Source organism: Balaenoptera ricei, chromosome 15 (genome assembly GCF_028023285.1).
Source record: "Balaenoptera ricei isolate mBalRic1 chromosome 15, mBalRic1.hap2, whole genome shotgun sequence".
Taxonomy (NCBI): domain Eukaryota; kingdom Metazoa; phylum Chordata; class Mammalia; order Artiodactyla; family Balaenopteridae; genus Balaenoptera; species Balaenoptera ricei.
The window spans coordinates 83,378,835-83,432,575 of NC_082653.1; the positions used below are offsets into that span (position 1 = coordinate 83,378,835).

At 48.9% G+C, this 53,741-nt stretch overlaps 2 protein-coding genes and 1 long non-coding RNA gene across 8 annotated transcripts; 1 reads left to right on the forward strand and 2 right to left on the reverse strand.

Moving 5' to 3' along the window:
* Positions 1–497: 497 nt before the first annotated feature.
* Positions 498–13,355, reverse strand: ARPC1B (actin related protein 2/3 complex subunit 1B). Of its 3 annotated transcripts, none has more exons than XM_059898093.1 (10): positions 13,247–13,355; positions 6,931–7,007; positions 6,072–6,176; positions 5,417–5,639; positions 4,557–4,664; positions 3,305–3,511; positions 3,145–3,220; positions 2,014–2,219; positions 1,119–1,209; positions 498–818 (listed from the first exon to the last, which is right to left on the reverse strand). In XM_059898093.1, the coding sequence occupies exons 2-10, from the start codon at positions 6,992–6,994 to the stop codon at positions 780–782; spliced, it is 1,119 nt and encodes a 372-aa protein (XP_059754076.1). In that variant the 5' UTR covers positions 6,995–7,007; positions 13,247–13,355; the 3' UTR covers positions 498–779. The 3 variants fall into 3 exon arrangements, with proteins under 3 accessions (XP_059754076.1, XP_059754077.1, XP_059754075.1); XM_059898094.1 differs by lacking the exon at positions 13,247–13,355 and adding an exon at positions 12,447–12,731; XM_059898092.1 differs by lacking the exon at positions 13,247–13,355 and adding an exon at positions 8,071–8,169.
* LOC132349582 (uncharacterized) lies at positions 13,005–18,063 on the forward strand. Of its 3 annotated transcripts, none has more exons than XR_009497706.1 (4): positions 13,005–15,083; positions 15,813–16,034; positions 16,251–16,405; positions 17,649–18,063. It is a non-coding gene; the product is annotated as an uncharacterized LOC132349582 (long non-coding RNA). The 3 variants fall into 3 exon arrangements; XR_009497705.1 differs by having other exon boundaries at positions 16,280–16,405; XR_009497704.1 differs by lacking the exon at positions 16,251–16,405.
* Positions 18,064–18,887: 824 nt separating this feature from the next.
* ARPC1A (actin related protein 2/3 complex subunit 1A) lies at positions 18,888–47,004 on the reverse strand. Of its 2 annotated transcripts, none has more exons than XM_059898090.1 (10): positions 46,874–47,004; positions 40,166–40,258; positions 38,211–38,315; positions 31,795–32,017; positions 29,064–29,171; positions 26,590–26,802; positions 24,194–24,269; positions 23,804–23,997; positions 20,811–20,901; positions 18,888–19,278 (listed from the first exon to the last, which is right to left on the reverse strand). In XM_059898090.1, exons 1-10 carry the CDS (start codon positions 46,893–46,895, stop codon positions 19,240–19,242), a joined length of 1,164 nt encoding a protein of 387 aa, XP_059754073.1. In that variant the 5' UTR covers positions 46,896–47,004; the 3' UTR covers positions 18,888–19,239. The 2 variants fall into 2 exon arrangements, with proteins under 2 accessions (XP_059754073.1, XP_059754074.1); XM_059898091.1 differs by lacking the exon at positions 46,874–47,004 and adding an exon at positions 45,581–45,903.
* Between the last annotated feature and the right edge of the window lie 6,737 nt (positions 47,005–53,741).

Below are 53,741 nucleotides of genomic sequence, written 5' to 3' on the forward strand. Positions count from 1 at the left end.
CCCTAGAACAGTGGGGGAGGAGGCTTCCTTAGGTATCGTTTGTCCTCCAGATGTGAGGACAGTTCACAATTAGATCTACTGATGTAATTCATTACCTAGTTAGACTAAAAGAAGAACCATGATTATGTAAACAGGTGACTAAAAAGCACATGATTAAACAAAAACACCCGAGTAAAATAGGGATGGGAAAAAAATCGTCCTAAAAGATGATGAGCAGTTAGTAGAAACCAACTGCAAACATCAAGCAGAGAAATCATAAGTTTCCACTAAAGCCCAGAACCAGCCCACCATGTGCAACCACTTGTCTAGGAATCTGACCGCTGAATGAGTGACAGGAAAGACACCTGGCCCTGGCAGCTCCCAGGCTGGACCGCAGCAGGGAAGGAACCATTTGGGGGCAGCCTCTTGGGTTTAAGGATCAGCTGTGCTGGCAAACAAAAATAAGCTACCAGTGCTCTGCCCAAACTAACCTCTCCTTCCAGACACACAGGCCGGTGTGTCTGCAGTTGCATTTTTATTACCTCCACATTTTGAAGCAGTTCATGACCAGCAGAGTGCTTTGGGGACATTTTTTACAATAAATGAAAGCATTTCTTTAAGAAAAAGGCAATTGTTCCTTCAGTAGGTAAGCCTCCCGCCCCGCCCCTCCCCTCCCCACTTGAGGGAGCAGCCCGTGGGGACCCGAACTGGTACCCTTGAAACATCGAGCAAAGCGATCCTTCGCCTCCCTGACCCCCTTCCCTCAGCAGCTGGGATGAGGGCGGCAGACTCCTCACAGGTCATTTGATCTTGAGATCCTTCAAGGCTGACTCCAAGCTCTGGAAGGAGACAAGGAGAAGACAGGCTGGTTCTCAGCTGTCCTGCAGACACCCCACCCACAGGGACCTGGCCTGGGACAGAGAACCTGGTCTTCGGGGTCAGGCAGACCTGGGTTTGAATCCCAGCCCTAAAGGAAGGTGCCGCAGAGGGTGCCAAGGCCCAGATGCCAAGGAGCCCTCACCCCACTGAAGGGCCCTTCTGCAGGAAAGAAGAAGAAGGACTGGGGCATCCAGGTGGCTGCCAGGGAGAATTGGGCGGCCTGGGGGGAAGCGAGGCGGTGTGGGGAGGGCAGGCCTCACCTTCACGTCCCAGATGCTCATGCCGCCGTCCATGCCTGTAGTGCAGAACTGCGAGCACTTGGCCTTTCCCCCGCTGAGCACCGAGATCTGGCTGCAAAGAGGATGAGGGCTTCACAGATCCCAGCCTGTGCCCGCGGTGGGCCCCGGCCCACCCTGCCCTCCAGGAGCTCCCCAGCTTCTGCGTGAGCTCACTCCGGTGAGTGTGAGTGTGCGCGCCCAGCAGGGACAGCCCAGGAGGCCGGGCTGCGAAGGACCACAGAGGACGACAGGACGGGGCTCCGGAGTCTGCTTTCGGGACGAGCACTAGTCCCTGTGCAAGGAGCACAGGGCAGCCGGGCAGGTGGCACAGGACGCACAAAGGCCTGGGCAGGGGCTGAGGGCACGCGTGCTGGGGGATCAGAGTGACGGAGCGTGGCAGGGCAGGGAGAAGCAACAGACGGCACTGAGTGGATGCAGGGCTAGTTCTGAAGAGCCCTGAAGGCCGGGCAGAGGAGTTCAGTCTGAAGACATCGGGCCAGGCAGCCACAGGAGGGTTTAACTAGCCAAGGGGCAAGGTCAGAGTCTCGCCACACTTCTCCCTCTGATTTGTCCTGGGGTGGACGCCTGTGGCTGGCGGGATCCGGGAGTCTCTGGCTCTGGTTCCACTCTAGTCCCTCAGGGAGGCTGCTGCGAGACCCTTCGTTCCGCCCCGCCCCGCCCCGCCCCTCCAGTCACCGCCCGGCCACCCCCCAGAACGGTCCCACAGCGCGTCCTGAAAACTGAAAACGCAGAGCAAGGCTGACTGCTCTGCCCCCACCTGATGCAAAACCTCGAGAGACTGACCGGCTTCCTAAGTGGGCCCGCACCTCGACGCTGCGGGGTGGGCGTGGAGCTCGCCCTTCGGCCCCGCCCTCACCTGACGCTGTTCTTGTGCAGCGAGTCCAGGCCCCCGCTCGCCGCCGCGCTGCCCTCCGAGCTAGCCTTCTTGTCGAGGTTCTGGAAGCGCTCGCGCGCCGTCAAGCCGCGCTGCGAGCTTTGCTTGGGCACGTCCAGCCGCCCACCGAAGCTCAGCGTCCCCGCGGCGCCATCGTAAGTGAACAGCACCGGGAAGCAGTCGTGGCCCTGCAGCGGGGAGGGGCGGGGTGCCATTGGAGCGCCCCCTTTTTCCTCCCGGGGAAACCCAGGCTGAAGGGGAGGTGCAACGCTGAGGGGCACCCGGCCGCAAATCGGGGGGTCCCAGAGGCTGGATGCAGGGCTTGGGTGTAGCACAGGGAAGCCGATGCCAGCTCGGGGACACAGCCGGCGACCCCAGGTGTAGTAACAGGGACTGGATGTCGGGGCTGAGCAGCTAGGAGCAGCCCCCTCAGCCCGCAGGGCCAGCGTTCAGCTGAGAAAGCTGGTCTGGGACTTCCCTGGGAGCCCAGGGGGCCTTGTCCTGCCTAGACGGTTACACCTGCTCTGGGAGAGACCCCACAGCTGGACGTTCGTCTAGGCAAAGCAGGCCTGATCCCCCTCTGGGACCCCATTAGGTTTCCTGAGGCCTGAAAAGAGCCTTGACAGGTGGGCAGGAGAAGGGAGGGAGAGTAGTGCCCTTCTGGACACACGCAGGACTGCACTCCCCCACAAGCACTCATTCTCTGAGTGAGGAGGTGTGGTCCTGTCATTTCCATTGGCCAATAAAATGTAAGCAGAAAGGTTAGGATCCAGGACCCAGTTCCCCACTTCCCCTCCTCACTCCACGGGAGACAAAGCTCCCATCTGCACTGAGCAGAGCCCCCCTCACAGCGCCCACGCTGGACAGTCAAAGTGAGCAAGAAACAAACCTTTACTGTGTTAGGCCACTGCTGTTGGGGACTTTTTTGTTGTTGTTACCGCAGCATAACCCAACCTATTCTGACCAATAGAGATATGGATGGATGTGGGTGGATGGATGGGAGGAAGGAAAGGAGGGAGCGGGGACAAGTAGAGGGCTGCCTGGGCATCTCGGGGCTCGCTGGGAGACCTGCTGTCACCGGCCCCTGCTCCCCCTCCCCCCCCGCCCCCTTACCGCTGCCACCAGACTGTTTTCTGTGATGAAGGTCAGGGCCAGCAACGGCAGCGTTTCAGAGGCCAGAGTCGCGACGCTGAGTGAGAGAGAGACGTCAGCCACACCGGCCCCTCGTGCTCGGTGCCTGGGTCGCCCCCCCATTCAGGTGACCTGTACTCACGCCATCTTCTTGTCGGCATCAGCCAGGCACACGGTGCTGTCATGGCTGACCCAGGCCACACGGCTCCCGCTGGCTGAAAAGCAGACACCGTGCACCCAGCCGCAGCTACTGCTGGACTCAAACATCAGCTCCCCGAAGGGCATCTTGGAGCCCCATGGGGTGGGTGCTGGCCGCTCCTCCACCTCCTTGATGTAGGCTGAGAAGATCCTGCCGGGAGAGGCAAAAAAGGGGGTGACCGGGGGTCTGGGAGGGGCCTGACAAGGGACTCCCTCTCCCAAACTGGCCTGCTGAGGCCAGAGCACCCGGCTGAGGTCAAGGGTACCGGAGCCGGCTTTTCGTGACCTGCATCTTCGCACTCGGACAAGTCTGGGCCTCGGTGCCCACTCTGTGCAATGGTGTGGGGTCAGGAGGTCTCCCAGCTCAGGGTCCCGGGAACTCCCAGGGCTCTCGGGGCCCTCACCTGAGGACTGACCATCCACGGCTGATGTGGCTCCCAGGGCCTCCTGTCCCCCTCACGGTGACCACTGCACTCCAGGGCTAGCCCCTAGGATGTGCCCCCCTCCTGCTCTGCACCGTGAACCAATCCTGCCTCCCTTCCTGCCAGCTCCACCAGCTCCACTCTCCATCCCAGGGCCAGCCGGAGTCATCTCACAGGTCAGGGTGCCGACGAGCCTCATCAGGACCTCGTCCCCTCTGTGCCTGGGGCCTCTGGGGCCTGCTGTAGCCTCATTTCCCAGGGCAGATGCAGAAACCCAGGCCATCTGCCTGGAGCTGGGAGCCGGAGGCCTTGGGAGACTCGGGGCAGGGGTGGGTAATGGGCCCAGAAGTGACAGACAGCCAATGGCAGGTGGAGACTCTTTGTTCCAGGCCTTAAGATAACGAGGCAGGGTTTGTCCCAGCCTATCAGTCATTTATACCTTATTGTGAAAAAGTACACCCACTCATTTTCCCTCAGATAGAAGCCAATAAGCTGAAGGAGTGGGAGGTTCTAATGAGCACAGGAGGGCCTAGAAAAGAAACCTTGCTGACGTTAAGCGGTGGCAAGGGGCACATCATTCTAAGGCCCCCCAGAGGCTGGAGAGAGGACCCAGGGATGACCCTTCAAAGAGCAAAACCCCAAAGAAGCTCGACGGAGGCCCCCAGGTCACCTGCTGGCAGCAGAGCTGGTCTGGAAGGCGGGTCGCGGGGCTCCCAGGACAGCTGCCCCCCACCCTCCCACCCGTCCCTGCGTTGCTGGCAGGGCCCCCCTCACCGGCACTTGAAGTCGCAGGAGCCGGCGGCCAGGAGCACATTGTTGGGGTGCCAGTCCAGACTCAGGATGGTGGAGCGAATGGGCTTCTTGATGTGCTTGCAAACCCACCTGGACACGGCAGGCAGACAGGTAGGGAGGAGACGGGGACACACAGGTGGGCACCCGCCAACCCAGAGGCTCCAGGCTCCCACTGGGCCCTGCAGACCACAGAGGTCCCAGGAGGAAGGGGCCTGGGCCCAGGCCAGCAACGTGCCGGGTCCCACCCTGGGTGGGGACTCCACACCTGGTCTTGCAACTACCCTGGGGCAGCTCAGTGAGGAGAAGTCATGAGGCCGCTAACTGGTCAGGGTGGGATTTGAACTCGAGTCTCTCGGACTCCAGCCTGACCTCCCGCCTGGCCTCTGCCCTCAGGGACCCAGGGGAGAAGATCATGACGTGCCTGGGAGCTTGTGAGTGGGCCCTGGAGTGTGATGGGCCGGGAGCCTTGGGCGAGTGATCTGCCTCAGGGCCTTTGCGCATCTGTAACGTGGGGACTGCAGCAGACGCCCAGTCCAGGGGGCTGATGGGAGGGGGCGGGTCAGTGCCAATAGGTGTGCAGGGCTTAGCGTGATGCCTGCAGAGGCAGCCCGGGTGCCGCCTGGGCCCTTATTACTGAGACGGGGCTGTGGGAGGGCGGGGGGCTGTACAGAGAGCCCTTCGCCTCACCTCCAAGGGCCAGAGAGCACACACTTCCCCAGGGTCATGTGAACAGGGGTCCTGACTCCCCGTCCCGTGCTTTCTGGGACCCTCTTGCCCCACCGCCTGTTGGTCTGCAGCCCCAGGTCCCTCCCAGCCCACTCTGGCCCCGCCCAGGCACCCACCAGTCGTTTTCCTGCTCAAAATAGCAGACGGAGATGACACGGGAGCCACTGCCCACAGCGAACTTGTTCTCCTGGGGAGCCCAGCGCACACAGCGAGCGGCGCGGTTGATGCGCAGGATGACGAGCGTGGGCTTCCACGTGCGGCCTTTCAGCGTCCACACGTAGGCATTGCGGTCTGTGCCGCAGGTCACGATGCGGTTACTCTCGGGGGCCCAGTCGATGCCTGTGGGGTGGGAGGAGGCACTAGGCTGAAGCCATCCAAGCAGAGGTGGCTCTACAGTGTACGCATAGGAGGGGCTTAGAGGCCACAATCGGGATGAAAGCTGCTCCAGGGGGTGCTACTAGAGTTCACTGGGGGTGTTACAGCTCTCCCAACTATCAGCAAACACGCTAGAAGGCCAAGCCAAGAGACAGAAAAGAAACGGGTCCTTGGTAATGCTGAGCTGCTGGATCACACCTTTCCTGAAGCCCTTAAACTTCTGAGTTTTTCAGTAACATAAACCAATCAACGTAATCCCTTTATAACTTAAGCCAGTTTGAATCAGGGTTCTGTTACTTGCAACCCAAACTATCCTACCTAACACGGGGAGTAGGTGGATGGCCCGGCCCTGCCCTGCCTTCTTTCAGGAAGATGACCCCAGCCAGCCCAACCCACCTGTCACCTGCCCGTTGTGCTCCTTGAGCTCGTGCACCTGGACCCACTTGTTCCCGCTCTTCTCATAGATGTGCACCTCGTGGTTGTTGGGGCAGATGGCGATCTCTGCAGGAGAGATGGGCAGGCCTGGGGAGGAGGCATGCGTGCCCAGGCTCCCCCCTTCCCCCATGACTCCCCACCTTCTCAGGCCGCCTGAGCAACACTTTGTCCTCTGCTAATGCACTCTCCTCCTCTGCCTCAGGTCCTGCTGGGCCCCCCTTGGGACTCCTCCCCAGGGGCTGGCCACCCCTCATCTGCACCCCACAGCCCCAGTGTCCCCAAGGCAGTCTTGCAAACCTCCGGGAGCTCTCCCTGCCCCCTGCTCTGCCCCTGCTCCAGCCACGGTCTCCTTGCTGCTCCTGATGACACCAGGCTCTGCCGCCTCGGGGCTGTTACACCCACCCTGGCCTTTGCACGCTGGCTCCGTCACCTCCTTTGGTTCTCCATGCAAACGTCACCTTCCCTGAAAGCCCCTCCCTAGCCCCCTTTTCTAAACTAGTGCCTTGGCTCCTTCGCTTTCGCCTCACCCTTCATGTTTCCTCAGAGCTCATTTCACTGCAGGTTACGTTTCCCATCCCCAGACCCTCCCGTAGCCGTCAGCAGAGGGCAGACCCGCTGTCGTGCCCACCCGGTCCTGGAGCCCAGAGCAGCGCCTGGTGCAGGCAGGGCCGTGCTCTCGCCTCCAACCCTCAGTGCCCGCTCGCCTGGCTGCCCTGCTTGGGTCCCTTCCCTCCTAACACTCAGGATCTCAGGATTGGGGGTGAAGCAGGGGGACAGCTTCCCGCGTCATCCGATGGGGGGGGGGAGGGGGGGCACTCACGGGTGCGGTCCTTGTTCCAGGCATGGCAGCTGATGGGCTCCACCAGGAAGCTGTGATAGGCCATGGCTGCTCGGCTCCTGTGCCCAAGACAGAGAGGGAAGCCAGGTCAGCCCCGCCCTGCCCCAGCCGGCCTCGCGGGAGGGCAGCAGGGGCCACCCTGGCCTCCCGACTCTGGCCTAGCGCTTTGCTTCCCTCCTGGGGCCTCAGTTTCCCTCCTCATGAAACAGCAGCTCTCATGGGATGTGTCCGAGGCTCCAGGGGACAAAGACAAAGGATGGGGTGGGGAGTGGAGGCGGGGAATGGGGGTGTGGGCGAAGCCACTACCATGAGTGGGGTGTGCTGGGACCCTGCCCCAGACAGGCCATCACTCATCATCTGTGCCTCAGTTTCCCCATAGGTGGAAACTCTCGCTCCCCAGAAGGAGTGAGCCAGGCCTCCTGGCCTTCGCACATGCTGTTCCTTCCCTCTGCAGGGAAGGTCAAGCCTGATGTGTCTTGGAGGCCAGTTCTGTCCACATTTCACACTGGCGTGCTAGTCTCTCTACACCACCAAATGTCCACCCCTGTTCTATGCGGCAAAGTCCTGCTCAACTGGAAAGACCCAAAGAGATCATCACTTCCTCACCCATTCTCTCCCCACCTCAGCTTCCCAGAGTCATGGGTAGAGCCCAGCAGCACTGCCTACCAGCTGTGTGACCCCAGCATATCACTCGCCCTCTCTGAACCTCAATTTCCACATCTGCCAAATGGGAACAGGAATCCTGTCCCCCGCCCGCCGAGGTGTTAAGAGGGTGAAATAAGACGACACACCACGCCTGGCACATAGTAGGTGATCATGAAATGGCAGCGCTTTGTCTAGAATGGATGTGCCGGCACCCGGCGTGCTTCACCTGTTTAGGGGTGGGCCTCCCGGCCGGACCAGGGGCCAATCCGGGGGCACACGAGCCTCAGGTCTTCTCACTGGCTGTTCCCTCGGCCTTTGAAGCTCTTCCCCCAGATGCCTGCACTGCTCCCGCCCTCGCTGCTGCCATTCAAGTCTGTGTCCAAGGCCACCTTCTGAGCAAGGCTGCTGTCCACCCCACCTCCACACTCCCTAGTCCCTAGTTTTCTCCAGGGGATAATCTCACTGAACACGTGTTACCTTGTGCTCATTCATCCTGCCCGTGTCTTTCTCCCCCTGCTGGAAAGTAACGAGCTTGATGGAGACACACATTTCTGACCATCTTGTTTACATTTCTATCCCCGGCACCTAAATGCGTGGCACATAGTAAGCACTCAATAAATGTTTGATGAACACAATTGTTTACTGCCATTAGTGTCCAGCAGAGTAAGTTATTTTTTAAAATGTAAAAAAAAAAAAAAAAAAAAAAGCCACACCACATTCCCTGAACGCTGCACTCACCAGCTCTAAGCCCTCCTGTATTCTCGACTTGAGCCCCAGATGACGGATGTGAGGGCTGCGGTTGGAGGGGAAGCCACCTGCCGGAGTCACGTGGCCCTGACGTGGGCGTTCCCAGGCCCTCGGCCGCCTCCCCCACCTGACTGGCAGGTTTGTGGCCAGAGGCTGGGCCCCAGGAAGGCCGCTCCTCAGCCTGGATCTGAGCCGTGACCTTCCCGGAACCCTGGAGTCTCGCTCTGCCCCCAGGGGGGGTCTCGACCAAGACCCCTCTGGGAGGAACAGCACTGAGTTGGGGCCCAGGCACGAGGGTCAGGCTGCAGTGCCATCCATCATACTGCTGGGGGCTCCGGGGCTCAGCGACCACAAATCCCGCTTTAATTTATAGCAGGAAGTCCTGGAAAGTTCCTAAAGCGGCACAGACCACCGCGCACACGTGCACGGAGAGGGCAGGGACCACCGCGCCTGTTCCCGCAGGCCTAGAGCAGGGGCCAGGGTGGGTCCCCGGGCAACATTTGCTGAGAAAGAAGGTGGACACACACAGCCAGGCGGAGGCCACACACACGCACGCGTGGTCAGCCTTGCACGCGCGCGCACGCACACACCGCTCCCATACACACACGTGTCAGCCTTGCATGCGCACACGAGCACACCGCTCCCACGGCGGCCGCCTCCCCAGCCTCTGTCTCCTTATAAGGCCTCTTTGTGTAAAGCAAAGGCCCCGGAAGTGGCCTCGGAGCCCAGGTCAGCAGGCCTGACGGGGTTTCCCCAGGCACTTCTGCTGCATCCGGCCTGGGTGGGCAGGGGGTCATCCACGTCTCCACCGCAGATGCCAAGACTCAGAGTGGGGGGGAGCACCTAGGCCTGTCCACTAAGCTGTGCTGATCTGCCTGCCCCCATTCCCCAAGGTCACAAATGGGGCAGGGGGCGGGGCGGGGGGGTGGTGGTTAAAGCCAGAAACCCACTTCCAAATGCCAGCTAGGTTCTTCTTGGCCCCTGACTCCACAGGAGGCCAACCACCCCCTCCCCTTCACCCCAGGCGGCCCAGAAGAAGCCCAGGGGGTCCCTGGACCCTAGACTCAGCCGGAGCAGAACCCAACTTCCCAGCTCCAACTGTCCCGGGCTCACTGTCTGGCCGGGCATCTCTGCCCCTTGTGGGCTCTTGGCGAGAGTGTCCAGACGTGTGGGCCGGGCTCTAACAGCCTGTCTAGGGACTTTTCAGAGTTCCAGGCTGTGAAGATGGAGACACTGGCTCTACAGAGGACCGCGGCCCCCATACTTGCCAATATCGCAGCTGAGAGGGCTTGGGGACCCTGCCCATTGTCTCCTGGGACCCAAAGGTTCTCAAGGGGGAGAGGGAGGGGCTGACAAAGACGGCCACAGCACAGTGGGACAGACAGGTTCAGAGCACACCTATCAGCCGATCACACTTTAGCATAAATTCAGACAGAAATACTCCCTCGTCTGCTGACCCACACTGTAAAGGGGGGAGGGGGTACGGGTGGAAGGGGTGGGAGAGAGGAAGACGTGTTTTCCCCTTTTCATAACTTTTTCATAACTTCTGCAAAGCGGTTGAAAGCAGCAGGGCCTCCCGAGGACTCCCTACCCCCACAGGTTACAAATGCGGAAGTGGCAGCCCAGGGAGGGGCGTGGCTTCTCCAGCCACTGCAGGCTTGGGGATCATGGGATCATTCCGTGTGGTCAGATCCAGGAAAACAGCCTTCACACCAGGCCACCCCGCCACAGGAACTGTGACTTAATCATTCCCAGGGAAACCTCTACCCTACCAAGGGGCGGGAGGGGAGGGTGGGGCGGGCACTGCCCGAGTGTGGACAACGCAACCACTCAGCGGTGTCTCCTGGTGGAGACAAAGGCAGGCTGAGGCCATGGCCCCGGGAAACCCACCCACTCATCGCTGTGACCCTGTGAGCCAGCCCTGTGGACCCATTTGATTGTCAAGGACAAAGAGAGAGGAGGGGGCCCTGGGGATGGCATTGGCACTGGGAGTCCACGTCTAGTGCTCTGTGCCCCCATCACCCTGGAAAGAGAGTGAGGCTGGGGGAGCACAGGCCAAACCCCGACAGACTCCCCCAGCTGGCTCTAACCGCCCCCCACCAGCCTGGAGCCGGGATCTCCCTGTGCTCCAGGTAGCTCTTCCCCCGTGTCTGGCACACAGTAGGTGCTCAGGATGAATGGACGGGGGATCACGCAGGGCTGGGAGAGCAGCATGATGGCTGGGAGGAGCTTTGGGTCTCCAAGGTGGGGCATGGGTCTCCAGGCATGGGGTGCCAAGGACCATGTACCGGGGTGTGGACATAAGCTGCACGGGGACAGGTATATTTGTTTTGTTCACAGATGAATCCCCAGTACCAATTAGAGTGCCTGGCACATAGTAGGTGCTCAATAAATATTTCTTGAATGTGGTTGCATGAATGAATCACATTCATCTTATGGTATACTCCTTATAGACCAGACCTATTATTTCACTGGTACATGTATGCAATTTGTAAATATTTACTGGGGAGTATGCACTCAAGATTTTTTCCTTATAGCGTCAACGATCCAAAAAGCTTGGAAATCATCAATCTAAAGGGTCCTCTCTGAGGATTCGGGGAGAAAACAGCTCCCTTCCAAAGCAAGGCAAGCCAGGCGAAGCCCCCAGCTGCCCAGCCAAGGGTCTCAGGCCTCCCATCTCTTTCTTACATGCTGGGTGCAAATTCTGACTCTCTCCATACTGACTGGGTGCCCTCCGCCAATGTTTCCCCCACATCTCTATCCAGAAAAGTCTGGGGCTGGACGAGGCACCAGCTGTAGGTTCTTTCTTGCTTTCAGAGAAGCTTTGCCAGCCCAACCTTCTCTGAATCCAGAGGTTTGACTGCATTGGAGGCTAAACCAGGCAGGAGCTGCCTGCAGCAAGGATCTCTGCTCTGCAGGCACTCAGGGAAGTCCCCACCCAGCTCAGCCACTCCAGGGAGCTGCCAGCAAGCCAGTTTGCACATGTGCTGAGCAGTTACTCAACTTCCTGTTGTGTGTGGAACAGCCCTCATCACCCCAACAGACCAGCCAATCCCTCCTCCCCAGCTCCACTCTTGAGGTCTTGCAAACCAGGCAAAGTCAAGAAACACAAATGAAAATAATCATAAGGCACCATAAAGCATCAGCTAAAATAATCCAAACCAAACAAAACCCCAAAACACATAAAACTCAATGCTGGCAAGACTGTGGAGAAATTCTCATTTGTTGCTAATTTGTTCAGCCTTCCTGAAGGGCAATGTGATAACACTCAATCCAACCAACTGGGTGGGAACAAACAGAAGAACACAAACAGGAACTTAAAAATTGTTAACATTTTTGGTGGCATAAATTCATTTTGGTGCTAAAAAAAATAGCCGACTTTTTTTTTAAAGCAAACATGTTCATAATAATCCTCTTTATAATGGTGACAGGATAGAAAAATCCAGATGACTACAAATATGGAAAGAGAAATAGTGATATGAACATGTTGTTATAAGACCTATGTGGATAATATACAAACACTTATGTAATTAACTATGTAATTAATTAACTTACTTGGCTTTTTTTTTTTTTTTTTTTGCCACTTGGCTTGGGGGATCTTAGTTCCCCCACAGGGGATCCAACCCGTGCCCCCTGCAGTGGAAGCACGGAGTCCTAACCACTGGACCGACCTGGCATCTTTAAATGCCCGGAATTTACCCAGGACTTTGACATACATTCTCTCTTTTACACCCTAAAACAAGCCCAAGAAGTTTTCCAGTGTTTGTTTTAACCTTCATCTTGTACAGGAGGAAACAGACTCAGACAAAAGCCAAACTTTGCTCAAAGTCACCCCACTCCTAACTGGCACAGTTTGGGATTCTGACCCCGAATCTCAGAGTTTAGGTTCACCTGGACACTTTGATAAATGTAGGCAGGCCTTATAAATAACAGCAAGGACAATAAAAGTGCACGTTTAGGCCCTGTGTGTGCCTTACACACATGATCATATTTAAGCCTCACAACATGAAAGGTCCCCATTTTCCAGATAAGCAAAGTTGAGGCCCAGAGAGGTTAGGTGGCTTGCAAGGTCGGTGGCCACTGATGGAAGAAGCTGGCGCTCTTACCAGTTTCTGGCCCCGGAGACCTCGCCGGCGGGGGTGCTCTTAACCACCGGGCAGCACTGCCCGCCAGGCGGGAGGAGCCTGGGGACAGCCCGGAATAACCTGGGAGCCTCGGCGTCCGCACCAGGCTCGCTCCTGCGGCTTCACGCCAGTCACTACTGTGTCCCTGTCACCGCCCGAGGTCCCGGCCCTGGCCGCGGTCCCCACGCCGCCGGCGACGGGGGGCGCCGCTCGGAACGCTCCGGTCTAGCGCCCGGGAGCTGAGGAGGGAGCGTTCCGGACCCGGCCCGCCCCTCCCTGGACCGGAGCCCTCGGACCGGGCCCAGCTGGCGGGAGGCGGGCTGAGGGAGGGGGCGGTGGCCGGGAGGGAGGGAGGGAGGGGCGAGGCGAGGCGGCGGGGGCGCCAGCTCATTTCCCGGCTGGAGCAACCCGGAAGGCTGGAGGACGCAGGGGAAGTGACTGGGCGTGGGGCCCTGCGGCCCGAAATAACGGGGCACACCGACGGCGGGGCAGAGGCGGGGGGAGGGGGGAGGCGGGGGGGGCGGCCGCGCGGGCCGGGGCGCCCCGAGGGCGCAGACTGCGGGGGGCGGGGGGGAGCGCTGCGGTTCCCTCGCCCGGAGGAGGCCGCCCGCCCGCAGCCCGTGCCCCGCGTGTCCCCTCACCTCCAGGCGGGCCCCCTGTGGCCCTTCTCATCCCCGATCTCCCGGCGGCCCCTCGTTGCGTCCTCCCCACCTGCATGAGGTCCCTCCCCGCGCTCCCCACGCCCACCCCCCCCCCTCCGGGCCGCTCCCGCGCCCCCTCACCTCGGGGCGCCGCGGCCGCGGACTCTGGGCAGTCGACGCGCCGAACCGGCTCTGGGCCCCGCGCAGCTCTGCCACTTCCTCGTGGGCGGGGGGCGGGGCCTGGGCGGTTGGAGAGCCCTGGTCCCGCCCACCCCCCCGGGGCTGGGGCCGAGCCGACCCGGGGCGCCCTGACGGCGTGCGCCCCTCGCCCCCTGGCGGGCGGGGAGACTGAGGCTCGGCGAGGGCGGCACCGCCCGGGCGGGAACCCGAGCCCGGCAGCGCGCACGGCCCCCACCCCCGCGAGCGGCCTTGGGGAGCGCCGGTGGCCCAGCAGCTTAGCTGCCTCTCCCGGCCTCAGGCCCCGGCCGCGCGGGGACCAGCCCTCCATTCGCGAGCGGATGCCCGCTGGGCGCCCAGTGTGCGGGGTGTGGGCAGTCAGGGGAGCCGAGGCAGCCCGCCCGCCGCCGGGGTCCTCGCTTCAAAACGGGGGCGCCAACCCCCGGCTGGTCCAGTTCCTTCTCAGTGCCGACTTCCTGCCCCTCTTTCCACCGCAGACCGCTTCCGACCCTTAAGGTACCCAGCGGCCTCGCAGCCGCCTGTATGTGGGTCTTGGGCCAGGTAGGCCCGGCGGTCTCTCCAACCCTGCCCTCTGCCTCATCAGTGGAGATGTGGCCAGGTGGTCCCTCCCGCTAGGATTCAGCTCAGCTGGTCAGCCAGGCACTAAGTAGCATCACGGATGGGCGTGGGGTCTTCGTGGGTCTCAGGAGGTCCGGGGCCAGGCACCCACCCTGTCAGGGCTCCCCGCTTTGACCCATGCTGTTCTTTCTGCCTGGAACACTTGTCCCACGCTGTCCCCACCTGGCCCGCTTCCCTTTATCCTGCAGGACATGAGTGAGTGTCTCTTAGGTCACTCTGTCCCTGACCCCCTCCTCAACAGGATCCTGTGCTCACCAGTCCTGGCTCCCATTACACAATTCAACACCTGGGGGCAGCCGGGAGAATGAAAGGTGTCCAAAGGTGAGGAGCACTTTGAGGTGAGCACACAGGGTGCTTGGGAAACTTCAGCTTCAATTAGTAGGACCCTGGCCTTCCTGGCTCTGAGGAGACACTGAGGGGCTGTCAGCAGGGCCCCCCATCCAGCCTTGGCAAATCCAAGTGATGGCTTTAGTCAGAGAAAAGTTTCAGATGGTCTGTACTGGCCACCCCCATCCCGTGAGGACAAGTGCAGTTTAATGCTGAGGTGACACTTGTGTCCCTGCCTTCCATTTACCCCTCTGCAGCTTTGCAGATGCCCAGGGAACCATCCCAGGTGGGACTGAGCCCCATCTCTGATGGTGGCCCCTGAGTGCTCTCACCCAATCAGCTTGTGGTCTCCCCGCCCCACCTCCTGGACTTGTGACCTGAGACAGTGGGTCAAAGCAAAGCCCAGGATTTCGAATGAAGGTAGAGGGGAAAGCAGCGCCTTCTGGAATTTGAACACGAAAGTGGAAGAGCCACAGGGAAGCCTGACAACCCGGGGTGGGGGGGAGGGGGGAGCATGATGGAGAGAATCCCAGGAAATGACCAGAGCCCTGGTCAACCTCTGACTGGCAGCCTGAGCCCAACCTGCCTCCGGGGGTTTCTTCAGGTACGTGAGCCAAGGAATCTACTTTTTAAGCTGGTTTGAGTTGCTTTTCTGTTACTCATCCCTAAAAGCATCCTAACAAATATGCACGGCTGAGGACTCCCTCTTCCTCACGAAACTGAGCTAATTTGATGAGAAGAAGACTCAAGCTTAGTGCGAGCAGAAACCATATTTGTATTATTCACGCTGCTCTTCCCGGGGCCGAGATCAGTGCCTGCCAGCCAGGAGCACTCGGTATGTATTTGCTGAATGAATCAATGAATGAACAAACCAGTGGGGTTAGAAACTTGAACCCACTTCCGGCTCTGCCACTTAACCTGTAGTGTAACTTCAGTCTTCTTGCAGCGCCTGGGTTTCCGCATCTGTAAAGTGAGGCTAATTCCTAACAAGCACTGCCCGGCCACCTCACAGGCCTGCAGTCACTGTGGGAAGACCCAGTAGATGGGAAACACACCTCAAGCTGGGAAGCGACAGGGGTGTTATTTGAAATGGCTCCCTTGGGGAACAGTCTTCTAAGCCTTAAATGGAGCAAGTCCTTGGGTGAGGAGAACCTGGGGGTGGAAGAATTTCATCTGGAGCTCAAAGAACAGCTCAGAGAGCTTTCTATTTCTGCCTGGAATCTGCCTCCCCTGGTGCCCTGGGATGAAGGTCCTACACTCTCCCTTCTTCCCCGCCTTCCCAGGATTCCCAGGAAGGCAGCCACACACCCAGGCTGACTCCTCAGGGCTGGCTGACTCGAGGAGGGCCGTCAGTTGGGGTCTGGTGCAGTGTTTCAGGGCCATCAAGGTCCTCCCTGGCTCTGCTCCTTCCTCCTTGCTGCACTGGCCTTACTGCCTCCTGGTCACAAGGTGGCAGCCTAGCTTCAGGCTTCTGGACTCAGGAGGTGGTGGGCTGGCCAAGGCAGCGGGAGACCAGGGAGGAAAACCTTCCAGAAGCACGCAGCGCGATCTCCTTCTGTCTCAGCCCCTGCCCACCCCCGAATGGGGACCATAGGTCTCCCCCCTGAGATCGAAGATTGACACCCGGTACCAGGAGGGAAGAGGGGAGACCCTGGGCCTCCTTCCAAAGCCACGCACACATGGAGGTCTGGAACACACACAGCACTCCTCAGCCGGGGCCTGCTCACACCCCTTCCAAGCCGCACGGCTCAACTGAGAAACTGAGGTCTACCAGGAGACCCCACAGGTATCGCTGGTGGTGTGGGGGGGGTCCCCTCCTGGTTCCAATGACATCACCCTGCTTCTGAGTGCAGTGACAGAACTGGGCTGGGTCGCTAGGCATCTCCCCTGCCTGTCACCACCCAGAAGGGAGTGTGCTTGATGGTTACCCCTGGGGCTCTGGAGAGGCTGCCTTGATACAGGCTGCCCTCCCTCTCTGAACTTGCGTTTTGTCATCTCTAAGATGTGGCAGTCACAGTTCTAACCCTGCAGGGTTGCTGTGAGGAGTTCCTGCCTATCAGCTGCTTCCCTTGGTGCCCGGCACCGTGACCTTGTGTGCGTGGCACACGTTCTTGCTGTGTTGGATCCGCGGATCCTTCCTCATCAAGCCCCACTCAGGTGACTGGCTCCTCTACCTTAGTAGCTTTCAAACTTTTTTTGACCATGACCCCCACGGACACATGTTGCGGCCTAGTCCACAGCCCCCTGTGTATCTGAAACAGAAGTACCATGAAGCAGAACGTACTACACGCAATGCAGAATGTTGTTTTCTCCTCCAAGTACCAGCCGTGATTTTACAACCTACAAATGGGCTCTGACCCTCAGTTTGAAAAACTCAGCTCCAGACCGTATTTCCTTTTTTTTTTTTTCCTGCCGTGCCGAGTGGCTTGTGGGAGCCTAGTTCCCTGACCAGGGATCGAACCCGTGCCCCCTGCAATGGAAGCGCAGAGTCCTAACAACTGGACTGCCAGGGAAGTCCCTCCTCCCCTTTTCTGAATGGCCTAGTGGATTCGTTTCCTGTTACTGCTGGAGCAGCTCACCACAGAGCGGGTGGCTTGAGACAACACAAGTGTCTTCTCTCACAGCGCTGGAGCTCAGAGCTTCACAGCCCACGTCAGTGGCTGGAGGGTGCTGGCGGGGTGCTGTTTCTTCTGGAGGCTCCAGGAGAGAACCAGGTTCCTTCTTGCAGCTTTTAGAGGCCTTGGCCTTCTCCCACCGCAATCTGTGATTCTACCCCCTCATTTCCTCAGACTCTCCCCCGCCTGCCCCCCTCCTATAAGGATTCTTGTGATTACACTGGGCTCACCTGATAATCTAGGCTCAGCTTCCCCAGCTCAAGATCTTCAACTTAATCCCATCTGCAAAGCTCACAGGTTCTGGGGATCAGGACAGGGACATCTTTGGGGGGCCAGTAGTCTACCTACCACACCTAATATTTGAATTAGACACACACATAACTCACATTAACTTTATAATGTATAGATCATCTGTACTATTCCTCGTGGGGTAGCTTAATGGCCTCACCGACATCGCAGGCACCTGAGGGAACCCTAGGCCTTCGCATCACTGCCTCACTGGGCACACATGAGAACTAAACCACTCGCGTGATTGTTGGGTCAAACTGAAGGGGCCATGCCTAAGCAATTAATCTGGGTTCTAAGGCCAACCCCCATTTTCTCATATTCTGGAAAAAACTTTTTTTTTTGGTTAGCAGGAAAACCATACACCACTTCCCACCCTACCCCACTCTGCTATTAAGGGTCTCCAGGGCATAGTATGGGGCCAATGCCAAGCCTGAAGGCAAACCTCGGCTTTACTGAATAACAGCAACTGCTAACCCTTTACTACTCCCATTTTACAGGTGAAGACAGTGAGGCTCAGAGATGTTAACTATGTTGCTCAAGGCCACGCAGCTTGGCAGAACTATGACCTGACGCCAAAGCCTCCAATCAAAGGGCTTTGGCCACTGTCCCTCCAAATCGGTGGCGGCTGTGGACCGAGGCCTGGTCAGAGTCTCACAAGCAGGGCGAGATGAGAAGCGACCTTCCACCATCTCAGACCCCAGCACTGCAGGTTTCTGGCTGCCACGACAGGGATGGGCCTTCTTCCATGGATGTGAGATGGCCCAAGTTAAAAAAAGAAAAAAGATGACTCTAGGCTTAAGTTCTTGGAGGCCAAGTTAGTAAATTTATTGTTTCTTTCACAGAATACATTGTTTCTCTAAAAACCTCTCGAATTGCTCCCAAGCCACGTGATTTAATGAAACTAAAAAGAAATTGGTAGTTAATTCCTGTTTCTTGGCCTGCTTTTGTCTATCCTCGTTCTGTCACGACAGCCTTGCTGATGCACTGGTACAAACACGTGTACACAAAGGAGCTCCTGCCATTGGCGGGGGGCGGGGGGGGGGTGGCGCAGGGAAGATGCCACAGCAAACGGGAAGAGGCAGGTGCCCAGGTGCTGGGATTCTCTCCTGGAGGGAAGTAATGCTTCCCATGGCTTAGCAAAAGGGCAAATTTACTCTTTTAAGAATATCACGATGTCCTTTGAGAAGCGCTATTACCAGCGTTGTCCTAACTACTAGAGTTGTGTTGGAATCACCGCTCCGCTTCTGGGCACACAGCCACGCTCTAGGCTACGCTGTATTCATTTATTTGCGCCTCTCAAGAGTCTCAGCCTTGAAATGTCAAACTTTGTGTCTAATTATGAAGATAACTTAGTTTGGGTACAATAATCTCTAAACCAAAATGACAACTTGTGCTTTTTCTCTCCCACTGCACACGCCCGCGCACACGCCCGCGCACACGCCCGCGCACACGCCTGCCACGGGCACCGGGCAGCGGCTCCCCGGCTGCTCAGTGGAGGCGGGTTCCTCTGCTGCCCGCACGCGAGCAGGGAACAGAGCGCCTCCTCTGCCGAGGTCCTGCACGGCTAAAGCATAGCATTCGAGAACCGGTTCTTTTGGGTAAAGGCTGTACAAGATGGCTCAATATAAGAAACTAAGAATCTAAGGTTCTACCCTAAAAACTAACTAGTATAACAAAGAATTTACCCATCTTTTCCTACTAAAAATGCAAACGGTATAAGGAGACAAAACCAAAAACACATTCAGGATTTTTATTTAATTTTTTAGCGGACCATTTACATACCTCCCCCACCCCTTCCTTTAAGTTAGTGTGACAATTTTCCATAATAAACTACTTAAAGAGAAGCTTTGGTCAAGAATGGAATGAAACAGCAAAACAAAAAAACAAAAAACAAAACCCAAATCACTGCTGCTTTTAAAAAACCAACACTTTCACCAATTATCCTCAAACAAAACACACAACAAGGTTCGCGCCATGTGTGTCTTCAGTGTTTCCTGGCGGCCGGCTCTCCTGCCCATCATGCGAATGGCGGAGCTGCCCAGCGCGGCCTGTCCGTCCTCATGCTGGATCTGGGAGGCTCGCTCAGCTTCACATTATCCGAAGGCCCTGGATAGAAGACTCTAAGGTCTGGAGAGCGGCAGGAAGAACACCGATGGTCAGTGGGGACCGGCCATCCTGGCGTTTTCCCCAAGGCACTACCCCACAGCCCCTCCTTCCTGGCTGAAACCCGCTCCCTCTGAGACGGGCTCCCGGACTCTGGCCTGCAGAGACTCTCCCGGGCAGGGCTCCCCCTGCTGGCCCTTCCAGGCCCTGCGCCGCCTTGTCCCCACGGCCCCAGGCCACAGGCCCCGGGCACACGCCTGCTCCCAGGGCACGTATCTGCTTGTCATGTGTGTCACCGGCCCGCCCTCCAGGTGCCCTGATGGCAGGCACTCCCGTGTTCCTGTGGCCCCCATGCAGCCAGCCTGGTGCACAACGCCTAGCGGTGCTCAAAGGCGGATGGATCAGCGAGGAAAATGCGCTGGAACTTCCCAGCTCACTCGCAGAGGAGAAAGGACTTGGCCGCAGGGATCAAAGGATGAAGGGCGCAGCTACCTGCTCAGGTGGAGCTAATTACACAGGTGCGCGATACCCCAACGCAGGTGAAGGTAACAAGGGTGAGGAGACACTTGTAGAGGCAGCAACATCAATCATGGAACCGCACAGGCAGTGGCAGAATTCTGTAAACGTTTAACTTCTGGGGGTTAAGTCCGCAGAGCTGCACACCGGAGCTGCTCTCTTACCCCCGCCCCTCCTCCCCGCCTCCTTATCCCAACCCCGAAGCTGGAGGGTGCACAGGCCTCTGGGGTTTGTCCCTCATGGTCACAGCACCCCTCCACGCGGCCTCCTAAATCCCTCTAGTCCAGAACCTCCTGGCCACCCCCTGCCCCCCAGCACGGCTGGAGGCACATGCCCGCCCCCCGTTCACTCCGGCAGCCTCTGTCCAGAGTCCTGGCCACCCAGGCCACCTGCACGTCACAGCAGATGCCTTTCCACGTCGGTTCCGGGGCAGCCCCCAGCTGCCCGCAGGCAGGGCCCGCTCTGCTTCCGCAGTTCCCGTGGCGGGGCCTGAGTGCGGCGCGCGCCCCTCGAGCCGCTCGGCTGCTCCGCACGTGCTGCCGAGGCAGCTCGGGCAGTCCATGCAGCCCCCCAGTTCCTCCAGGCGAAAACAGAGGCGCTGGCTCCTCTCCCGGAGCTCCACCCGACCCCCACCCTCCTCCCTCTCCCACGATGAGCTCCCCGAGGGCTCCTTCACGTCCACGTCCTCAGTGCCGGCACCCGGCAGGCAGGCCGGGAGTGCTGATCCGATCAGCTGGTGTCAACCGTAAAAACATGTCTACAGAGTTCAGCTAGTCCGGGCCCAACCTGGGGCCCGCCACCAAAGCAGCCCCCAGCCCCCCTCAGTGACTCCGAGGACATCCAGAGTGTGGACCGCACCTCAGTGAGGAAGTGCGGCTCTCTCCTGCTAACAACTCCCAGGGCTTCAGGAGAACCCCAGCCGGTGCACTGCGCTCCTGACGTGCACTGCAGTTGACGGCTGGGTCCAAGAAATGAGGACCAGTCTTCTCATGGGAAGACTTCTAACACAAAGGAGATCTGTTCTGAAAGATAGACGATACCTTGAAATCCCAAATGGTCATGGCTCCATCGATGCCAGTTGTGCAAAATTTGCGACAATCTTGCTTGTCCACCTCGTAAATAGACACTTGACTGAAAAAAGGCAAAGACAAGAGAGAAACTGTAAGGCACGTGGTGGAAGTGAGCCCCAGCCTTCCTAGAAGGGTAACAGCGGTTTCAGGAAACAAACTGCCTATCAATTCCTTTGAAGTGTCCATAGATATTAGTCTGTAGCAATCTGACTCAGAAAATATTAAAATGTATTTTATTACCAGATGTCCAGAAAAGAAAAAGACTGGAAAGAGAGAAAAGTTAAGAATGTGCACTAATTAGAGGGGCGTGGAGAAGCAGGACAATTCAGGCCACACAGCGTGCACCCTGCGGAGCCAGGAGAGGCCACGACCACAGCTGTGACTGAAATGGACACCCTGCTTAAAAAAAATACTAGAGGCATCATGAAGCATGACTGAAATCCAACTGGCTCCAAACCAAAACTCCCAAATTACCCTCTAGGACAATGAGGGCATATGAGTCAAAAGCTCTCCTTACATTTGAAATTAATCATTATTAATATTAGCAACATTCAGACACACCACAGAATTCCAACCAAGCTCAGCAGAGGAGATTGATGAAACAACTTGGCTTAGCCTGATTATCTGAAAAACTTTCAAGAAAACCAATTCCACAGCTCAGACAATATTTGTCTTTCTCCCTGAAATGCCTAGAACATTCCCTCTGGGGAAGGGGATGGCACACACCACCTGTTTCTGCACAGCCTATGGGCTACAGAATAGCCTTTACAATTTTAAGTGCTTAGAAAAAAATTAAAAGGCTATTATTTCATGACATGAAAATTATGCGAAATTCACATTTCAGTGTCTATTAAGTTTTATTTTTTTATTTTTAAATAAATTTTAAAATTAATTAATTAACTAATTTTTGGCTGCGTTGGGTCTTCGTTGCTGCCCGCGTGGGCTTTCTCTAGTTGTGGCGAGCGGGGGCTACTTCTTCGTTGCAGTGCGTGCGTTTCTCACTGCGGTGGCTTCCCTTGTTGCGGAGCACAGGCTCTAGGCACACAGGCTTCAGTAGTTGTGGCTGGCGAGCTCTAGAGCACAGGCTCAGTAGTTGTGGCGCATGGGCTTAACTGCACTGCGGAATGTGGGATCTTCCTGGATCAGGGCTTGAACCCGTGTCCCTTGCATTGGCAGGCGGATTCTTAACCACTGTGCTACCAAGGAAGTCCCTATAAAGTTTTACTGAAATACATCCATGCATATTTATCTCTGTACTGTCCATGACAGCCTGCAGGCCACATGGCAGAGCTGTAGTAGTTGTCTACTACAGTCTATGGAGACCGTGTAGTCCTCGGAGCCTAAAATTTACTCTCTGGTTCCTTATACAAGAAGTGTGCTGACCCTGCTCTAGGGTAAAGAGGCCTTAATATCTGCAAATAAAAGCAGTCACGCCAATCTGCAAGGGTCTTTTTATTTTTAACCTCAAAGTCTCAAAAAGGCAACGAGAGCTGTCTCTTTACAGATACACAGTCTGCAGAGAAGCTTAAGAGAACCTCACAGAAAATAATTTTGAAAATCATTTAAGACAGAGAAACTTGAAAAGTGTGGAGAAAAGTTCTGCTATGCCTTCAAATGACTACTTTTCAATAGAGCACAGATATTTCCAGCCTGTTTTAAGCCCAGTGGCCCTTTCCGCTGAACATGACAACCTGCAGTTAGAAATTCTCTTGAAGAGGGACTTCCCTGGTGGTCCAGTGGCTAAGACTCTGAGCTCCCAATGCAGGGGGCCCAGGTTTGACCCCTAGTCAGGGAACTAGATCCCACATACTGCAACTAAGAGTTTGCATGCCACAACTAAGACCCAGCGCAGCCAAGTAAATAATAAAAAAAAGAAAGTAATACGAATCTTATTAAAAAAAAAAAAAAAAGAAATTCTCTCAAAGAGAAAGTCTAGAGGTTTCCATTATTCTTCCCATGTTCATCACCCACATTAAAGTCTCTCAACACAAAAGGTCTAGTCAAAGAATACAGCGCAGGGCTTCCCTGGTGGTGCAGTGGTTAAGAATCTGCCTGCCAATGCAGGGGACACGGGTTCGAGCCCTGGTCCGGGAAGATCCCACATGCCGTGGAGCAATTAAGCCCGTGTGCCACAACTACTGAGCCTGCGCTCTAGAGCCCATGCTCCACAAGAGAAGCCACCGCAATGAGAAGCCAGCACACTGCGATGAAGAGTAGCCCCTGCTCACCACATCTAGAGAGCGCCTGCACACAGCAATGAAGACCCAACACAGCCAAAAATAAATTAAAAAAAAAAAAAAAAAAAAAAAAAAAAAAAAGAACATAGTGCATTTCTCCTCTAGATTGAAAAAAAAAACAACCAAGCTTTCTGGACACGACACAATTCTACTGTCTTATTTAACCACAGACACCTGATGAAAAATAAGTCAAGGAGTTTTTTAGCTTTGTCATAATGATGCTGAAAAATCTGTCTCTCTAATTAAACGATCTTCTTACTTGTACACCTTACTTGAAATCCATGGTTGAAGTGACAGCTACCTTTCAAACAGGATATGACTGTCAGGTGCTCACTATTAGAGGAACACGACATTCAGGAAGGTCTCCTTTTGTCCTCAGTCAAGTTTCTGAGAAAGCAAGACCCAGAAGAGGCTGCCTGACAGGCCGCGCCAGCTCACAGGACCGCAGCAGGGCCTGAGCTCCGCACGCGGGACACCCAGACCGTCTATGCCCTGAAGGACGTAATGACTACGTGGGGGCGGCTCGCTCTCTGTGACGAGTTGGAAGTAAGAGGCTGCAGCCGGGAAGTTACAGACCCCTCGCCGCCCCCGTTCCTGAACGGATGTCTGGGTCCGCAGGACACAGAACATCACAGGGACCCGTCAGGGAACGAAGAGGGGAGAAGGGCAGCCCGGTCACCTAACCCTTCTGCACGGCCGTCAGGCCGGGGGCCGGGCGGCACCTACGTGATGCTGTTCTGGTGCAGCGTCTCCAGGGCCGTGTTGCGGTCCTCGGTCGTGGCCCGCTTGTCCATGTTGCGGAAGCGCTCCATGGCCGACATGTTGCGCTGGATGCTCTGTTTCGGGGTGTCTAGCTTGGAGACGAAGGTCAAGCAGCCGCGGTCGTCGCAGCTAAAGAGCATGGGGCAGCAGTCATGGCCCTGAAACGAGGGATCGGTCAGGCCCTGCGGGGTGTGTGCCCAGCGAGCGCCCCAGCAGAGCGGCCCCACCACGGGAGCCTCTCGAGCTGCTTCCCCTACAAGGCTGCTGCCCCGGGCTCGTGCGCACAGCCACAGGGCACGCCCTGCTCCCGTTCTGGAGAGTAAGCACAGGCCCCGGGGCAAGAGAGATGCTTACAGCGGCCACGACGCTGTTCTCCGAGACGAAGCGCACACTCAGGAGGGGCAGGAACTCTGTCTTCAGAGTTGAGACCCTGAACACAAGAACAGTGTTAACCCGAGACAGAGCGGACCACGCAGCCTCTTCAGACACAGACGACAAAGGACCCGTTCTCATGGGGGCTTGGCAGGATGAACGAACACTTATATTAAGAGGAGCCCCATGACCCAGGCCTCCAGGAATCTCCAGCATGAGCCAGCCCTGAGGTGACCCACAGATGCGCAGGCCTCTGCCCCCTCTGGCTGTGCCCACCCCTCCTGCACCCCTGCTCACCACAAACTGCCCTACACTGCGGTCCCAGGAGCGCTGGTTCTCTGCCGCCTCGGCTCCCCCTGCCCCGTTACCCACATGCCCTTTCTGCTCCTCCTGCTTTTCCAAAGTCCACCCCGGTCTCTGAAACTCGGCTTGAGTTTCATCACCCCCATGAACAGCCTTCCTGGACCACTTCAGCCTGCAGTGGCTGCTCCTCTCTCTGGCCTCCTAGAGTTGACTGTCACCGTCACGCAGGACTGAAGGCCTTTCTCTGCTCCCCTCTCCTCGCCTGTGCTCACGTGGGCTCCTAGAGGGTTGGGACCACAGACATTTATGGGAGTCTATTCTGTGCCCCACCAGGCACCGGGGCAGGAGCTACAGCCACCGATGAACACGACACAGTGTTGGCCAGCCAGGAGCTCACATGCGAATGGGCCGTGTGTGTGTGTGTGTGTGTGTGTGCGTGTACACACATATGCTTCATGGTCATCTGGCCGAGAGATTACACAGATACAGCAGCAATCATGCTGGTTGATGAAGTAGGATCATATGGCTCCATGTAAAAGATGATGCATTTTGAAACTGTGTCTCAGGAGACGCCCCTGCCCTATCCCCTTCAGTACGAATGGTATTGGATTAAAGTCCTAACACCTCATCTTAGGCTCTCCTGTGGCATACCTGGCTCTTACTACATGAAATACTCTAAGATGGAGAAGGGTAGCGGATGTAATCTGACTTGCAGGACCGGAGAAGCCAAATAATAAATCAATACGAAGGTAGACAAGAGCTTATAATATAAGCATATGCTAAGAGCTTATTATGCATTACAATAAACTGTACAGAAATCAAATAGCCATGACAAAACATTATTGACTAACAAAGAGCAAATTACTATACAAAATGTATACCATAATCCCATTGGAGTTAAAAATGAAAAGATAGGGCTTCCCTGGTGGCGCAGTGGTTGAGAATCTGCCTGCCAATGCAGGGGACGCGGGTTCGAGCCCTGGTCTGGGAAGATCCCACATGCCGCGGAGCAACTAGGCCCGTGAGCCACAATTACTGAACCTGCGCGTCTGGAGCCTGTGTTCCGCAACAAGAGAGCCCGCGACAGTGAGAGGCCCGCGCACCGCAATGAAGAGTGGCCTCCACTTGCCACAACTAGAGAAAGCCCTCGCACAGAAACGAAGACCCAACACAGCCATAAATTAAAAAAAAAAAAAAAAAAAAGAAAAGATATATGTGTCTATATATATACAGAAATCTTCTGGAAGGCTTCATAATTTAGATTGGGGGGGTGTTTAAAAAATTAAAAAAAAAATTCACCCCAATCAGTAAAATACATATTCTTTCTGAAATGTCACTTTGTTGTCAGTGTGGGGCAGGGGGAGTCAGATGTGACTGCTTCCCTGCACGGGGGACAAGTCAGGAAACCCTTACAGGTGGGTTACCTTTAGCTGCCAGCGGAAAGGATTCACCGGGACAGAACCAAGATTCACAAGCGGAAAGGACTGCCGTCACACTCTCTGCCCCTCTAGACACGATAAGCAGACACAAACTGAAGTGTGATGAGACACACGCTGCTCTCCTCAGGGCCGAGCAGGCACCTCCCCACAGCGAGTCTCTGCGATTCAGGCTCCCCCAGCGCACACACCATGGGGACTGGTTCCCAGGGTGTCAAGTGTCACTGCATGAAGGCCCACATGAATGGAGCACTGTCCACTGACTACACAGAGTAAGAACACATCTCCCATTTCATCTAAGGCTGCTGGATGCCATTTACATGTTGTGAGGAATTCACAGGAACAGACTAAACTGCCATCTGAAGGAACTCTTACCAGGAGCAAACCAGGAGACTCCTCTGGAGGAATCACAATCAGCACTTCCATTAAGAAGTGTTTCTGGAAGTGAGACCTAAGTCTTCAGAATTTCCCCAAATGGACAATCTAAATGTGTGAAGATAACTTTAAAGGCTGCCTTGCAGCCTGGTTCGGATTTTTATGCTAGTGCCCTGCACTTATACCCAGGGAAGGGCAGCCTCAGGCCAGCTGCTGAGATCCCACCCCACTCCTCTCGAAGTCCAGACGAAGGCAGATACTCACTGCACACTTTTTGAGGCATCGGCAACGGACACGGTGCTGTCGTGGCTGACCCAGGCCAGGCGGCTCCCGCTGGCGGAGAAGCTGACCCCGTGCACCCAGCCGCCAGTGCCACTGCCACCAAACTCTGACATCAGCTGACCAAAAGGCATCTTGCTGCCCCAGGGTGTACTGGCTGGCTTCTCATCCACTTCTTTAATGTAGGCAGAAAACACTCTGTGGTTTAAGGGCAGGAAGAGAAGGAAAGAGTAAATGAAAATATCTGTATATAGAAACAGGCCACAGGCAGCTGCTGTAAGGTGTCCCAAAATGAAAAGATACTGACTCATCAAAAGCAAAACCTGAAGACAGACAAGTTCAGATACACAAACCTCTTAAGATACAGAAGGGTTCTAAGGGCTGCCTACAGGTCAATTCAAGTTTGGCCTACGTCGCGTCAGGCACTACTCTCGCGTCAGGCACTACTCTCGGGGCGTAGCTCTAGAAGTGATGGACACAAAAGCCCTTCCCTCCCGGCGTGCATCCAGAGGAGGACCTTGCTGTCCTGCCCCTCCCCGCTCCCTGGCCCATGGCAGACTCTGCTAACGAGCACAGCATACTTTCGTGTCTGCTTCACCATCATTCTTAACGCAGCAGTCCAGAGCCCACACAGTCAAATGGTAAGAGAGAGGAAACTATTTGCCACTCTGCAATAAACCACTGGCATTAACTCATTTAAAGAAAGAGAGGGAGGGACTTCCCTGGTGGCACAGTGGCTAAGACCCATGCTCCCAATGCAGGCGGCCCGGGTTTGATCCCTGGTCAGGGAACTAGATCCCACATGCTGCAACTAAGGAGCCCGCCTGCTGCAACTAAGACCTGGCAAAATGAAAGAAGAAAAGAAGGAAAGAAAGAAAGAAGGAAGGAAAGAAAGATAGGAAAGAAGGAAGGGAGGAAGGAAAGAAAAGAAAGGAAGGAAAGATAGGAGTAAAGAGACATCCAAAGAGAAAGTCAAGGGAGGCCAGCGAGAGTGGGCAGGCTCTCCCAAGTGTCGCCCTCAGGCCCACTGTCCAGCCTCTGTGGCAGGTCTAGTCTGGGATGAAGGCGGGTCCTTTACAGCCTGGGGTCATCAGTCTCTTTCTCTAATTCCATGAAGCTGTGTGTGAGGATGTTCTGACCCAGAGTTGGGAAGCAGAAGGGCTAGAGAACAGCTGGGGATCTGCCCTCCAATGCTATTTCTTTATACTGCTTCTCTTCAAAAACTTCTGAAACTTAAAGACTCCCAAAGCGATCTGGGATATTTTCCCCCTAAAACAATAATAGCGGCAGCAGCAGCTCTGGAAGAGGCAGGACAGTGGAGAGGCGAAGGAAGCCTCGAATTATCTGTAAGTTAGATGATGTGACCTCAGAATCTCTGTGCTTTAAATCTGCATCACGACGGCTACTGCTTTAGTCATCAGAAGCCAGGAAAGAACTGTGCTGCCAACTTGAGAGCTGGAACAGAACCACAGGTCAAAGCCAAGTTTACTTCTGGAAATTAATATTAACAAAAGAATTGTAAGCTATTTGTACAAGCAGATTTTTAGACACAGCCTGACAATCCAGGTGGTATGGTTAAGTTCCATCTTCTAAGGGAGCTGGAATGACTCTGGGTAACACATCACAAACAACAAAATTCCTGAATATGAAAAAATCTTTACTGTTAACACTGGTTCTCAAGTAGAAGAGCCAATATTCTTCCAAAAAGTACCTTGACACTATTGTACTCCCATCCCATAGCCAAATTCCCACATATATCCTTTAAAAAAAACCCCAAACCAAAAACCCCGTGAGGATTCTTGGATATAAATCACTAGCCAGGTTTTCTGGAATTTCTCCACATAGCTTACCAAAGAATGCTGCACCCCACCTCCCAACCCACCACATGAAGCAACATTTGCTTTTCTTCTGGCTAAGGCCAGGGTGGGGAGGAGGGAGCCTTCTTGATAAAGAACAGCTTTAGAAAGCAATTACACTGTATGACCCTTAAAGCTCTCAGCAAAGTGGCTGTGTTTCTTCTAGTCTCACGCTAACGACAAATAAAGAGCTTTAGCTGAAAAGCAACCGCACAGTAACAGCTCAGCAGTGCCCTGTTCAGCTCCGTTTTGTTGATCTTGGTTTCACTCTGGAATTTGCCCAGTCTGCTGCCTGGGTTATGAAATGAGAAATAACACCGTGGGAGCGGGGGACCCTGTACCTGGAAGTTCTGCCTGAGGAAACTTCCTGACTCCACCCTTGCATCCCTCCGCCTGCCCCTCCTGGTCCACTGCTTTCTATTGATACCTCCTGATGTCCGCACTTGCTGTAGCTCCTTTTCTAGATCACAAGCTCCTTTCATCTCTGGGACCCTCGTGGGGCCTAGCACAGTACCTTACAAAGAAAAGGAACCTCAAAAATACTTGCTGAAAGATGAAAAACGAAGAGCTCAAGGCCGTCTATCAATCCTCACTCGTTCCCACCTGCATTTGAAATCACAGGATCCTGCAGCCAGCAAGACGTTGTTGGGATGCCAATCCAAGCTGAGGACCGTGGAGCGAATGGGTTTTTTAATGTGCTTGCTTACCCACCTACAAAAGGAGAAAACCCATCTTAGTTTATCCACGCATCAAGCAACCGTCCCCAAATGACCTACAAATGTGTGTCAGGAGAAAACACCTACACGTGGTTCTCACGTGGCCGCCGAGTGTTCTACCAGAGAGAAGGTGCGTTTCTAGAGGAAGAGAGGAAGGGGAACCATATATGGCCCCTTTGCTCTCCTGCCTTTCAGGCTTTGATGTTTTCATCAGAGCAGCCAGTTCGGAACTTTCCCGGCTACCAGGGGATCCTCATCATTAAGTATATTTATGGATTAACTCTCATACCGTCTCCCATGGACTTTCAAATTATGTGTGACTCTAACCTTTGAGATAAAAACTGAGGTTTGAAATCACTTGAATTTTTTTTTTTTTTTATAAATTTATTTATTTTTGGCTGCATTGGGTCTTCGTTACTGTGCGCGGGCTTTCTCTAGTTCTGGCGAGCGGGGGCTACTCTTTGTTGCGGTGCGCAGGCTTCTCATTGCGGTGGCTTCTCTTGTTGTGGAGCACGGGCTCTAGTACTTGCAGCGTGTGGGCTCAGTAGTTGTGGTGCACGGGCTTAGTTGCTCCGCGTCATGTGGGATCTTCCCGGAACAGGGCTCCAACCCGTGTCCCCTGCACTGGCAGGTGGATTCTTAAGCACTGCACCACCAGGGAATCTGCTGAATTTTTATTACAAATATTCAGTGATTTGTTCCTTTGTTTTGGTTTAAGTTTGGGTTGTAAAATAGTTTAATTTCCTTTCTAAGTCTCCGTGAAACTGCAAATTCTTTATTTTTTCACAGAGAAATCAAGAAATTAGCAGAACCTCTTGCTGGTGATGGGCCTCTGACTAACTCTCTAGCTCCACTAAAACGTTTATTTATGTCTAAGATCAGTCATTATTCTGGCCTAATTCAATTTCTGTCCCTAAACTGCTGCTTAAAAACCAATCCTGTTCTACTGCTTAGGAGCTGAGAGACTTACTCTCGAGCAGAGCGCCCTTCCTTGAATGTTAAATCACTTTTCTATAGAATCTTTTTCGTAGGGGCTTTTCTGAAAAACAGACAACATTCTGACTTGTTTTGTAACAGTTATTTTACCTTAAAGGCATTTAGAGGTTGTTTTAAAGTACTCGCATCCTACAAATGAATTACAATGCCATAGCTGAGACATTCCCCTGAACATAACGGCTTGCTCAAGGGACAATACCTTGTACTACAGTAAAGCCCAATTTGCCTGAATCTGAGACTATTTTTCAGTGAATAAAAATGCGAAGTCACTGAGGTTGAAAGCTACCCAGGAAAAAAGCTGTTTCTAATCTATTTGTTACAGTGAGCCTTCTAAACAATTTCTTGCAGGCCAACATTTTTTTAGCTTTATTTTTACACATGCTTGCAAGCAAGAAAAACCGCAGGTCTTCAATTCATAATTCAATCTTGTTGCAAATTCACAGACTAGTTTCAAAGAATCAAAATTTCTGAGGTTTTACTAAATTACAAAGTGTAATGTGATAATCCCTTCCCTTCCTTGTTTCAGACAGTGACACATGAAGAGTAATGTGTATTCGGCTACTTTTAGTACAAGTACAAACACTGCCAGTTTCGCACTAAATGACAATTCCATGTTGAAGGGTATCTACCAGCCTTTCTGAACACGTGCCAGGTAGAGCAGAGTGGTTTCCTTATCAAAGTAAGCAGGAAGGAGTAGTTAAAATAACTTACTTAGCCATAAAATAAATCCCTGTATTTTGACTGGTTTACAGTATAAAGTAAGTACAACAGGCTGATTGTATTTCTGAGATTCTGGTCAAATTTTAAAGTTTAACAGTTTTTTTGTTTTTATTTTTAAAAGATTTATTGATTGATTGATTGATTGCTATGTTGGGTCTTCGTTTCTGTGCTAGGGCTTTCTCTAGTTGCGGCAAGCGGGGGCCACTCTTCATCACGGTGCGCAGGCCTATCACTATCGTGGCCTCTCTTATTGTGGAGCACAGGCTCCAGACGCGCAGGCTCAGTAGTTGTGGCTCACGGGCCCAGTTGCTCCGTGGCATGTGGGATCTTCCCAGACCAGGGCTCAAACCCGTGTCCCCTGCATTAGCAGGCAGATTCTCAACCACTGCGCCACCAGGGAAGCCCAAAGTTTAACAGTTTAAACAAGTAAAATATTATACCAGGACACAGATTTGGTATAAAACTTTACAGAAAGGAGAATACTGTTATCTGTAAGCCTCCTAGATACTTTAAGTCAATAGAGACAGGGAAAAAAACTTCCGTAGGGCACTGAGCATCTTTCAAGTTTATAATTTATATATCAGAGTAAGAAAACAGCAATTTAGACAGTACAGAGTGAGAAGAGTTGTAGCATCTTAAAGAACAAACAAGCCAGGAGATCAGAACATGGAAACCACAGGTCAACATTAATATGAGAAAGATGTGAGATTGGACTCATTGCACATAGAAGAAGGAAGAATGCTCAGAGAGAATGGAGAATTTCAAAGGAAAAAAAAAATCTCCCGATGAGGAAAAGCTGAAGTTACAGTTAAGCCTCCACCCAGTGCCTCAAGAAGTCACCGAGGACACAGCAGTCCAAACGTATGATTCTACAGAGAAATAAAAATACTCATGTTGCTCACCAGTCATTTTCGGACTCGAAGTAACAAACAGAAATGAGTCGAGCTCCGCTGCCCACAGCAAATTTGTTCTCCAGCGGGGACCACGTGACAAAAGTGGCTGCACGGTTAATCCTCAGGATCACCAGGGTCGGCTTCCAGACGCCGTCCTTCTGACTCCACACGTAGGCATTGCGGTCAGCCCCACAAGTGACGATGCGGTCACTCTTGGGAGCCCAGTCGATACCTGCAAGTTGAGACGTGGTGGCATCTGCTCTGCCTGGCCATCGACAACTGACACGGCACCAGCAGGAGGCCACCGGCGTGGCAGGGCTGGATGTGGGCTTGGGACCTTCCTCCCCAGCCCATCCTTCCCCGCCTATGGTCCTGGTCACCACCTCACACACAAAGGCAAGGATGTTTCTCTGCAAAGTTCCGTAACTCAGGATCCTCTGGAGGCCAGGCAGAACACAGCTGTTATAACTGCGGAGGTTACAAACCAAGTGGGGGCATTCTTAACACCCAGCCACATATCTTTAGAATATCTGATCTGAAGACCCTTTTCTTCCTTCTTTACTGGATTTTTTTTTTGCTCTGAAAGTACCTTTATTCATTCAGTAACAGACCTTGGTCCATGATATTAACTGAAAGTCTGCTATATGACCTACAAATAAAACAACATATAGGGTAAACAATCATCAGTATAGAGAGGGGAAAATATAAATTGTGATTCTTCTGAAGGTCACTGTTTTTTAAACTAACCGAAATACCTTTTTTACATGATACAGGTTCTATGAAAGAGTCTTTGAGTATCTTTGCATCTAAACGAGGAAAAGACCTAAATATGTATCTGAATGTAAGATTTATTTTTCTTATTTGATCAGACTTTTACTTACTTGGTGCCTCTATGAAGGATCCCAAAGTCAAGGTCAGTTTGTTATATACCAAGAGTAAAATCTGCTATGATTCAGTCATTTTATAGTTACTGATGAGGTATTTTCTATAAGTATAACTTAACACTGAAGGTATAGAAATACTATTAATAAATTTTTATTATAGATATCTCTCTAAAAATAATTAACATTCTTAACATTTACATGAAAAAAGTAAGAATCAAAGTCTCCATTAGCCATAAATCAGTGACTTTAGTAGTGTGAACAGTTTATGTTCATTCACCTACAGGAATAGTCAGCTCAATTATTCATACCAGTGAAGGGAAAAAGATGGGGAAGTGTATTCTCAGTGATGTGTATTTTTATTTCAAATCCATTCATTATAGGACAGCTTTGCAGCTCTATTAGATTTTTTTTTTTTTTCACACACACACACTGTATTTTATTTTTACAAGAGATAAATAGACTGACACCAAGCATTGTACATGGATGACCACAACAAAAGCAACAATGATTGCAATTACCAAACATGAAACACACTCATACTATGTCATAATATTGACATTCAGTCCAGTAATCCTCCACTGTAACAGCTCCTTTACTTTGCAGTGAAAATTGATTTGTATATTCTTTGCCTCTGAGTCCTTGTGGGATTTTTTTTTTTTTTTAATTCAGACAGAAAGTCACAAAAATTATACTCATCCTCATCAGTTCACTCAGTCCCATGTAATTAATTGTTTTTTTTCATCTTGATCTTTTGTTAGCACTTTTATGAGTTCATCAGTTTTTCATCAGAGTTCTGAAAAGCTCTATTAGATTTTAAATTTTATTTTTAACTACAAAAGCAAACCCACATATTATCACGAGGCAAACATCACAATGGGACATATGCAAAGTCAAAAAAGCCCTGCTTCCATTCTTCACACATATTCTTCCCGCAAAGGATACTAATATCATGGCAAACATTTTCTCCTGTTTTTTATAAATCAGCAGTGGTTATACATTATTTTAGAACACTGATCTTATCATAATAATTTCCCAAAACATCCCACTGTTGTACGTTTTGTTCCCAATCACTTATTAGAATAGATAAAACTGGAATAAACATTCAGGCACATACCTTCTTGCTCTGGTTAAAATTATCTCTTTATGATAAATTCTCATGAGTGTGATGCAAAATAGTTATTTTTATGACTGTCTTGTTTTCCTAACTTGATTACAAGCTTCCTGACAATACAAAGCGAGTCTCTGAATCTACTGTGGTGGGCAGACCCTGGAGTGGTCTCCGAGATTCCACCTCCTGGTGTTCATGACTCTGTGGGACACCCCTCCCTGTGGGTGTGGGCAGGACCCCTGACTCACTTCTAACCAGTGGAATGCTGGGAAGGTGAGATGGATGTGACTAGTGCACAAGATTACCTAAGAGCATGGCGCCCCTCTTGCTAGAGACTCTCAAGGTCTTTCTCTGTTACTCTCTGTTGAAGAAGCAAGCTGCCATGAATCTCTCAGCTGCACGGAAATGAATTCTACCACCATCAACCTGAAGGCGATTGGAAGTAGATCCCTCCCTGGTGGAGCCTCTGATGAGAACAGCCCTTCCGTGGCTGACACCTTGATTACGGCTTATGAGACCCTGAGCAGAGGTCCCAGAGAAGCCAAGCCCAGACTCTTGACGCACAAAAAACTGTGAGATAATAAGTGTGTTTTGGTTTAAGTTGCTAAGTGTGTAGTATTTGTGACATAGTGATAGAAGACTAACACATCCTCTAATATCCAGAATATTGCCTTGTAATGAGAAAACTCAGTGATTCTATGATGATTTTGACAATCTCAAATTTCACCCCATTCCAATATCACCACCACTTTAATTACACACGTATGTATTTTATAAGAATTCCTGAGGTGCTTTAAAAAAAAAAATCAGTAAATCCTTACTCTCTAAGAAAAATACAAGGAACTGCCTTCTGCTTCATTTTCTAGTTCTAAGTCTACTTCTGTGGCTACATCTTTCACTTGAATATAGAAGTTGTAAAACCATAGTCGTAGCCTCAACCTATTTTTAGATAACATTAGATTTTAACTCTTTTAAAACACACACTTGTTAAAAAGAGAGGGGGAAGGGCAAATATTCAATAAAGGCAAGTTCTCATCTCTTGCTAATTTAGCGTTGCATCTTTTTTTGTTTTCCTGCCACCAGAAGACTTTGAAGGAAAAGAAAAGGAATCTAACATCTATCCTGTCTTTCCTATACTAACTATATTTCAGGAAAACCAAATAGTAGATGAAGGTAAGCATCTCTTTTATGAATGTACTCCAGCTAACAGAGAAGAAATGATAGATTTAGAATATTATCATGTTGCAGCCACTATTAAATTAATGGCTATGGGCACTGATCATCAACAACTGCTAACATCACAGAAAGAAAGACAACTGGACATTATGTGCCTCCTTCATGAAAGAACCTGCTACCACCTACCTTCAACTAGCAATTCACAGGAAACACAGAGGACGAAGAAATATGTGAAACACCATGGGCTTGCAATCCGTAAAACCCAGGCTCTGGAAAACACTACAGGACAAACAACCTGATTTCTCAATTTTCTTAACAAATAAATTGCAAAGGAAAAGAAAGAAGGGAACCTATAAACTTAAGAGATAGATCAACTGATCACAACCATGTGTGTATCTTATTAGGATGCCAATTAAAACAGACTATTGTATTGGTTATTGTTGAAGAGTCCTTATCTTTTAGAGACACAAACTGAAATATGAAGTGATGCAATGTCTGGGATGTGCTTGAAAATAGTACAGGAAGAAGAACTGAGAGTGAGTTGAGAACAAGATTAGCTGTGAATTGATAATTGCTGAATCTGAGTCATGGGTATATAGGGGCTCATTACATTACTCTGCTTTTATATACTGTCTATTTGAAAGTGTCCACAGTAAAATGTTTTTTTTAAAAGGAGATGGTGATCAAGCATTTAACACAAAAGAATAAAGTCAGAGAAAAACACCAGAACTCTGATATCCCTTTGATGCATGCCATACTCTTTTTCTCTGTAGTACTGAGCAGACTTTTCTTCTAAAAAGCTTCAGAGGGTAATTTTCTTTTTCCGTAGTTACTATCTCTCTGAGAAATTATGTTTGATCCTTGGTCTCCTGCCACAGAGTTATATTTAGACTTTTCCAACAACAGTTTTTTCAGATCTAAAAAAAAATGTCATTTGAGCATTTGGACAGAAAACAGGCCCAAGTTCAAAGGATTCCAGAAGAGAAGCAGGGGGAGAAAAAGGACATAACTAACTATTTCACTTTTTTGGCTATTTCTTTGGTCTTTCATCTTGGCTCTTTCTCATTTGTAAGTATTTCCTAATGTTAAAATTCCAATTTAAAATGAGTGTTCTTATTTTTAGGCTGTAAGGCCACTGGCAAAGGGACTTAAAGAAAATAGGCCAAACCTCATAAAAATAAGGTCGTGGGAAAGCAACAGCAACAAAAATAGAAATGACGTCTTTGGTGCTGGTTTGGTAATATAGTTAGTCGGTTCCTGACTGGCATCACATACAAATCACTGGTAAAAGCAAGAAGGGATGGTCATAAGTTTTTGCTGGGGATACAATGTAAGGGGTGCAGAGGGTCAAAACATGCTATGTTTTTCTCTGATTGGGGGGAAGGATATATTTAAGCTAATCAGTATATTAGGGGATTAGAGGCAAAACTCAAGGGCCCCAATTAAAAAAAAAAAGAAAATTACCATCAGTCCCTGTGCTGCCCACTTAAGTGCAAAAATCATTGTGAGAAGGGAAACCCAAGACTGCGGTGAGAAATTTATAATTGAAAAGTTATGGAGAATAAGTTTTGATGTGCTTGGCCAATTGTTTAAAGCAGTTGAATCACTTAGTCAGAAAATAGGATAAAAAAGAAACTATGGTAGTAAGGGTCAAAGACCAAGAGTTCTCCCTGAACGCAGCAGTAAGTTAGTATGTTTTTTAAAAAAGTAGCCAGACATGATTTAACAACAAAGCAATACACTGTCTTGAAATCTGGTATCAAGATATGGTTTACTAAGTTCTGAAAACATTGTAAAAATTCTCAATTTTTTCTTCCTTCTCCTTTATTTCACACTTGCTTAATAAAACTCGACACTGCTCTCTCTGCTTGCTACCTTTACCCAACTATTCATGGATAGTTTTTGTCAAAGATGAAAGTTACTGTACACTTAGGAATCTGCCTCAGAGCTAATGCTTTAAGATCCAGTCTTCTACAAATTGACAAGAACAAGTTAAAAACTCAATGGAAGAATGGTTAGGAGTTATGAACAGTAAAGTCATGAAAATGAAAACCCAGGTGGCTAATAAACATCTGCTCAACCTTTCTATTAATCAGGGAAATGCAGCTTATAGAGTGACCAAAGATCACTCATCAGCCAGTCTGCTTCTATCAAGCATGTGTGGGGTGTGGGAAGATAAGCACTCCTATCAGGGCTGCTGGGATGAAGGCATCTGACAATGCCTGGCAAGGCTGAAGATGTTCGCACCCCTGTGGTACAGCAAGTCTCCCAGAGACATTCACACCTGAATGGAGATCTGCCCGGGGACGCTCAATTTAGCACTTCAATGTCACAGGGAAAAAGCGGAAGCAACTTAAATATCCTTCAGTGGAGGAAAGAGTAAATAGATGAGGTATGAAATGCTACCCAGCGGGTAAAAGGAATCAATTTGGTCTAGATACACCTACATACATAGAACTCAGAAACAATGTGGAATGCAAAAGTAAGCCACAGGAGATGCATGCTATGATGCCATTTATGCAGTATTTAAAAATTCTAGCCAACAGTACTAAAGACTGCTTACACACACTGACACACACACACACACATACATGTATGTGAAAGTATGAAAAAATGTATGAAAAAATGGACGGGGACAATGTCATACCAATTACAGTGTCTTCTGGGGGAGAGGAATAGGACTGGTGGTGAGAGGAGACTTTACCATTATCTGGAATAATACTTCTTATAATAATATACTTCTTATAATCAAATCTTTGTTTCCCAAGTTTTCTGGCACAGGAAAAAAGATAAATAGCTGCTAATTCTGGGTGGCAGGAATATGGGTGTTTGTTATATTACTCTTTGTCCTTTTCAATATTTTGGAATGTCTTCCTTGCCCTAAAAACAACATACAGGAAATTTTTGGAAGGCACAGCGTTCCCTTAGGACTTGGGAACACAGCTTGGCTTGCGGTTGCACACAGCTGATGTGCTGTCTGGTTTTCGCTTTCATGTCTCATCTAATCTAAGCTCTCTAGTCCCCAGAGTAGGTTGTGTTTTCTGTAACACTAGGAGAGCGCTGCATACCAGCTGGGCTCAGAGACGCACTTAAAAACTGAGGTCACTATTATATATTTTCTCAAATTTTCTCAGGAAAAATCAGTAAATGCTGCACTAAGTACCGTGGCAGACTTCCTTTACTAGTCTATCTGTTTACACAGAAGCGTGCTAGACTTGGAAATGCCGTACTAAGCTCATGTGATCTCCCTTTTTTACCTGTGATGTGTCCGTTGTGCTCCTTGAGTTCATGAGCTTTCACCCACTGGCTCCCGTTCTTCTTATAGATGTGGACTTCGTGGTTATTGGGGCTAAGGGCAATCTCTGGAGAAAAAAGTCAATAGTTAACACCTGAACTCGAAATTGTCACAAAAAAAGGGATGTTACAGTTGGCATTTTAAAAACAGACTGAAGGAAGGAACAGGAAAGCGGTTTCAGAAAATGGTTCCCAATATTCGTCCTGAAGAATTCCTTTATTATTTTTTACCTCTACTTGGACCCCATATTTTAAAATGTTTTCTAGAAAAACTGAATTAAAAAATTCATTTTATTAGAAACATATACAACTGTCAATTAAAGTTCTAACCAGTAACAAATAAACAATATTACTATACTTAACTGATATAATTTTATTTATTTTATTTTGTTTTGGCCCAGCCGCTAGGCTTGAGGGATCTTAGTTCCCCGACCAGGGATCGAACCCAGGGCCCCGGCAGTGAAAGTGCTGAGTCCTAACCACTGAACCGCCAGGGAATTCCCTTAACTGATATAATTTTAGTCCACAGTAAATATATTTGACATTTTAGCTCGCCTGTACAACACTATTAATGACAAATATTTAATTTATGTTAGACTTTCTGAAATGCTAAAAATAGCTCATAGGCTTTCATTACTGCTATCATAGACCCAGGTTGGAACCACTAGGTTATAAAAACAAACAAACAAACAAACAAAAAAAACCCCCAACAACCCTTGATACTACTGATAAAATATATTGAAGTTTTTCTTTACAATAAAGCCAATATAAATCACAAAATAAAATTCTCAGGAGAACTCTCTTAGATCAATCTAAAATGTTAAGAATATACATATATGATGGATTTTTTTGAACTTATACTAGTATTTTTTCCTTTCTAGTTCATCCATTTTTTAAAAATAAATATCGATTTCTTAAAATTAAAGTCTATGACCCAAACTTTAGGTCAATCATTTAATAGTTCCCCCATCTATCATATCGCCCATTTATACATAATATCCAGAACAGGCAAATCCATGGAGACAGAAAGTAGATTAGTAGTTGCCTAGGGCTGGAAGTTTTGAGGAAAATTGGAAGTGAATGCTAATGGGCATAGAGTTTCTTTTTGGAGTGATGAAAATATTCTGAAACTAGACAGTGGTGATTGTTGCATAATTCTGTTTAATATACTAAACACCACTGAACTGTATACTTCAAAAGGGTGAATTTTATGACATGTGAATTATATTTTAATAAAGCTATTATTTTAGACAGTGAATAAATACCTAACTTTTAAAAATAACTCATGGGTATAATACTACACTTCTGTCTGTTTTTAGATTTTTTTTTTTTTGGCCTTCTCCTTGTCATATTACCTGCACTTTGCTTGCTGTACTACACCTACTTCTAAAAGTCTTCTCCATCCCTTTCTAGTTTGCTAGAGCTATAAAACTGGAAACTCAAGCTTATTATGAATAACATAGTAAACACTAGCTAATACTGCTCTCAGTACGCCACTTGCAAACCATGTGTGTCTGTAACAGCTTATTTCTAGGTCTTAGTATTCTGACTAAATGCTGGGTCATGAGTGTTACTGTACAACCATCCCAGACATTGGGTTATTAGGGCAATGAAAGATGTCTCTGATATAAACTGTCCTCCAGGTGATACTGTAGAAAAAGAAGTGGACAAGGAGCCAGAAGGCCTGAGTGCTAATTACGGCTCTGACATTAACTTGGGTGTAACCACCGGAAAGTCCTTCCAACCCTCTCAGCCTCGATTTCTCTACCTGTAAACCAAAGGACTGACCTAGTTCTCTCTGAAGCTATATCTATGTCCTGTTCACATATGACATTGAAATATGTGATCCCTAAAAGTACCTACATCTAAAAGAATCAAAGGTACCAAAATAAAGGAGCAAAGTTAATAGCATACTTACGGGTACGATCCCTGTTCCAGGCATGACAGGTGATTGGCTCTAGTAAAAACTGATGCAGGGACATTATTCTTAGTGTTTTTAAAGGACAGAAAGCTGCAACAAGCAACAGAAAAAGCATTTAAAATGGCAGGCAACCCATATTTAAGTTGTCTGGGGATCCTGAAATGTTTGGGGATAAATAAAACAATTCTTCCATTGAAAAAGACCAATCTCAATGTCAAAACTTAATCATTTAAATACAATTAGCACTGTAACCACCAATGTATAGTTTATTCTGTCAAGGGTCATCAAGGGACTCTAAAACCATGAGTTTAGGACTGTTGGGGTACAAGATATTCACACGGTCTCAAATGATCATCCCACAGATTATTTATTAATTACAAACAGAAAAACATGCGTTTACAAGAAAAAAATCTGGCAGTCACCACCTTAACCAAGCAATCAATCTTAGTATCATAAGTAGTGGAACAATATAATCTGATGGGCCTCCTGACAGGAGACAAACTGAAGGGCACACCATCACTTATAAATAGTGACCACTTAATTCATTAGCCAGACCAGAATACTTTCAAGAGAGCATAAAGGGGCACTATTAATAATTATGCTGCAATGGGCTTCCCTGTTGGCGCAGTGGTTGAGAATCTGCCTGCCAATGCAGGGGACACGGGTTCGAGCCCTGGTCTGGGAGGATCCCATATGCCGCGGAGCAATTAAGCTCGTGAGCCACAACTACTGAGCCTGCGCTCCGCAACAAGAGAGGCCGGGATAGTGAGAGGCCCGCACACCGCGATGAAGAGTGGCCCCCACTTGCCACAACTAGAGAAACCCCTCGCACAGAAACGAAGACCCAACACAGCCAAAAATAAATAAATAAATAAATAAAGGAGTTCCTTTAAAAAAAAAAAACAGGCCACAGGACTATGCTGGAGAAACCTGGTAATATGGCCAACCTACCTATGAAGTATTTATGCCAAACATATTGTATTTATGCTAAATCCAGTCAACATCTAGACCTAATTTCCAGTTTACAGGAAATAAAGGGGAGTGGAATTAGTTAAGTAACACCAAGGGGAAACAAAGAGTTAAAACCAGAATGTGTGCCATCCTATAAAACAATTGGCCTGGACATTCAATAGAGGTCGGGGTTGGGGAGGGTGGCTGTTCTAGATTAAAAGAGCTATGAAAACCAAATTTGATAAATGAAACTTGATTGTAAACCTACATTTTTAAACAGCTGTAAAAGATGTATTTCGTAAAATAGGAAAAATTTGTATTTGGACTACCTATCACGCAACAATACGGAATCATTTTCAACTTCTTAACTATGATAATGGTTGGCTGTTAGGTAGGAGAATGTCCTAACTCTTAGGAGATAAAGATGATGAACTATTTAGGGATGAAATGTCATGATGTCTTCTGTAACTTATTTTCAATCATTCAGGACAGCAAGTAGATGTATAAAGAGCAAATGTGGCAATACGTTAACAACTGGTGAATCAAGGCAAAGAGTAGGCAGGTGTTTGTTATGTTAGTTACTCTTTAAACTTTTTATTGTAACTAAATGAAAAGCAGGAATCTGTGAAACATCATTAAATTAAAAATTAAATCACACTCTCCATTCTATAGGCATCCAAATCTAGATATACTGATGAAGCAACTTTTACCTGAAATAGGAGAAATTTTTTCAAAAAAGCAGTCAGCGGCCCCACCCCCTTCCCCTTTTTTATCATTTCTAAGAGGCACTCTCACAGCACTCAGAGTTTCAATGCTTAAGTACAAGTCAACCTAGGGTGGAGACTGAAATGTGAGATAGGAATTCTGAAGCAAGAAGGAAATGAATGGAAAGGCCATCAGAAGGTTGTAAAGTGAACAATGAAAGTTCAGACAAAGCAGAAATCAATCTTAGTGGGAAGCAAAGGAAATGTCTCTGCTAATTGTTGTAAGGGAACCTAAGTTCAAAAAGAGATAAGTGTACCCTTAAATAAAACATCTGATATCTTGAACTGGCAGAGAAATATCAGTGTTTCACATTCTATTCTAAGAGTGAGGATATTTAGGTCATTAATTTTTTTTACAGGTACATGTTCTAGAAAGCAAATTGCAACTCACAAATAAAATCTCTAACTCGAAATAAAAAAAACTTTTAAATGAATTCAAATGAGACTGCTTAATTTGTTTGTCTATTTTTTTTTTTATATAAACCTCCAGAGCTCAGTGCATGATTCTTTTTCTCTGATATCATAGGCTTACCCATTACAAAAGGTTTTACTCAGTTACTAAAAATAACATGTGCCATAAACATCTGCTTAATTAAAAGCAATTTAGTTTATATGCCACATTTTAAAGGCTTATTTGTTAACTGAAACAAAATTGGTCTGCAATTTTGTTTAATAATTACATTAATTTACATTAATTTACATTAATACTTAATGTAAATTCATTTACATTAGTAATTTAATGTAAATATCTACATGCAATAAAAGCACACATTTCATATACAGTTAAAAAAGAAAAGGTGGACTACCCTGGTGGCACAGTGGTTAAGAATCCGCCTGCCAGTGCAGGGGACACGGGTTCCAGCCCTGGTCCGGGAAGATCCCACATGCCGCGGAGCAACTAAGCCCGTGCGCCACAACTACTGAGCCTGCGCTCTAGAGTCCGTGAGCCACAACTACTGAGCCCGCACACCACAACTACTGAAGCCCGCATGCCTAGAGCCTGGGCTCCACAACAAAGAGAAGCCACCGCAATAAGAACCCCGTGCACTGCAACGAAGAGTAGCCCCCACTCACCGCAACTAGAGAAAGCCCGCGCGCAATAACAAAGACCCAACGCAGCCAAAAATAAATAAATAAATAAATTTTAAAAAATGTTCTCAACTTATAAAAAAAGAAAGGTGCAGACAACGGCTTTCTCATTCTAAAACTCACAGTTATAAGCAATGCAGCAAAGCCTTCAAAAGAGGTAAACATTTACTCAATGGCATAATTATTTCTAAAATCGCGTTTCTAATTTTGTTATAGCATTCAAGTTCCATATTTGGACATACACTTACACTTAGACCTGTACTTCCTTCTATAATCATGTGGCTATTTTAAGTCTGTAGGCCAAGACAACACTCATGTTTGTCAGATTCATAAGACACCAGTAAACACAGCCTGTGTTCATTAAACTCAGTGAAAGCAGGATAATGACAACTTGAATTTTGTACAAAGAAAAAGAAACCTTCTGTCGTAGGGTGATAATTATAATTTCTAAACTGTGATTCATATTTAAGTGAAATCTGATAAACTTTGTCTTAACGAGGGTAGAGAGAAGAAAAAGGATGAGACAAAAAGGTGCTGCATTAAATTTAACAAACTTCTACTGATGAACTTTTAATGTCCAGCACAGAGAGAGAGAAAGAACAATTTATAGGACAGTATGATTCCAGGGACCCCCTCCACCCCCCAACTCCTTTCTTTACCTATCACTTGAGTCATCCTGCTATTTGGGCTGTGGAGCCAAGAGGACCTGGGTTTGAATCCTGGCTTTGACACACAGTAGCTAGGAAATCCTGGGCAGGTCACTCAATATCTCTAAAACTCATTTTTCTCCATCTGTAAAATGGACATAGAACTGACATCCCAAGGCCAGTGGTAGCAGGATTAAATAATACGTGAAGGCATGTAGTTCAAAGCCTAGCCTAAAACAGATGCTCGGTTAGTTCCCTTTCTTCCTCTGACCCAAGGCTTTTGAACCATCCCTAGAAATACACCAGTAAGTACCCTCTGAACTTGGAAACACCTACCTAGGCTTTAAATTCCCGGCCCTGGAGCTTTAAAGTATTCGTACAGTGGGAATTTCAGTTCCCTGCTTGGGGTCAGTTTTCGAGACTGTGATTCATCCAGTTTCTAATTGCTCTCAATACCCAACCCAGCAATACCACCAGGTGCTCTGACAAGGTCACCACACCCTCCCCAGTGTTCAGAGACAGGTTCCAACTCCAGGCACCAGCCTCACCAGCAGACCAAACTTCCTTAGGCAGAACCTGTTTCCGCACAGGATTAGTTACCTAGATCTGATACTCTCCCCCAGCAGGAGATTTAATTTTCCAAGAATGATCCCCTCCTTTAATTGTGGTAAGTAGATGAATTAACCTCTGAAGGCCTCCCAATAGGTTGTGTAGGAAGCAGCCACTTACACCTACTCCCTCACACGACAAAAACAGCCTCCTGAATGATACTTTCTCCTTTTCTTTTCTTTTTTTTTTTTTTTTTTAAGATACCTGAAAAACCCAGGGCCTCCAGGAAACCAAAAGGTTAGATTTAAAAACTGATAAAAGAGGGCAGAACTAGGATAATTTAGGTAATTTCAGCAATGAGTTGAAATAGATAAAAGTAGGTCAGCATTTCCTTCCGGTTCCAAAGCCCCAGAATGAGAACAGATGGCTTTATAATTAACGATTCTAAACTACAATTTATTAAGTGCCTGCCATGTGCCCAGCAGTGTAGTAAGTACCAGGTTGGGGCCAGAAACATAAATAAATCTGACACTTTCCTGGTCCTCAAATCTGGGGGGAGAAGGGTAGACGAGGAAGGGGAGATAGAGACACAGACAGAGAATGCCGAGAAGCAGGAATAACAGCTAACATTTATTGAGCACCTACTTTGGGCCAGGAACTATCCTAAGCAATTTATGCAAATAAACTCACTGGAGCCTCAGAAACCCCCTGAGGATCTTATTACTGCAGATGAGAAAACGGGGACTCGGAGAAGCAATCTTCCCAGGGTCATCCAAGCAATGGTGGCGCCGGGATGGCAATCTGGGCAGCCCGACCGGAGGGGTGTGGTGGGAAAGGCGCTACAAAAGGGTTCCACGGAGCGACGAGGTATAACTGTGACTTAGGGGAAGGCGGCACCCAAGCGGGGGGATTCTTAAAGAACTCGGGGTAAGGTTCTTCTCGAGCTCGGGAAGGTCCCCCAACAGCTGAAGGATGGAAGGCGGCCCTAGACAGGAGCCAAACATTCCAGGGGCGCCTACGGCGCGCAGGGACCCTATTCTAGACGCTGAAGAAAGGAATGAACGGTGCCTCGTGACGCTCGACTTGGGGAAGATGATCCCATTCACCACAATATTAGAGACTGGGATAAATGCCCACAATGGAAGCGCAGGAGAAGCAGCCTTTAATTCTGGCATCGGAGGAGGCTTGGAGCTCGAAAATCGTGATAATGGGATCTGGACGTGTGGGGACCCCAGGGCTCGGCGGGCCCCTCAGAGAACGCGGTTTCCCCGCCCCCTCCCCCGGCCCGCCCCTCAGCCTCAGGGCCCCACGGCCTAAGCCCCCCCCTCACCGCCCCCGCGGGTTCAGATCCGGGACGAGGCCGGCCCAGGGGAGGCCGGCAAGGCCAGAAACTCGCCCCTGCTGCGCCTTACCTGGGGGTCGGGACCGTCCGAACGGGCTCGGAGCGTTGAATTCGCGGACTCTGGTCAGTCGACGCGAACAGGCTCCGGCTGGCGCGGGCGGAGGACCGAGGCCCTGAGGGAGCGGCTGACAGATCCCGGAAGTGGCCACGGCGCCTGCGCAGCGCGGCTGGGGCGGTCGGCGCACGCGCACAGCCGGGCGCGCGGCCGGGGTCCCGAGCGCGGCCGGCGGGGGAGGGTCGGGCGCCTGAGGGGAAGCTGCTTCCTCTGCGAAGTCGGCGTCAGAAACCCGCTGGAAGGTGGTGGCGGGGCAGCGTGGACGTCTTACTGCTTCCCTCGAAAAATGTCCTCAGACTCACGGACCGAAGTGTGTGGAGCCTTGGCGCTTTCACAAGTGCTTTGGTCACGAAATGAGGTACTGAGAATTGGGGCCTTTTCAGCCACACGGACCGACAAATCCCTACGTTTTTCTCCCTTCATAGAGGCCCCGTCAGAGCCCGTCTCCCTCTGTGGAAGTCTCTCCAAGGAACCTTCTCGACCCTTCCTCGGTCAGAATCACTTGTTCCCTGCTCCCGAGATGACGGCACAGCACCGGGGAGTTGGGAGAGTTCAGCTGCTCCCCAAACACAGGAAGACAATGCCCTGAACCCCTGTTCCCGCTAGACTGGTTGCCCTTGAACCCACAGAAATTCTGAACCAGCTCTCCTGGCCCTGGGGTGGTTTACAAGTTTGACCCCCAATGCTTGGCTGTCAGGTGATGTTCACCAAAGTGAACTTGTCAAATTCCCGACTTCAGAGTCACCCTGTGTTCTCTGGGGCTGTTCACGGAGCAGTAACGCCCTGGAGGTAATTGTTGTATTTGGTGCCATGGCTACAAAGCCTTTGGTCTTAGGGGCGATCGAGGACAGATTGAGAGCTGAAAGATCATTTTCAGTTAATCACTCCCTCCTGAAGACAACATCCTGGCAAAGGAAGGACGGCACGCGTGGAAGCAAGGATTCCTCGTGTGTCTCCAAGTTAGGTGAACTAATCCAGAAGTATGTAGAGTTGGTACCCAGAGTCAAATACCTACCGTGTTTTATTCAGATCCCACCTCTTTACAGAGGACAGTTCCTTCTTTGAAGGAGTTTATAATACGGGCAGATGAGAGTGACACGTACAAATCAGTAATACCAGGCTCTTTATGATAAATGACAAGGTAAGAAATAATTTAGCCTCAGAAAAGTAACAGTGAGACATTGAATGTTAGTCACGGGTTCTATCGTTTGAGTTAATATTTTGCATTTCAACCTAAGCAAAGCTTACCATTTGATGCATTTCCTTTCATGTTTTATGAGCCATTCCAGATGATAGAGTCTTAGTTCCACAGGGGTTCTAAGTGAAACCACCTTGTTCTGTACTGAAGAAACAGGACCAGAGGGTTTTGAGAGTGGAGGAAGGTTTTGATGTAAGTCAGTGGCAGGGCTGACCTGATGCCTAGTCCAGAACATAGCCCCTAATCCCATCATGTTCTGGTGCAAGAGCCAGTTTGAGTTACAAGGAGGGCAAGTTATTTTTAGTGTTTGTTTTTTTAGACTAATGTAATGACCTTGATCTAGTATCCAATATGAGGACTCTGCCTTTTAAAAAATTAATTCCAGGGGCTTCCCTGGTGGCGCAGTGGTTGAGAGTCTGCCTGCCAATGCAGGGGGCACGGGTTCGAGCCCTGGTCTGGGAAGATCCCACATGCCGCAGAGCAACTGGGCCCGTGAGCTACAACTACTGAGCCTGTGCGTCTGGAGCCTGTGCTCCGCAACAAGAGAGGCCGCGATAGTGAGAGGCCCGCGCACCGCGATGAAGAGTGGCCCCCACTTGCCGCAACTGGAGAAAGCCCTCGCACAGAAACGAAGACCCAACATAACAATCAATCAATAAATAAATCTTTAAAAAAAAAAAAATTCCAGGGAAGGTGGTCCTTAGAAATGGGAAACAGGAGGAAGAGAGTGGTTGGACACTGCCATGGGATGATTTTATTTGCTTTATTGATTCACTTGGAATCGATTATATTGCGAGTGCGCCCCTCCTACCATCTCGTTGTGGTTTCTTGTTTATGTCTTTGGGTGTAGAAGATCTTTTCTGGTAGGTTCTGGTCTTTATTAGGGGTGGTTGTTCAGCAGTTAGTTGTGATTTTGGTGAGCTCGTGAGAGGAGGTGAGCTCAAGGTCCTTCTGCTCCGCCATCTTGTCCCAGCCCCTCTCAGTTGGAATTGGAATAGGATTGAATTGGAGCTTTGATCAAGCTTCAAGTCATCAAACGATGAGTATTCACCAAGTGCCAAGTATTGTGTCAGGCATTTTGTGCAGTGTACAGAAGAGTTGGGTAAAATTCCACTGTCCTCAAGGGACGTAGAGACTAGGATGAAACCAGTTCACACATAACTTTAAATACAAGGAAATGCATGGTGCTTCGAACCTGGAAGTTCCTAGTTAATGTTAGTTGAATGAAACTATGAATAAATGAAACAGTCTGGGGTTTCGACTGGTTACCCCCAGTTGTGAATGGGAAGGGGGTTTGTATAGACACATCAGGAACATAACCAATCATAGGTTGGAAAGGTTATGTGTTTGCAGACATCTAAGGATTTCCTTCTGTTCAGGAGACCTTTGATTTAGTATCTGGAATGTGGATTTGGAGAGTAAGAAGATTGGTTCTTGCTTGTGCCACCAGCTGAATGACAGTGAACATTTACTGCCAATTTGCCTCCATTTCTGTCTCTTACATGGGTTAAGGCCTGCCACCTATTCACCACAAGACTCTTGGAAATGTTACTGAATCAGTGCCTATAAAAGCTATAAGTTAACAGGAGGACAGAAACCTAAATGCATACTCTGTGTTAATACTTAATAATCCTTATGATTTAGATATTGTCCCAGTTGCTGGGTGTGGCCCCAAGGGGGGAAAGTTTCCTATAGAAAGGATCTTATACAATTCAGTGCAGAGGGATTGAAAAATGCATGCAGATTTTTCCACTCTAGGCTGCTCACCCAGTTCATTTCCATAGCGCAGGGATGGGACCAGTTTATGGGGTGTCTAGGGACGTAAGATAGTCTCAGATGGTATATAAATAGCATACAATCACAAATAACCATACTTAGAAGAACAAGCAGATAAGCATACTTATGAATACTAAGTATCGTTTTCAAAATTTGATAAGTGAAATCTGTAGTCTACAAGCTTGTAAATCTCCTGGAGGCCAGGGCCACTTCTTATACATTTTGTTTCTAACACATTTTTTCATGTTTTTATGGAATCTTCTATTATTTTAATAAAAAGGTAGTATGATGGACAGCTTAAGAGAGTTCATTGACTCTGGAAATAAATAGAACTGGGTTCAAATTCTTACTCTGCAGCTTACCAGCTACAGTACATATATGACTTTGGGCAAGTCAGTCAACTTCTATAAGTTTCTGTCAAATGAGGATAGTAGTTCCCACCTCTTAGGGTGGTTCTAAGGATTAAAATAGATGACATATATACAGTACTTGAGTTCATGACACATTAAAAGCAGCCAATAAATTGTGGCAATTACTGTTTGAGAATACTGTACCAAATTGATTGTCATAATTTATTATTTCCCAATTGTTTTTTCCCCAGTCTGTGGCTTCTCTTGGTTCATTCTCTTAATGTCTTTCAAAGAGCCGAAGATCTTAATTTTGAGGAAGTCCATTTATCAAGTGTCATGTTTAAGAAATTTTTGCTTAATTCAAGGTTATATAGATTTTTTTTCCTGTATTTTTCTATAAGTTTTATAGTTTTTGCACTGATCGATTTCAGGGTGTTAAACTAAACTTGCATTGTTGGGAAAAGTCCTACTTGGTCTTCATGTATTATTCTTTTTATACAATATTGTATTCAGTTGTTAAAATTTTGTTAAGAATTTGACAATTTAAAATATAATTTAAAATCTTTCCTTATGGAGGGTATTGTTTTGTAATTTACTTTTCTTGTAATTTCTAGTTTTGGTATCCGAGTAATTCTGGCCTCGTAAAATGAGTTCAGAAGTATTCCTTTCTCTTCAGTTTTCTGGAGGAGTTTGTTTAGAATTAGCATTTTAAAATTTCTAAACATGGGAGTTTTTTTTAATATAAATTTATTTATTTATTTATTTTTGGCTGCGCTGGGTCTTCGTTGCTGCGCATGGGCTTTCTCTAGTTGTGGCGAGCAGGGGCTACCCTTCGTTGCGGTGCGCGGGCTTCTCATTGTGGTAGCTTCTCTTGTTGCGGAGCACAGCCTCTAGGCACGCGGGCTTCAGTAGTTGCAGCACGCAGGCTCAGTAGTTGTGGCTCGCGGGCTCTAGAGTGCAGGCTCAGTAGTTGTGGCGCACGGGCTTAGTTGCTCCGCGGCATGTGGGATCTTCCAGGACCAGGGCTTGAACCCGTGTCCCCTGCATTGGCAGGTGGATTCTTAACCACTGCGCCACCAGGGAAGCCCAACATGGGAGTTTTAAGTTATATTTTTGTTAAAGATTTCTGCCTTAACTGCATAATTTCTAGCTTAACTACTGATTTGGTTTTGCTTGTTTATTCTTTCAGTTGCTAAGAAAGGTGTGTTAATACCTCCCAAATGATTGTAGATTTGTCTATCTCTACTCTAATTCTGTCATTTTTTTTCTTTATGTATTTTGAGGCTATATTATAGGTGCCTCTATTTTATATAATACGTTAGGTTTTTTGATAAAGTGAATGTTTTACCATTATGAAATTTTCCTTTCTGATAGTGCTTTTTGTCTTAACGTTTGCTTCTCTGATATTAATATAGCAACCCCAGGTTTCTTTTGGTTAGTGTTTGCCCGGTATATCTTTTTCTCTCTTTTTACTTTCAACTTTTCTATTACATTATGTTATTAGATGAGCTGCTCATAAACAACATATAGTTGCATTTTATTTTTATAGCATGTTTATCTTTTAACTTGAAACATCCAGTCCATTTACATTTAAAGTAATTACTGATATATTAGAATTGAACTCTACCATCTTATCATTTACTTAATTTTTGTCCTATTCTGTTTCTTTTTCTCTTCTTTCTTGCCTTCTTTTGGAATGATTTTTATTTTTTAATTTTATTTTTTGGCCGCGCCGTGCATCATGTGGGATCTTAGTTCCCCGACCAGGGATTGAACCTGCGTCCCCTGCATTGGAAGCTCGAAGTCTTAACCACTGGACCGCCAGGGAAGTCCCGCGGATTGATTATTTTTTATATTCCATTTTCAAGGACTAATTCGGAGCTGTGCTGGAGCCAGCTCAGACTGGCTCAGGAGAGCCAAGAATGCCCATCTCCTCCCAACTCCATGTTCAGTAACCTCTTGGTGGCTTGACATCGGCCGTGGCAGAGCATTTATACCATAGAAAGTAGCAAAGGCTTCAGATCAGGGCTTTTATCCTACAGAGAGCTGGTCGCTAAATGTTTACCAGCAACCAATGATTAGTACTTTCTCTTCCTGGATAATGCAAGGATCTTAGAATACCTTAGGTCCTTTGTTATCCTTCTCCATAGTTATATGCTATTCTTGTCATGCATTTTAATTCTATAGTAAGTTATCATGTGTTTGCCATTTTCTGAAGTTCCTGTGGGATTGTTTCTATTACTAACATGTTGTTTTGACTGGTTCTAGTTTATGTTCTTGTCCTCTCATACGCTTGGTTACCAATGTTGTGTCTAACATTTTATTTTTAAAATTGTGTAGGAATAATTTGAGACCTAAAATGATTTTATCTTTGCCCAGATAAGGTTTTCATTTTCATCTTGCCATGTACCCAAAGATGTCAACAGTCTGGAATCACCTTTATCTAATTTTAGGATTTGAGATTTTCTGGACCACCAGATGACTCAAAGCTGGGCTCCAGTCCTTGGGAAGAATGTTCATCTTCTAATTCACCCTTATTCCTCGAATCCCAACCCAAAACACAGGTGTGGTGGTTAATTTTATTTGTCAACTTGACTGAGCCCTAAGATGCCCAGATATTTGGTCAAACATTATTCTGGATGTTTCTGTGAGGGAGTTTTTTGGATGAGATTGACATTTAAATTGGTAGACTGAAAAAAGCAGATTGCCCTCCATGATGTGGATGGAGCTCACCCAATCAGTTGAAGACTTAAATAGAACAAAAGACTGACCTCCCCCAAGTAAAAGATAATTCCTCCTGCCTGACAGGAGGAATTGAACTGGAACATTGGCTCTTTCTGGTTCTACAGCAGCTTCTGGCCTTCCGACTTGAACCAGGACATTGGCTTTGCAGATTTTTTACTTGCCGGCCTTCATAATCATGTGAGTCAGTTCCTTATGATAAATCTCTTTACATCTATCTATCTATATATCTTTATGACTCTGTATCTATCTTTCTCTCTCTCTCTCTCTCTCTGTCTGTCTGTCTCTCTCTCTCCTGTTGGTTCCATTTCTCTGGAGAACTCTAAGTAATACAATGGACATTTACCAGGACCCTCATCCTTGGAGGGCCCTGGACTCTGACTTTTGTCTTTGTGGTCATGATAGGCTGTCAAAAGTACTGCTCCGACGCTCAACCACTTGTAGTGGAATTAGCAAATAGCCCTCTGGGTAAAGCAGTCCTAAAATGCTGAACTCACTCTCTGGTGTTTCTCTTGGATATTGACCTGGTAATTACTACTTTATTAGTTCTCTCTTAATTTTGAGTAGATGTTTTGTGTATTTTGTCCACTTGTCTAGTTATGTTAGTGGGAGAGTTGTCTGTCACCCTAGTCCTCCATTACCAGAATCATTTGGTAAGTAATCATTTTAAAAAAATTATCCTGTTTGTTATTTTTATTTGGCTAAACCCTATTGCATTAATGATATGTCTTTTACACATTATTACATTGTTTGCTTTGTGATACATGTCTGTTGTAGGTTAAAGGGAATATTTAATTCTCATCAAATATAGTATAATGCATGTCATCATGTACTGCTCACAAGTGTAATCACTATGGAGTTCATTAAGTGTTATATAAATAGGTAATTAGTGTTTAAAATGTTTATATTATGCAGAAATGTTTGGAGAATTGTTTTATAGGTGTTTAGGAGGGTTTTAGTGATATTTAGAGAAATCGCTTGGAATTTTTGGACAGATGGTGAATGCATTCTATTTTCTCACTTAAAATAGTGTGATATAGACTCCTTTGATCTTAGAATTGTTTTGGGGGATGGATTAACCTGGGATGGCTATATTTCTATTGTAGCATATAGCGTGCCTCTGATTTTGTGTGCTTATCACATATATATTTGTGGCTGCTTCTCATATCATACTCCCAAATGAAGATGTTGGCAAAAGTTGAGCAATTCTATAGTTGGAGGGAAGTTGACCAGTTGTGGCAACTGCCTTGACAGACAGAAGGGTAGAGCAGTGTGGAAAGGTAGTGACTGGGGTCCTTCACATTGCACTAATTCTGGAACCTGTGACTGCAGGGCTTGGTGTGAAAGATCATTAGATGTCACTATTGCTTGCACCACTGTTGGCTCATGTGCCACTACCTGCCACCAAGCACACTCTCAGCGGTTCTCCCCACTCCCACCTTCCACTCCCACAGGCTCTCCCTCCCCTTTATGCCTCCTACGCATCCTTAGGCACGTAGCAAAGACACGATTTCCTCGACCTTCCAGGACTCTCCTGTCACATCCTGTACCTACCCCCACAGTAGCCTTTCTAATTGCCAAACCTAATTTTCATAATACAGGTTCTCCCTTGGTTGAAATGTCTGGTTACTGTTTTGCTGCCTGTATTTAAAAGTTGGTTTTTCAAATGTCTGTAGAAAAAAATGTTATGGAATCACTGCTCCAAAGTCTCAGGATACACTTTTCATTAGCCTAAGCCAGGGTTCAGGGTTCAGAGGAGAGAACAGTCCCTTATAATAGCCAGCAAATTCCCTTTCAGTCTTGCGGTTTTACCATAACTCAAGGTTGGCCTTTTCACAACAGATCTCCAGCCTCAGTTCCTGGTAGCTTGTGGTTGGAAGGGCCCGGGGTCTTTGTGATTTCTGGAAACACCCAAAGTTGTGCTCCATGGGGATGACCCAGAACCTGCTGGGTTCCCTACAAGGACCCAGGAGTGGTTCACATGTGAAAGGAGGAGGAAGATAATTGGTGTATGTACCTTAAAATGTACCTGGGATTTGCTTTAATCAGG

Bases quoted from the DNA above. Each gene is read 5' to 3' on its own strand.
- ARPC1B (XM_059898092.1), bottom strand. The intron at 5,640-6,071 runs GTGGGTTGGGCT...CCCACCCCACAG, and splicing joins GCACAACGGGCAGGTGACAG to GCATCGACTGGGCCCCCGAG. The intron at 819-1,118 runs GTGAGGCCTGCC...GTCTCCTTCCAG, and splicing joins TGAGCATCTGGGACGTGAAG to AGCTTGGAGTCAGCCTTGAA.
- ARPC1A (XM_059898090.1), bottom strand. From the start codon at position 46,895: ATGAAAGGAAATGCATCAAATG. The intron at 26,803-29,063 runs GTGGGAACGAGT...CTTAAACCACAG, and splicing joins TCCTGTGATTTCAAATGCAG to AGTGTTTTCTGCCTACATTA. The intron at 23,998-24,193 runs GTAAGCATCTCT...CCCTCGTTTCAG, and splicing joins AGAACAGCGTCGTGGCCGCT to GGCCATGACTGCTGCCCCAT.